This window comes from Paralichthys olivaceus, chromosome 19 (genome assembly GCF_024713975.1).
Source record: "Paralichthys olivaceus isolate ysfri-2021 chromosome 19, ASM2471397v2, whole genome shotgun sequence".
Taxonomy (NCBI): Eukaryota; Metazoa; Chordata; class Actinopteri; order Pleuronectiformes; family Paralichthyidae; genus Paralichthys; species Paralichthys olivaceus.
Genome location: NC_091111.1, coordinates 10438354 through 10510442, shown reverse-complemented (window position 1 = coordinate 10510442; position 72089 = coordinate 10438354). Strand labels below are relative to the sequence as shown.

Here is a 72089-nt window from a genome sequence, read left to right as displayed (position 1 = left end):
GTGTGAGTGTGTGTGTGTGGCTTCACTTTGCAGGAGTGGGCAGTGGAGCAGTGTGGGACAGTGCTGGGTTTCAGAGTCAGAGGTCTGGTCTCTGTCATTGTGACTGAAGCTACAGTTTATAAACAGAGAGGGAGAGGGACACTGCTCAGTTTTCCATCTCACACAGTGGTACGGTTTGGACGTGTGTGTGTGTGTGAGTGTGTGTGTGTGCGTGTGTTTGTGTGGTTTAATCCTCCAACAGGCCAGAGCTCCCAGCACCCAGCTAAACCCTTCCCTGCAGCCGTCCATGCCCCCCACCCCTTCTTCTTCTCCTTAAACCAGACCCCACTGCAACACCGCCCCCAGTGTCCTTGCTGCTGTTGTTGGATGTCTGGTCAGTCCGGTGCAGCCAAAACAAATAGAGTCGAAACTGTTGAGGGAAAAAAACAAGCTATTTAGCCAAGATGCATTCGCACACTTCATTCTGTTTAAACACAACATGCATGTCAAAGTGGTATTCAGCTTCGTGTCTACAGACCGAGTTAAACAGACTCTTCAGTGTCACACAAACATGAGTAAAACTTAACATCAATAATGTTTAATACGTTCATGCTGTCTGTTAATTAATAGAAAAAGTCCTGGATCTGATGATTTGACCATATTCATGCCAAAATGTAATGGATTCTTTTTTTGGCCCATGTCCGATCCTTCCACCAAGTTTTGTTGAGATCTGTGTGGTAGTTTCTTTGTAGTTTTGCTGACCAACCAACCAACCAACCAACCAACCAGCCAGCCAACCAGCCAACCAACCAACCAACCAACCAACCAGCCAGCCAACCAGCCAACCAACCAACCAACCAACCAACCAAACAAACCAAACCAACCAGCCAACCAACCAGCCAGCCATTAAATGGACAGGGGTGAAAAAAACATAACCTTCTTAACCTTCTTCAATGAAGTCCAAAATTGTCATTGCTGTCAAATTTCCCAATGCCTGCACTAATCACAGCTTCCACATGGATAAAGGAACATACCTTCAGCTGAGCCTCTCAAACACTGAACTACTTACTGCTACTTCTCTCCACCAATAATAACATCAAAATCATCTCTTCATTCTAACCAAGGTTGTCATCAGAGAAACATCAGGCCTTACCCAAATCATTGGACTTACCAAATCTTGATGTGGTTATTTCTTGTCTTGATTACTGCGATGCCCCTCAAGAGGGCCCCCTTCACTGTAAACAGTGCATAGTTAAAATCCAGCAGCACATCTGCTCTTCAATTTGTCTGAAAGGGCACATGCTACTCCGCTGCTCATCAACCTCCACTGGCTGCTCATGGCTGCCCAAATCAGATTGCTTATTGACATCTTGTTTCTATCATGCATGCTTCTGTACATGTCGGCCATTGCATTCATCCATGGAACATCATCTGGTATTGTCACTCCTGCACACAAGATAATCACAGTCCAGACTTCTCTCATTTGTGGTTCCCTGGTGGTAGAACAAGCAACCTGTAGCGATCAGATCAGGGGAGTCCCTCAATCTTCAAGCACCTCTTGAAGACTGTCTTTCAATGTATGTGTAAAAAATGATTTTGCATTTTTACAGGTCATCTAAAGTAGAGATGGTATCTCTACTCTTTACCACCAGCAAATCTGACTGATCTCTGCAGATGAACGGAGATAAAATGTCAGTATCGTCCGTACACACACCTAATTATCAGTGTAACGCTGGACGGTCGCTGATATTATTCACACCTGATTAGTCAGACTGTTGTTATAATGGAGAGGGTGATGATGGAGAGGGATGATAAACAGAGCTGCTCTCTCATTGGCTGGATCAGGTTCTACGCTTTGATCTTCTTCCTCCTCATTACTCAAGGGGGAGCGACAGGTGTGTGTGTGTCTGTGTGCGTGTGTGCGTGTGTGTTTATATATGTAGAGATTATTGTAATATGTTAAATAAGATGTGCAAATTCCTCAGTTGCTATCAAGAGGAACATCTATTAATGAAGTAGCCTGTATTCATATTTATTATCAACATTTATACTCCCTGCAGATGCTTGAATTGTTGCATCTCTTGAAAAATGAACTGTTCACCACCCCACTCCAGAAAAAAAAGGAAGAATAGAAGTAATGACCTCATCCCATCATATCTCGAGACTGTCTCAGCAGTCTGGGTAGCTCAAGCCTGCACACTCACAAACAGACCACTGATACAGTGTAAAACACACACTGATTATCTGTAACTGTGCTGGTAATTACTGCAGCCTCTGGTGCAGAGGGAGACAGACAGAATATTATCCGACCCCAGGAAGAGAGATAGGAGCAGTCCCTCAAGACACCACAGTTTTTAACAGTTATGTATTTCTTTGCATGGGTCTCTGGGTCAGCGTTCTCTTGTGTGCATGAACAAACTCCAGGCTTGAGTGAGATACACCCACGTAACCTGCCGATATCTCTGGATAAACCATCCAGAACCGCTGATAGCCGGGAACGTGTTGACTGCCCCCAAACGCAGGGAAACCTCTGCCTTCCTGGGCGAAGAGATTACGCATGTTTCCTCCTTCCTCCCTGGCTGCTTCCCTCCAGTCCTGCAATCTCCCCCCCAGGCCCCACAGGGAACCATCACCCACACTGGTCCGAAGATGGAGGCTCCTCCTGGGCTACTCCGCTGATACTCCCTTCATGCTCGGAGTGGGTCTGATGCACAGGGAGGGAACTTGTACAAACATTGCACATTTGACGTATGCGTACAATCCCTACACACCCTCACACACTAATGTACTGTACACACACACACACACACTGTGTATACAATATACAGCAACACATATCCCACACTTGTAATATAAACATGAGAAGCCCTCGATTTTATACATGACAGAAAAATAGGATTGCAGAAATTTAAAAAGACAAAGAATTTGTTTTTGATTTGGCCTATCACTTGCTCTGTGGTGTCTGTGTGTGTGTGTGTTATGACAGCACCTTCTTATCTATATGTCATTTCAACCCTAATCTGTGTTTGTGCCAGTGTGTGTGTGTGTGTTTCAGTTCTCCCACGGGACACAGGCGTAATGCTACCGGAGGCTAACAGGAGATGACAAAGAGGTGAGATGTGAACTGTGATAAAAAAGTGCCCCTCACACACACAGTCACACACACACACACACACACATACACACACACACACACACACACACACACACACATATTCACAATGTTAAATCTCATGAGACCCCTGATATCCTCTGAACCCCAAGTCCCAGGGCAGGAAGGGTTTGTGTGAATTAGCTCATTAGTGTGTGCACGTGTTTGTTTGTGTGTGTGCATCTCCAGCTCCGGTGCATCTAACAGACATGCCCACTTAGTAGCAGAGGACAGACACAACAGCACCTCACCAGCCCTGTAATCACAAACAGATGTCAGCCCACCTCTTTGCTAAATGTTAGCTGTAGCATTTCATTATTGGATTTTCATTTGACTGTGATTCCTAATCTTAACACTGAGTGCAACTGCACGTCCGTGCATATTTCTCTGATGACACCACTGTGTATGAGGAAACTCGGCGCAAAAAATATCCGTGCAATATTTATAAACTGACCTCCGTAGCAACTGAGAGTTTCATGAAATGCTGCACATCCATTCAGAACCAACAGTTTTAGTGATACTGAAATTGATAGTTTAAAATGATTCTGTCTAAACAGATGACAGATTAAATTGATTTCTTTGAACTGTATGAAAGCAAATCTAATAGTTTAAGTCAATTTATGTGCCAGTTATGCTACATTGTGCACAAATGGTTGATTTGGACAATAGATACTGATGTGTTGAGTAAAACAACACAACTGAAAGAGAAATGAACACTTGAAATTTGTGATAAATAGTTTGAGAAACAGGAATTATCACTAACTAACTGTTAAAGGCATTATTATAAGACAATGGGTAGGTCTCAGTACAAAAATATAATTTGTATTCCTTCATCTCAAAATGACACAGGCAGTACTGAAAGTAAAATGTTAGTTCCAACAAAACAATTACTTTTGTTTTCACTAGTTTTGAACATTTACTGCAGCAGTTAGTTTTTCTGAGCCTGATAGAAACATCTCTATTTCTATTTGCAGCAATTCATTTCATGTGAACACTACTGTTGGCATTTATGTCAAAATGTATATATTATATAAATAGGTTTATATTTAGAGCTTGATATACCATCAGTTCTCTTGATGATCACACATATAGCTTGGTCGTAGCTTCCACCTCTGTTGTTTTTCATGAGAGTCATATTGCTGCTGAACTCACACACGTGCACACCTTTTGGTTATGCAAAGGGGCCGTGTCCCTGTGGGGAATCAGCTGTTGTCCAGCTGTTGTTAATGTATATCTTCTCTTCGGCTTATTTATTTGACAGCAGCGATCTGCATCGTCAGAGGTGAGAAGTGTGGCTGTGTACAAACAACTAAACATCCTTATTGCCATGATGATGTAACACACACACACACTTGATGAAAAGTGTTTCAATATTTGCTAAATGTCTAAATGGTCTGTGGAAAAAAAGTTTTCTTTGAATCCAAAATCTTTTCTGCTAAAAGCTGGTTTGCACATTATTTACAACGAAAAACAATTTGAGTTTATTTATCTAAAATGGAATCACTGCTCACGAGGATTACGTAGTTTCACATTATAGGAAATACACTAAAGACCTGACTTTTCCAGGACTTATCACACCTTGGTGAGAGTTTCCTGCTTTTTACTGCACACCTTCTTCTTAGTTTGGATTTTTTTTTTAAACACAGAGAAGATCAATCAGCGAAGTGGTGGTCCTTCTATCTATTTCCCCCTGGATACTAATTAAAGATAATAAACCTCGCCGATCATTTCTCTGCTGCTCTAAACTCTCCGTCACCTCTGCTCTTCTCGCACCCAGACACACATGGTCAGATTGGCTGAGAGTTCAGACTCACTCACAGACAGACACACAGACACACAGACACACACACACACACACTCACATATGGCTTTTTATCTCGACGGCAGGTGTGTGTAAATTTTGCTTGTGTCTCTGTACGTGACAAATTTGCATTATATGATAAAAACAGTGTCGAAGGCTTTTAAATACACATAAAGCTACATCTTTCAAACATGTGCCTGCACACACACACACACAAGATTCATCTCTCTGTGAGTCCAAGTTTAAACCCCTCGTTTATCTTCAGTCCACGCCTTAAACACAGGTGTTTGGAGAGTTTACAGATGACGATATCATGCAACTATATTCAAGTCCACTCTTTCTCTCTCTTTTTACACACATAATTGTTTCCCACAGAAAATTCCCCTGTTTGCCTCACTTATCACAAACACACAGACCCTCTCCAACATTTGTTTCTTCCCTACTCACCAGCTCGGTCAGTACACACAGATATTTATCTAGCTCAGAGACAGAGAGTCTCATGAGCCGACAGCGGCCGTAAGATTTTTATTGAGCAAGAAGATAAAAAGGCCGGTTCTGCTCTATGTCCATTAGGGCTAAAATGGCCAGAGGAGCGTCTGATGAAATGGAATAAACTGTTGTGGTTATCTTCCCTGGCTGCTGCGTTGGAGAGCCAGACAGAACGAGAGAGATGACAAGCTCACAAAAAACTAGACATTACTACACAGACGCAAAATCATTCACACACACACACACAGACACACAAAATCTAACCCTCCATGGTATTGCCCTGGTCTGTATTTATCCCTAACCATAACAAAGCAGGCAGATAATGGCTGATGGGACAGTCGTAAAAATAACCTGGCACAGATCTGTTTGGATTCACCTCCTCTCCTCACCCCTTGTCCTTCTCTCCATCACATTGTATTGCTCTCTACTTTTTCTCCAATCCCTCTATCGATCAATTAATCAATCAATCAATCCATCTATCTATCTATCTATCTATCTATCTATCTATCTATCTATCTATCTATCTATCTATCTATCCATCTATCCATCTATCTATTACCATAATTTCCATGAATACCACATTATTTTCTTGCTCTATTATTCATATGTTGTGTATTTATTTTGGAAGAGCAGGAGCAGCCTTATCAACAAAATGAACAGCGGCCGTTTATTTTCCCTCCAAACTAAGCTCTGTGTTTGACTAATATATAAAATACTTAGAATCTTACTACAGAATCTTGAGGAAAAGTTATCGTCACATTTCAGAGGTTCGAACTCACAGACATGCACCTGGTGCATATCCACAAGTATTCAGTTCTCTTTTTGCTTTGTTTTTGGTCTCCTCCAGCTCCTGAGAAAAATAGCTTCAACTGTTCCCCACGAGAAAAAACGTAACAAGCCCAACTCGAACTTGACATGCATTCTGTTCTGACTACCCCAAATATGATTCTAAAAGAATTCATTCGTTTGTGGATACCCAACCCAGCGGGTTCGGGTTGGGTATCCACAGTCTAATGTGTACAAGTCAGATTATTTCAACAGCAAATGAAATACTGACTACATCTCCGATTTAGGTCTTTCCCAGGTCAAATTATTTGATGAAGAGGAGATTTTAAGAGCCAGTTCTGAAGGGTATAACATCTTTAAAACCTTTGTGTTACCCAGGATACCCGGAATGCCCCTTTCGTGGGAGTCATGTTCAGTCAAAGCGGAAACAATAATGCTGAAACACAATAACACGAGAGGACATTGTGGGCCTGTAAAATGCTGATGCTCTTGTCTGATGAGAAGGGGAGGCCAAAACTTTATATCTCTGCAGAGAGCGTTGCAACAATATATCTGACACAGCTTTATTGGCTTATACTCTTTAATGACTTCCTGCAGTGATGCTGGAGTAGACAGAGGGAGTCGAACTGGCTGAGAATTAAGATCTCTGTTTTCTTTTCTCTTTCTCTCTGTTTCTGGACTCTTTGAACCATTTACGATCTTTACCTCCTTACCTGTGTCTGCTCCTCACACCAAAGCCAGACTCCACGTTAGCTTCTCTCCTTCCACCACTTTCACCACCATTTGCCGGAACTGTAAAAGCCTCATCAACATGATAAGTATGTGACCTTGTCTGTGTGTTGCTTGGTGTACCTCTCTCACTCGCTGAATGGCTGAGATGGGGTTACTAATGAGGAAATGTTCAGATGATTAAGCTTTTTTCCAAGAATCTTTTCTCCCAAACGCCGTGGCCTTTGGATGACTCCCCGAGGAGACCATTAATTTAGATATCAGTGTGTGTACATGTGCGTGGGCATGCCTTGTGTGCGTATGTGTGGATTTTTGTTCGCTTGTTTTATCGCACACAAAAAACAAGCATGAGCAAAGGCAGGTCAATAAGCGAGTGTGTGTGCACGACTGTAAAAGTGCAACAATACAGAGCGCCGTACAAAAAATTACCCCCCAACTCAACAAAAACACAACACCCCCCCACCCCTCTTATCACACATCCCTCCTTCCTGTCATCATTCTACACCTTCACCCCAATTCGCTCCCCAAACGCCACCCCAAAACATCCTTCTATGTCAACACTTCCCACCCCCGCTCCACCCCAACTCAGGCCTGCACCAGCATAAAGTTGAGGGGACTCCTCACACACACACACACACATATGGATACAGGAAACGAGTACCACTTTTGCCACCCACCCTCATCTCCTCCTGTATCAAACAGCACCCATTAAGCCACACAATGACAAAGATGCATGAACACACACTTTATCTCCGAGGGCAACCGGGTGTGTAATTGGAGTGATGTCTGATGAGCCTCCCCACCATGACGTTGGGTGCCCTTTACAGACGGACGCCTCCGCACTCTCACAGCAGCTCGTTTTTGGAGTGCTCTGTTTTCTAGTGAGAGAGGAAGAATCCACTCCACGGGGCTTACAGCAACTCCATCTCTATCCAAACACTGTTTGTCTGAGGTGCTGACAACACGACCAGCGGGCCCCAGTTCTGTGGCGAAAATGTATTGTTTGTTCTTCTTCGTGAACGAGGAGCCACGATGGAAGATTTCACAATGAGGGATTTTATAGTTATTCCAATGGATTTAATGTTAAGGCAGCTGAAGCTCATCCACATTTGAATAAGAATAATGGCCTTGTTTAATATTTCCTTAAATCTATTTGCATATACACTAGCTATCCACCCCAGACGAGGCTTTTACTGTGTTTTTCAGTTATTAATTTTCATTTATTCAAATTCAGGGTCTGAGGATAGCAGGCGCTTTATGTTAAACAATTTCTCAAGCTCTTTCAGAAAACTTCTCATGTAAAACCCTTTCAATTGTACAGAATAAAGGGCTGAAATATATTTAGTATTACTGCTGATCGATGAAAATTGTATCTCCCAGATTAAATATCAGAATTCTAGGGGGAAACTAAATAACTGACTCTGTGAAGGATCATCATGAAGCTTCCTTTCAAGTGAAATCAAAGTTTTCATTTTGCAGCATAAAAGAGTCAAATAGACAGGTCACAGACATCCAATGCAAAAATTTGATCTGACAAGTGAATGATTTAAAGACCCCTACGCTGTACAGTTTGCATATGAATATAAAAAACAAGCTGCTGAACTCCACTGCTTAAATACATTCATCAGAGTTTCATTTTATCCTGCCGCAGCTTTATTTCAGTTGTCTCATTCTGCAGATAGCTGGTGATTTCTCTGCAGACTGGAGCTGCACCAGATAATACTAATGGCAGCATTATCATTTCCAAAACCAGTCTAAACATAGATGAGGCAGGGAACTCCAAAACATCTGTGCAGGTGTGTTAATGTTAGTCCAGTAAATCAGACATAATGAGCGTCAGAGTTATCGTCTCTCTGTCTGGGTTCAGGCTCACGTCTGGAGAGAAGGTTTCACTTCTCAGGTGAGAAACTGGACCGAGAGAATCAGCTGTCAAGATTTCATCTGTTAGAATCGGGGCACCTTTCATTTTGTGACTTTTGACAGATTGCAAATATAAACATGTATTAATTATGATGTCAGTGTATTTTGATTCAAAGATGTCTGTTTTCTATGAAACAACTTACCATTGTAACTGCTTGAGGCAGCAACTTTATTGTGAAACTCTATGAATGTGAATATGACTGTAGAGTAAATTGGTTAAACTGTTTTTTGGTAGTTTACTCTTCATTATTTCTGTAAAAAGTTAGGATTGCACCCGTTTGTTTGTTTGTTTGCTTGTAAGCAAGTTTTCACAAAAACTACAGGACAGAATGATGCATTATGGGTGAGGGAAGAACTCATTAAATTTCAGTATGGAACTTATTTAAGGGGCGGACCCAGGATTTTTTTTCTTGAACATTTTTTTAATGTTTTTTTTTACATTTTCATTGATTTCTCATGAAATTTTCAAGAATCTTAATGTAAAAATCTGACTGATATCTGTGAGTGTGTGAAATTTGGTGCAACTTGATTTCAAGGGAGACTGTTGGGTTTCAGTGGAGGTTCAGTCTCAAAAGCAAATGCTCATTTAAATCCACTGCACACCATGAATTACATTATATCCCTGTTTTGATTATTAATTTAAACTGAAAAACATTAGAATGACAGCATTACCTGCTAAATTCAGGATTTTAAGGATATGAATGTGTCTACAAATCCACCTTCAAGTACTTCCAGGTATCTATAAATTTGGGTAAGTGTGTTTGCACACTGCCGTGCCCCTGAAGCCTGGCTGACTGGTCCCAGTAAGAATGGGGCTGATATAAACAGGCTTGGCCGTTCCCACGTCTCTGTTTACACTGGGAGACCCCGGAGCAGCACTACCAGAGCACTGGATTCCCTCTGCACGGCAAACTCACACACTATCCATCTCCGTCTCGTACAGAAACACTTACTCATAACTACACGCAGTCAGCATCATGGACTTGCAGATGCACATCTTTGCAACAATGCAGCCACACACCAAAAACTGTTTGATCCCAGAGGGGGCTACTGCACACACGGCTGCAGGGTGCAATCCAACGTTTTTGCTGCTCAGTACTTCCTCTATCTTTTCTTCTTCATCTCACTTTTATCTATTAGTGTCTTTCTCTCCTCAGCTTTTACTTTTGTCATTTCCAACCTGGTCACTGCATTCCACCTGACCTCATCCCTGCTGAAGAGTTCCCACAAAGCTCCTCAAACCAGCGCTGACCTCAGTTTTTACAACACTGCCGCAAAGACTCTCAAAAGCTTAAACTCTGCTCTCTTCGTCCTTTTGAAATGAGCCTGTGATGGACGCCCAACATAAACAGAACGCTGGGGTCCTGACAAATATGCCCAGTTTACAGGCAACAGTGAGGTCACCTCAGCACATCTCAGCAAAAAGATGCATCTGCTGTGAGGGAAGTTTCCAGATTTTAAAAGAGATGGTCAGTGGTTTTGAAAAACAACGAAGGGCAGACTTTTTTGGAAGGATGTGTGAGAGAGTTAGTCAGAGATTTTGGAGAAAGTTATGTCATCTGGTCAATTTTCTGTCAAAAAAATATTAAACTGACCAGATCATCTAAATCATGTTGCCTCAGAATATATAGATATGCGGCTCTAATTTTCCCTTAGTAAATATTATTGTTCCACCCAATAACAAACCGTTCTATCGATTATTTCTGTGTCAGGTTTGATAAGTATGAATATAAAACATAGAATATGAAAGTTAACCATCAGCCAATCAATCACAAAATCAAAACCATCTTCACACAAAAGAATCGGACAAACACAAATATTAAAAAGACTTTCCCCCAGTCACTCTCTCTTTGACGCACACACACAATGGTTACAGTGATGGAGCGTCTATTTATTCTCAGTGATATCTGAATCTATTATGCCACAAGTGCTCACATCTGTGTGTTTACATGCTGCAATCTTATGACCTAATGAAATTAAGAGCATTGTTCCCCTGGGAAGAAACTTCCCCCAGTGATGTGGAGCCCAACAAACTGTAAACACACTCCTGTGCCGTGCGTCAGTGTCCTCACAACACACACACACACACACACACACACACACATGCCAACAATGCTTTGCGGCCTGACTCTTCTAACCTGCTCCAAATCTAAACCTTTATAGTAAACAACTTGGGACATCTGAACAAGGCTCTTGTGGAGGATGGATGTGAATTACAAGGCTATATTTCCCCCAGGAGGATTAAATGAGAGGAGGAAAGAGACAATTTGGTAACCAGGGAGGAAGAACAATAACAACAGGGCTGAATCATAAAGAAGCTATTTTTCTGTTTTGTTTGGCCGCGGGCCAGGAGGGAGAAGTGTATGCAGCGGCTTCGACAGAAGAGCTGGTTTATAATGCGCAAATATATATAAGCAAGAAATAAGTCACTGATGTTACATGCACAGAGACTTGTGTGTGTGTGTGTGTGTGTGTGTGTGTGTGTGTGTGTGTGTGTGTGCGTGCATAGACTCAAACACATCCAAAGCTGTGTTTAGTTTACACAACTTTATCTCATAAAGATTATATGTCATTCTTATCAGTGTCATGCAGCGTTTTCCAAATCCACATAAGGCAGAACAAATCAGATCAACTTAAAAACATGACAAATTCTCATAAAGTTGTGATCACTCCATCTAAAGGTCACAATCATCACAGGTCGTGACAGCGACACCTCAGGGCAGCGCTCATTCACTAAATTCATTCATGAGCCACAGTAACGGCTGCAAATTCTCTCATTGATAACACAAACATTCCCCGGCCGCCTCCAAACTTTACTCCTCTCTCCTCTTTGTAAGCCCGTCCAGAATTCCCTGTGGAGCGCTTACTGACCAGATGTGCTCGTTTTACTTGGAGATGTTACTAATCCAGATAGCGTAGATGTCAATACACCGTAAACATTGAAAGAAGTCACACATTGTTGTCTAGAAATGGTGTTAATATAAGCCTGTTAAGTGTAATATTGGCAGGCAGAGACGACGGCAAAGACAAATTTGTGGACACAGATTTTGGTTAAAGTCAACGAACACTTTAACCCTTACGAGGTCTATGATTTTTAACGACTCACAGTTTATTGTTAACATTGAGATAAAAGCCCTTTTAAATAATGTTGAAACTATGGAATTTATTTTCCCACCTTGACATCCCCCATTATTTACATTGCAGCAAGATACCAACCCTACTTGTTGCTGTGCAAGGCCTTCTTGGTAAGCAGCTTTATCATATATCAATCATGTTCTGGATCACTTTGTATATAAAAGTTGGATTTTGTCAAGTGAAGAGTTCATGCTTTTTTTCCCATTTAATTGTATTTTTTTTCAACTAACAGAGTTAGTGACATCTAGTGGTGAAGTTGCATGTTGCAGCTCAATACCCCTCACCTCACCCCTCTCTTCAAAATATAAAAAAGAACCTGTGGTCGCCTTCAGTTGTCATAAAAACTCAAAAGGTGTTTAGTTTGTCCAGTCTGGCAGCGAGAGGACCCGCTCCCAATGTAAATAGAAAGTATTTAAATATAAAGGGCCCATTCTAGGGTAAAGAAAACAACAATTCAAAATGTTTTGATGATTACACAGTGGTGAGAACATCACTACAAGTACTTTAGATTAAATTTCTTCCAATAGATCCCTTTCACCAGAATCTTACACACTGAACCTTTAATAATTTTATACATTTAATGCAATTAATTGAATGTCATCTTGAGAGAAGTGAAACTTTACCTCCTCAATTCAATTTAAGTCCTGCATTCATAACATTTGCCTAAAAAACATTTATAAATACTTCTAAAGTCACTTTAGACTTTTATTTAAAGGCACAATTTTGTGACATCTAGTGTTGAAGTTGCATGTTGCAGCTGAACACCCCTCATCTCACCCTCCCCTTCCAAACATGGAAAAGAACCTGTGGTAGCTTCAGTGTTCATAAAAACTCAAAAGGTGTTTAGTTTGTCCAGTCTGGATTAATGTAAAAAACACGGTGGCCTCCGTAGAGAGGTAAATATTAAGTATTTAAATATAAAGGGCCTTTTCTGAGGTAAACAAAACCATAATTCATACAATTTAGATGAAAAGAACTCATGAAAACTTCATGAGGATTATTCTACATTAAATTTCTTTCACCTAAATCTTACACACTGGACCTTTAAGACCTCTTCTACTAAATGTAGATATTGATGAAGCCCCATGTATTTGGGTTTTGGCCTACCCGAGATATATTTAAAAAAAAGTTGCAATCTTTACAAGCATGACTGTAAAATGTACAGTCTCTTAGCAGCAACAGATTCCTTGCAGGTCTGTTGAAACATTGACTTTAAAACAAGATATGGATGAAATCATTGGACATGTGTATCTTCAGTTTTTTCTACAAACCTCTGATGTATTCTCAATACATCTTCAATCCTGTATCTTTCGGCTGGTATGTTTATACTTTTGTGTATCATTTTGAAAGTTGTGCCCGGAAGTTGTCGTCCTTCGGAAGTTCACGAGGTCAGCTGGTTTTATTGTGAAATCTGAAAGCGGAAGTCGGTAACCGTCTGGTGCGTGTGAGGAGGAAGAGGCTTGTCCACAAAGATTCACCGTTAACTGGTGAGTTTGTGTTTTGGTTTCACCTCAATGAGCCGAGGAGGGAGCGAGACATTTAAACATCACGCTTCACACGCACACGTCCAGGCAACACGCACAGCCCGCGGGTAACAGCGGAACTAGCCCGTCCTCGGTGTGACGGTTGACTGCTAGCCTGCTAAGCTAGCGAAGCTAACAACTTTTCGTTCATTATTGCTGGGGCACTTTTCTTTGTTGCTAGCTAACGGGTAGCCTGTCTTCACTACATCATCGCTGTTGTGTCCGTTGTTTATTGGTTGTCGTCACTGAACCGGACACCGGCGCAGACAGGTAGTTAATTCAGTTATGCTAAATGAGTTTGTTATGAATGACTCGCAGACGCCTGGAGACATTAGCTAGCATCATTTCCCCAAACATGTACATCAGTTGCGTTGCTAAGCAGCTAAACACAGCACCGGGAGTGGCTAACGTATCAGGCTAGCGTCCGTTAACGTTGGTACATGGACAACATTGCAAAGAATTGCATTAGGAAGGACCTTTTAAAGGTGATTCTGTGAAATGTCTGAACTAATAGCTCCCACATATTTTGCAGATGCACGTGTGATTCGTGTTTTGACCGCCACTCCCGAAATCTGACGTAGAGGAGACCACAGAGTTGGAGAACCAGATCAACTGGTGCTGCCAGACCCTCCCCAGCATTTGTATATTTTGATACAGGTTTACTGTAAGTACAGCTGCACTCACACAGGGACTGTCTCTATGTGCTGGTTCATTACACTGCATGTGCCTATCTCAATGAAAAGACAATTGAAATGATTTGTGTGGTAAATATATTATTAAAATAGATACTGAGAGGGCCATTACACCAGAGGGGCTGCTGGACTGGTCCCCCAGGTTTTCTCTTATCACACTCATCTGAACACCCTTCCACTGGCTTTCCATCAAATTCACATTTCAGCTCAAGATAAATGTTTTCACACACAGAGCATTGCATGGTCAGGCTCCTGCTTCATCCATACCATGCAAGTAGGTCACTCAGGTCCATTGACCCGGGCTCACTGGTTGTCATACATACCCAATTGAAAAAATAATCCTCTCACAGTTTCTGTTGCATGTTGTTCACTGACTTTTATTGCATGTGTTTATTGTGCGTCACTAAATTCTGGTGTCATTTTATTTATGTGCTGCACTTTGTGACTTTGGTCTGAGTAAACTATACATATTACTCACTATATCACTTTTGTATATACAGTGTGTGTTTAAAAATACTGACTGAAAAATTAAAAAATAAAGTTTGTCTCAAGCTGTAAAGTTAATTATTTCAAATCCTTCAAATACTAAAAAGCATGGGCCCTTTCCTTTTTACAGCCAGTCTTGTCTCCCTGTCCGACCGTCCATGACATGGTGGTTACGGTGGTGTTGATGATGGACGTGTGAGGAGAAAGCCCCTGTGGTATCTTGGCTGCACCACACACTTCCTCATGGATTCCGGCAGTGATGATGCACTTGATATCATTATCACCAATGTGGTGGCGACCTTTAGGACCAGGTGTCACCTCAACTTACGCACCATTGCCTTAAAGGGAGTCAACGTCATCTATAAGCCAGAAGCTGGGGTAAGGCAGCTAAATGCTGCAATGAAAAGATTTTTCCTGTCACATATTTAAATGTTTACAACGCACTGTATTATCAAATCTTTGTGCTGATGTTATGATTTGATAATGGACCATGTCTTTCTGTTTTTAGAAAGTCCTGATGAAGCTTCGTAAGCCCAAGATAACGGCCTCTATTTGGTCCTCAGGGAAAATCATCTGCACTGGAGCAACAAGGTAAAAACCTTCCACACAAAAGGCACTGGTTAGATCTAGCGATTACACCTATGCTGTAACTCAGCCAGCACATATTAGCACAGTGAAGACTTTCATTGCCAGTGCGCTGAACCTACAGTTATTCTTAATGTTGCTGTTAACTGTTTGTGTGTTTCATTTCTTGTTTAAATATATACATTATGTATAAATTCTAAATGTTGGTTCTCCCTCCTGTTCTCTTTCAGTGAGGATGATGCGAAGCGTGGTGCTCGCAGGTTAGCACGCTGTCTGCAGAAACTAGGCTTCAAGGTGAGAATGATAACATCGCTGTTAGTTAACAGCATTAAAATAGTTATAACGTTTTTATATGTGCAGATTAGAAGCATAAATACGATGCTAACTAGATAATTATTTTAAATTTTAAAAGCAGATATAGATTTTAAATAACTGTTGAGGTATTGCATTACAGTTAAATTGAGTTAAATTGGAAAAAAATCTGAAATCATATTGTAATAATTCTTAATTGTTTATTACAACTCACAAAAAATGTTTCCCCAAATACCACAATATGTTCTTAATGGTGATTCTTAATGATTTCTAAATATTTATTTAAATCATAGGCCCTGTGATCAAGAATATGTCTCATTGTCATATTTACCTACATTCTGTTTTTCCAGATCATCAGTTTGTAAAAGGGAACCACAGATATAATACCATTTTTTCTGAAGAACAAAATCCGCTTTGTGCTTCATTGGACTCTGTAGAGTCTATGTTTTGTTTGACTTCTCATTTGCTTAAATCATCTCATGACTCGCTGCTTAGAAAACAACAGCTTGTGACCAAGGCAACCTGCAGATTGCTCTATAATGAAAATGGATATTCAGTAAATCACTTGTTTCCAACTACAGGTACAAATGAGGCTGAACTTTAGGAATTCTAGCATCATTTAATCTTGAAGAATAAGAGAAAAGAGCCCTCTTTTAATTTTTGGTGCTAAAAAGTGTGCATCCATATTAAGTGTGACATTGTGTGTGTGTGTTGTGTGTTCAGGTGAGGTTTTCAGCCTTCAAAGTCGTGAATGTGCTGGCAGTTTGCTCCATGCCCTTTGCAGTCCACCTCATAGACTTTACAAAGAACAACCGCCCCATTGCCAGGTAATACAGTCCTGTACATCACCACCACCCTTGTGTGATAGAAATTCAAATAATCACTGTTATCATCATATTTTTATTCTTATTATCCTGATGTATTAGTGTTGAGAAATCTTAAGAGTTAATTTAATACACTGTGATTTTGCTGTGTCCTGGACTATACCCCTCAGATATCAGTCCAGAATCTTCTGTGCTTCATGATGTTTACTTAAGTTCAAGTTAGAGTCATGAATTAAGATTCAATAAAGCCAAAGAACAATCACTGACGTAGTTAACTTTCATTGTCAGTCATTTCAGACACCCTCAGTTCATGTCTTAGAAATCTTTAGACTTTATTAGTACTTCCTGTTTGTATAGGCTGACCTCTAGTGGTGAAAGCTGCCAAGCAGCTGACTACTAGTTTAAGTCCAGTTATCTTTATTTACTCTCTGCTTTTCACAGCAGAGCCGTGTTCACGGTGCATTGAAAACTCACTGTAGAACAGGTAGCTATGTTGAAGGAACAGGTCTCTGTCATGTGAGGAAAATGCCGCTATACATCAGCCTTGCACTGTGACTTTACTGTATAAAATCTCTTTTCAGCAAACTAATGTCCGATACATCAAATCATCTTTTAGAAATAAGAGATGGTGTATAAAAACCTCCTACTGTACCATATTTTATCAAAATTACATGATTTTCTACATCATGCATGATTTTTCCGACTGCAGGTTGTTGTGGAAAGCCTGATTGACAACCTGATGTACTTGTTTATATGACAACAGATGGAATACTGACATGTTGTAAACAGCCTCAAGTCGGTTGTGTATTCATTTTTGTGTGTTTGTTTTAGTTACGAACCTGAGCTCCATCCGGCTGCCACATACAGGATCAAAAATATCAAGGCTACTGTTCAAGTGTTCTCCACTGGCAGCATCACAGTTACAGGTATGAATTTCTCTCACCGCACTTAATATACCACTGGAGGGCACACTATCTTAAATGATTGAGGTCAGGCAATTGTAACTTTTATAGTCCGCTACACCTGAACAGCACTTAGTGAATAACCTAATCCTTGTGGAATTTTGCCCGAGAGTGAAATAGTGTCTGCCCTGTTTATACAGCATTTATTAGTCATAACTTACCACACAAGGAAGTTCTGTTGTTGATGTTTTCTTCCTCTACTGTGATTATATCTGTGGTTCTTTGTTTCTTTAAGTGACTTTTCTGCTTTCTAATTGTGCTCAAAACTTGTTCTTATGCACGCCCTACCCCATCCCCCGACCAACTGAAGGACCAAATGTTCAGAATGTGGCCACGGCTGTGGAGCAAATCTACCCGCTACTGTTTGAGTGTAGGAAACCCCTCCGCAAATAAAGGAAATGCATGCCGAAGAAGACAGAAGACGAAGTGAAAGAGAAGACAAGACTGAGGAAGCACCTTATCTGTGGACTTCATTTGCTTGATTTTATCACTACATGGCAACAGCCCATCCACAGATGTCTTAAACATAATCGACGGGTCATATTTAAACACCTGGAACCTCAGCAGCCCCACTTGAAATCTTAAAATCTTACAAAAATGTCAGTGTTGTTGTGGATTCTGTGGCTTTTGTGATGTTAACAGTCGACACGTGCAAATGTCTTCCAATCCAGAGACTGCTCGTCTGAACCTGACTCACACTGGAGGGTGGTGGAAGTATTTTGCTCTCGCTCTTTACTTGCTCTAGGTGCTTTTGCATGGACACAGAAAGACCAACTTTCAACAGTTTAACTATTTGAATGCTTAGATCTCAACTTTTACCCTTTACACCGCAAAACGTCCAATTTACTGCTTTTTTAGGAAGAATCTCCGTCCGCAATTTATTTGAAGATGTGTTCCCACCAATACAGGCCATCACTGTATTATGCACATTTATGCATGAAGAGAAAACAGCAGTTAAAACCACGGACTGAGTCTGGGATGTCCTTTTAAAAGCTGCATATTTCCGCTCATGATGTGCTGTCACTCTGATTTTAATTGTTGCACACTTCCTGATTTTCTTCGGTCGTCAGTTCCCTAGTAATGCGTTCATGTTTCACAACTGTGGCGTTGGATCAGATTGCACTCATCTCCTGTCGATATTTTAATTTCTCGTCATTTCCTGATCATTTTTAATATTTAACCGTTCTTTTAAGGTGAAGTTGGACAATGTACAAAATACGATTGATGTCCTAAGTGTTGGAAGTTGTGAACTGTTTTTAAAAGGTTTAGAATATTTTATTATTGAGCTGTAGACCTGCTCTTGCTCAACACAACTTGGGAGTGGTCACTAAGGTAAAAAGTGGCACTGAGAAAAAACACTTCTTCAGCTTTGTAACAGGTGGAGGTATTAAAAGCTATGAAAATGGTCCAGAATTGTTCAGGACAAAGGTCAAAGTGGAAACTCGTTGTGAAAAAAGGATTTTAATGTGATGGCGTCAGCTCTGGTCTGTCATACAAAGCTGTACAGCAGTTTGAAATGTCATCTGTCTGACCGGTGGTTTATAAACTGCAACATACTGTATGATTGCTAACAGTGTTTTAAAGAGGATGTGTTGATATCACACTGATGCCAAACCTTCCATAGTATATCCTTCTTTTAAATGACAGTGAAAATAAATACTTCTCAGTGGAAACTAGTCTTTGTTGTATCATAGCTGCTGACGTCCATCGAGGTAACACGCGTGTACATATAATTAATGCAAGTGATGAGAGAGATGTTGTAAAATATCTTTGACATGTTGTTTGAAATATGTGGGATGGTGTCTTTTTGAACCAGGGTCAACTGAGGATTTGTGACACTTGTTCGGAGTTTTGTATTTTGTATAAATTAATAAAGGTTAATAAAAAAACAAGCCAAACTCTCTCCTACTTACTTTAATATTTCTTTTTCCATTTGTCTTTATTACAGATTGTATTCACCAGTTTCAGCTGAATAGTCTTTAAATGGTTTACCAAGATTTTTCAATGTGACTGACTTAAATACATCTCTACATTCAAAAGTACAGATTCAGATGTGCATTATTGTTTTCTCACTGCAAGACATTCAACTTAATTAATAATCAACTATGTTTCATTTGGCATCGCTGACAAAGTAAAAAAAACAAAAAAACACTCACACCGCAACAGAACTTGTTAATAAATTATTTACCCTGGTGGATTCAGTATGTTTTCCTTGATTTCTAGTTTGTGAGGATTCAGCAGTAAAACAGTGGAGCCTGTTGTGCTCATTCATTATCTATAGCTTGTTCCCATTGAATGTAAATGAAACACACAGCTCTTCCTGAGACTTCTCACTCACTCACAGACACACAAACACACATCTGTGTCATTTCAGGTCACAATACATCCTGGAACATAGATGGTGTGACTGGTTTGAGGCTAAGGTGAAAACTCCCTTTCAGCATTGGGACAATATTCAAATGGAATAAAGATGTAAAAAAAAAATCATATTGTGTATATTTTATATAATCTCACATTCAATCACAGTTTACTTTTTTTTATTAAGATAACGCCAATGGTGATTGTAATGATTTTCATAAAACCCCACATGGATATTGCATCTCTTGATTTTTAACAAGCAAGTGTGAACCCTGAGCTACTTTTTTTAATTCAACTGTGTTGTGTTGTGTAATTTTCACCATCATTATGTTCCTTATGCTAAGGAAGCTAGAAGAAACTACCTGTATTTGAATGAGACATTACAGCTCTTTTCAGACATGAATATTGGAAAATGTCCAGAAAATTGGGTGTAGACATTCTTTTGAGTTTTTCTTTCACATATGAAGAACGTAGAAGGATATAATCTGCGTCACGACAACAGGAAACTGTCCGGAATGATCAGGCGAGGGGTGGCGTCTAGGTAGAGCAGGAGGCACGACATGATGTAGAAATTTGGCTACAGAAATCGCATGGTTTTTTGCAGCATGTCCTGCTTCAGTGTATCTACGTGTATGGCACTTCTGAGATATTTGTTTTCTTCCAGTTGTGCATCTCTTGCGTATTAGAAACGTCATCAACTTGAGCTTTTTTCTGGACATTTTCCTGCTGTATTCTCACATGGAATCGCTTTACAGGGCAACTGGCTCGGACATTTGCGTTTTCACATACAGCCCATCTGAAAAATGTCTGGAAAACGTCCGGAGTTCAGTGCATGTCTAAAGGCAGGTTATTAAAAACCAGCTGCAGGTATGTACAGATGCATGACACCAGATTCTGAAGAGGGCTACTTAAATATTAGTTTTCCTGAATGCTTCAGCTCGACTGAGGTCCACAGTTGGTAAGATGTCACAGTTGTTCGCCGGCACCTCTGGCGTGGTGCTGCCGCTGATCAGACTCTCCTTAGGCTGGACCTGTTGACAGATATTCACCTGGAAATGCTTCCTGACAAAAACAGAGGGAGGAGAGGGGGAAGATAAAAGAGATGGATTTCACAAAGTAGTTCACAAGATAAAAACCATAACAATGAGGTGACGTGAAAGCTGATGCTCACTTCTTGGCCAGTTCTTTTGATATCTCTTCCAGAGTGCGACCTTTGGTTTCAGGCACGCAGAGGATGACAAACACCAGGAGAACAAAGCTCATGGCGGAGTAGAGGAACATCACATTGGGAACACCAATCCTTTCTGGAAAACACAGCAACAAAGAGAAAGTCTTTAAACGTCTGCTTATAATCTCATATGTTTGCTACAACCTGCTTGCTTTATGACAAACAAAGACAAAGAAAGAAGATAAATATCCTGACTGGTAAACCTCCACCTCCACTTTCTGGTGCTGCAAAACCTGAAAAACTGGTGACGACATGTTTTAACTGTTAATCTCACAGTATTATGACTCAGGTACAGATGAACATTGTGACTCATCAACCAGGACCAGAAACATTTTCAGGAGGTTCACCACTGATAACAGCAGTTTCCCGGCACTTATCTGAAATTATAGACACAGTAGAAACACTGGGCTGGGCGGCTATTGATTGAGTCAGAATCAGTAAAATATTAGCTCTAACTATCATTTTATGTTTAGTAAATCAAGGTATAATATAGTATGATAACCCTTGATATCTGATAGAAATATTATTTTATTTTATCCTTTTTATTTTATTTATTTCTCTCAAATATATATGTTAACATTATTTAGAAATTTGCAGTATCTGCTTCAATATAAAAAGAGAAATAAAATCTTCAATTGAAAAATAATTACGACATTTCTAGCACAACTGAGCTTTTATGAAATCTTAGTCCAACTGATCAAAAGTTCCCTCAGGCAGTCGTGAGATTTCACATTCAAGGGGCCAAAAACTGTGTCCTTTACCTTTAACCATCAAAAAATCTACTCAGTTAATCAGTGAATCCAAGTGAATTGTAGCAGTTTTGAAATTTGAAGACATTCCCTTAAGCTAATTTAAAGATATAAAGATAACATTAACACATAGCATTAACAAGACAAAATGGATGCTACCTTTGACATTTAACCACCAAAATCTTATCAGTTCATCCTTCAGCCAAAGTGAATGTTTGTACCAAATTTGAAGAAATTCCGAAAAGGCATTCTTCTGATATCGCGTTCAGAGGAATGGGACAGACGGACGGACAACCCGAAAACATAACGCCTCCGGCACTAAGGCATTAAAAACGAGCAAATGCTGACGAAAACATAGTGTCCTTGGCTGGAGTTTATAAAAACACACGTACCAGTGATGGTGAGGAAGGTCATGGAGATGAGCAGGTTGGTGGCCCAGTTCACAGCGGACACCACGGACACAGCCCTGCCTCTGATTCCCATTGGAAAGATCTCGCTGATGACCACATACACCACTGGAAAGGAAAGGAAACAAAGACAGTGACACACCAGGAGATGAGATGTGTAGAGTACAAATAACATGGACCCTTAAACCTGTGTGGATTTTGCTTTGTGTGTGGATTTATAGAGAGGGTTTGAAGATGTACACATTGGTTTATCTGGGGAACAGTTTATTTTAGCAGAATTAAGCTAAAACTACAAACAAATGAAATTTTTGTGGAGGGGGTAGGGCACTTGGGCATGACCCAAGGAACAGCACACTTTCTTTAACATTGCATAATAGGGGAATCATTATTCTTATTAGTAGTAGTAGTAGTAATATACTTTATTGGGGATAGATCAAAATACTCAGGTGTGTGTTAAACCTCAGTTACTTTCTTCCTTTGCCACTTCCTTCTTGGTAACAACTGGTAACACAAGTTTGCCAACTTACTATGGACAAGGCAATTTATTATTTATTTATAAAGCACCTTTCATAGCACCTACAGTGTGAGAGCTAATCATGCAAACTTTCTTTCAAACACAAAAGGTCAGAGGGCGTCTAATTATGATGGTTCGTTTGTTACCAATTGCTAGTTGAATATCTGTGTGTGCAGTGATAGCCATAAGTAAACTGAATGGGTGCTTACTTGGCCCGAGGCTAATGGAGAAAGCTGCCACATAAACCAGCAAACTGATCAGTGATGCCCACTTCAGGGAGGAAGACACTTCTACTTGAGTCCTCCCTCCTCCCAGCTCCCCAATCCCATCATCCTCTCTATTAGTCCTCTGCGCCTCCTCGTTGCTCCACTGGCTGGGGAGGCTAGTGGAGAAAAACTCAATGTCGTCTAAGTCTGTTGAGGTTCTGTTTAATTCCCACGTGGTGTGTGTGTAGTTTGGCGTTGTGTGACTTTTACAAAGACTGGTGAGGTGAGTGTGGCTTTGCAGTGTCAGTGTGCCGAGCGCGGCCAGCGAAATTCCCATCGCAATGGCACCCACGCACAAAAAGCTCTTGGGTCCCAAGCGGTCGACCAGCAACACAGCGGGGATTGTGCCGACTACTTTGACCACTCCGAACCCCGTGGAGGCCAAGGTGGCTGCAGCATCACTGTTGAAGCCCACGCTGCGGAGGAGTGGTGAAGCGTAGGAGAGGATGTTGGGCTGACCCGTGGCCTGCTGGAGGAAAACTAAAGCTACACCCGTTAGCAGCCGGGAGCGTAGGTTGGCTTTGGCACTGAACAACTCCCAGAAACAGTGTTCTGATTCCGCTTTTAGTCCAGCTTGGATGTCCGTGAGCTCCGCCTCTACTTGTTCCTTAAGCCCGCCCCTCATTCTGACCAGCACTGCCTTGGCCTGCTCCACTTTACCCTGAGTGACCAGGAAGCGTGGACTGCAAGGGAGGAAGAGGAGCGCACCTATTTGCAGCAGCGCAGCGGGGATCACTAGTCCAAACGTGTACACCCAGCCACGAGGAAGAGTGGCGAAGGCATAACTGCAGCTGAATCCCAGCATGACGCCCACAACCAGCATCAGCTCATACAGCGTCACCAGCAGACCCCTCCTCTCACTCGGAGAGATCTCTGCAATGTACAGACATGCTGCCGTCCCCGACAGCGCCGTCCCCATGCCAACGATCACCCGGCCCAGTGTGATAGCGACGAGCGAAGTGAAGGCGATGACCACGATTGTCCCTGCGACCACCAGGGCGGCGCTCAGCAGCAGGGAGCAGCGGCGGCCGTAGCGATCGAGCACCGGACCGCCGGCGAGGCAGATGAGGAGAGCACCGAGCAGGTGGGAGCTGACCAGCAGTTCCTGTTCCCGGCAGGAGAGGGAGAGGAGACCGCGCAGCTGCAGCAGGACGCCTGAGGTCAGGCCCATTTCATAACCTAGCATCAGGCCACTCAAGGAGGCCGCTACAGCTGCTACCACCACCAGCCAGCTGCAGCCTGGAGACAGGGACAGAGACACAGAGGACACAATTACTGATTTCAAGCTGTGTAACCCCAACCAAGGAACAGTCTGGTCCCATTGTCTGTCCTCTGGGACTTTGAGAACAAGTTGGAAGGTTCAACACAACTATGTCAACTTTTGTTCAAAAGACATATTGTCTGAGTACATTTGTACATTACTACCGATGTGTAAACTGTAATTATAGAATGTGTGCAACATAATGTGCTTATTGAAGCTGAAAATTTAAATCACTAGAGCCGACCGATTAATCAGTTAGCTGATATCAACTGATATGAGCCTGTCACAGACAGTATCAGAATTTTATACTCATTAAATCGGCACATAGCTGATGTATTTCTACTAGACGTGCCACAGACTAAGAACATTTTAATTTTTTGCTGTGTCGTTTGCGTGCCTAAAACTTAACCTCAGGTTATGTAATTAAAGGTAAACTTCTTAAATCGTGGTCACAATGACCTCACAAAGCACATTTTTTGCCTTGTGATGGTGATATCTCTGGAACACCTTCAAGGAATCATTTCACATTGGGCACAAACATTCACTTGAACGTAAAGATTAACACTTATTTTTTTGTATTTTTATAGTGTGATGGATTTAACAGCATTCCCTTCTTAGTGAGACATTCTAAGCATTTTAATGTTTTGGAGCCTTTGTAAACTGTGTGAAATTGAGGGATGAATCTCATTAATAAAAACATCAGGAGCAGTACTGAAACTTGGTATTAAACAGGTCCTGGTGCTAAATAATTTTATTTTCTTACCATAGAATTAATTATAAGCTCTGATAATGTTGTTCTTCTCTTGATAATGGAGACTTTAATAAAATAGATTTCCTATTCATTATCTAATCGACCTTTAGATTGGTCTATGTTGTATTCAGTCTAAAATGATCAGAGCATCGTCTGATCGGTCATTCAGAATATTAAATATAGCTGGGATTTACTAGGAGAAAAATATGAAAGGTCAGCCAGCGTCATGATCAGAACAGGAAACTAAACAAAGAACAGCCGACTCTATTCTACTACCTCTCTGGAATGGGGTCAACCAGATGATTAATTGTTTCTTCTGGTCAAACAAGTTCTGTGTTCTTGTTTACAGTAAGTCCGGTTTTTCAAGCAGCTGATAATCTCATGCAGTTGTTGAAATCAGGGTGAGATAATATGCAGCAGAAGGGGGGGACACGCAACACGTGAGATTGCAACCTTTTGTTTATCTGGCGGACAGGAATCAATCACAGAATATCATTGGATGAAATGGAAGTTGGGTTAAAAGCACAAATGAGTCAACAAGTGAGTCAAAGAAAAATGGATTTTGATTTGCAAATGCCACTAACGTGATTGCTTTAATAAATAATTCTAATATTATAAAATATATATTCGAAGAAGTGTATGACATAATGTTTGTCAGGAACACAGCTTTCCCCCCCTTAGGCTTCACCCCAACAAAGATGTCATCTTAAAGTGCTGACTGTGTGGAATCAGAGGTCAGAGGTTCACAGGAAGAATGCTGAAGCAATCTTACAAGCCATTGTGTGTGTGTGTGTGTGTGTGTGTGTGTGTGTGTGTGTGTGTGTGTGTGTGTGTGTGTGTGTGTGTGTGTGTGTGTGTGTGTGTGTGTGTGTGTGTGTGTAGGGTCTTACATGCATCACATTGAACTGTCATTATCATTATCGTGAGACAGATAGGGGACGATAACTGATGAGCTCATTACACTGATATGAGAAGTTTCAAATTTCAAAACCCCTGTGACTTTCAAAAGTAAAATCTTTTACTTAATATTGACACATGGAGTCAAGAAAAACAACAGACACAGTTGTTTGTCTTGAATGTTGCACTGCACACCCTCCCTCTTTCTCTCTGCCTAAAGGACATTTTCTAATAATACAAATCAAATATTTAAAATGTCAAACTACATCAAATTCCACTAAATCTGTCGGCAAATGTCTATTTCAGGTTTTTTAATCCTGAAATATTCAAATATGTTGCGTAACACTTTAAGAACCCCTACACTTGCTCATTCGTGCAAATCAGCCAATCATGTGGCAGCAGTGCAATGCATAAAACCTCTCAAATACAAGCAAGGAGCTTCAGTTATTGCTCACATCAAACATCAGAATAAGAGGAAAAATGTGACTTATTATTTGTGAAACTACTGATCTCTTGGGATTTACACTCACAGCAGTCTCTAGTTTCCTCAGACTGGTGTGGGTCCGTGTGAGCTGGTTACATAAACTCTGTTGTGCACTACTTTTGCATTTTAAAGCACATTAACTTACTCAACCGCCAGTGGCCAGTGAGTCCACACACACAGATGGCAAATCCAGGTTAGATTACACACACATTGTACAACCACTGGCTGAACAAAGCATCAAGCATCGTGTTTATTTCTCATTAGCAGATCAACGTTTATTAACCTTACACTCAGCGTTCACTTTAGGGAAGAGAGGTTCTGCACAAATTTAAATTAGTACAAGAAACCGCCAGGGCGAGACACTGGAAAGTGGAGTTTGTGTGTGTGTGTGTCAATGTGAGAAGGAGGGAGAGGGAGAGAATGGATCAAGGAGAAGCTCGGTGAATCAATAATAATGTGTAATAAGATTTGACCCATAAGAAAAAAAAATGTCATCATTATGCGGTGGTCTGTGTTGATGCACATACATAATTTAAAGGTCCAGTGAGGTGAAAGGGATCTATTGGCAGAAGTTCAATGTAGAATAATCCTCATGATGTTTTCACTAGTTCATTTCATCTAAATTGTATGAATTGTAGTTTTCTTTACCCCAGAAAAGGCCCTTTATATTCAATTAGGTATTGATTTACAATCACATCTATGTGATTGATTGACCCTCGACACCGTCTCAGGTACATCTGATGTCACTAGATTACAATCTGCTGCGAGCTGACCGGCGAAGGTATCTGGAGACTTTAAGGGGAACTGCGGTAAATCCGGCAATTTCTTTACAAAAACACATTCACATCTACGGGCAATTTAGAGTCTCCACTCAACCTAAGCTGCATGTCTCTGGACTGTCAGAGTGAACAAACACCTCTGTCAGTGGGGTCTGCATGATTTGAACAGGACAATGTTTTAGTGTAAGGTGACATGGTTAATCTCTTAGGGTCAAATTGAAAATATGACAACAGGTTAGAAGAAAGTGTTTTAACACAGATGACTTGATACTCGGTCATGAGTTAATGTCACATTTTTGATTTTGTGCCACTCAGGTCAGGGTGACCAACCCATGACGATAAATACAGTCATAAACCACTTCTGGTTTCATCATTAATCCAAGCTTGAGAGGCGGTTGCAGACACAGAAAACTCTGTTTTTATTTCAGCTGATTGATCACCTTTTTTTAAAAACACCTTATCCAGGGAGACAAGTTTACTGAATTATCTCTGGATAAACTTTGCTGACTAAAACTCAAAAGTAGGACTTTATGCAGTGCATGCAGTCCAAGTTCCAGGTTGGTGGGAGGTGTACTCAGTAAACTAGATAACTCGAGTTAAGTAGCTTCCTGGAACAGACTGAAGATTAGCGGTTGACAAACTGATCTTCAGGTTTTATAGAAGACTAACTAGTTTACAGAGGCTCAGCGAAGCGGTAGAAGCCAAGGAATACAAAAACTGAATCCAAATTAAATAATCAGAGCCACCGTCCTCTGACAATGTCATTATTTGATGTCAGTAAGAAATGTACGTGTGTACCTGGGCCTCTGAGTGGGGCCAGTTTCTGGGTCTCTGAGGTTGAGCTGCCTGGGAGGTAAGAGGTCATCTTCCCGGTCTCACTGTTGGGGTCCATTGTCACCCGACACTAACAGTAGGCCTGCAACAGACACACACAGAAGCACTGCACTGAGAAACAAACATTTTGTCATATGAGCCCCGAGCTGTGTGTTGATGGATTCTGCATCACACTCCAAGGAGGACATTTTCCAGTGTTTTGAGGATGTCTATGATCGAAATCAACATCTTATCTTAGGATCTTATCTAATGCCTTCAGTTAACTTATTATTTACTTACTTCAAACAAGACTTTCTTATGAAACCAGACGTCAAAGCTCTCAAATGTTAAGTATTATTTTAAATCAAGCACTTTGTCTAAAAATGTTAAATTCAAATGCATTTCACTGAAGAAATGTTCCTGTTAACTAGATCACAAATCCATTTTCTCACCCAAGAGTTCACATATTTTTTAACTTTTTCCAAGAGTCAGTTTGTGCAGAAAAAGGTGAAAGACAAATAATAGTTTGAGGAGAACCTCTTGGCAGTCTAAGCTTTTTCTTTATGTGGTTGTTGTTTGTAAAATGACACGCCACAGGAACAAGCTACTTGCTGCAATGTGATCAAACCTGGTTTGGTTCCATGTGAAGGCACATCCAATTATTTTGCAACTCACAGATCGGATTTTTATCCTAGGTGTATGCATTTTGAAGATACCAGACTCGCTTAACATAAAAGTTAACCTGAGCGTTGAATGTCTTTTTGTCTTCGAGGTCATCCGGGGTGTACCCCGCCTCTCCCCCCCGCTGTCAGCAGCAAGAGATCAGCAGTATAACTAATGGAGGGATTTAGATTTAGATGTTACATTTAGATTTAACATTACAATTAGATAAAAGTGTATTTACAAATATTGTTGTAAATCTGGCAATAGAACAACTTTTGTTAGCATTGATTAAATGTGGTTAAATGTTGCTGTTTATTCCGGCATGCACCACTTTACAAAAGGTGCCCCATAAAACCAACAGATGCCTTTTGGTGGCTCCGGATCTGGACTGCAAATGAAAGCTGTGTCATAAATACCAGCTCACAAAGGACACTCGCAGCTCGTTCTGTGACACTGAGACGTTGAGTGAATTTGGAAATACTAAAAGACCGTGGGTTTGTAGTTTGGCTTATTGCCTCCGCCAACCCTGTCAGTTAGCTTGTTGGATTGCTGCTTTGTTTGATTGTGTCAGCAGGATTACGCAAACACCACTGAAATGATTCCCCTGAAACATGGTAGAAGGATGGGACACGGGCCAAGTAAGAACACCTTAAAGGTACAGTGTGTACAATTTTGTGATATAGAGTGTTGGAATTTACGTTGCAGCTGAACACCTCTCACCTCACCCATAAAAACTCAAAAGGCGTTTAGTTTTTTCAGTCTGGAATAATGTAAAAAAACATGGCCCCCTCCATGTAAATATAAAGTATTTCAATATAAAGGGCCTTTTCTGGGCTAAAGAAAACTACAATTCATGCAATTTAGATGAAACGAACTAGTGAAAACATCATACGGATTATTCTACATTAAATTTCTGCCAATAGTTCCTTTTCACCTAAATCTTACACACTGGACCTTTAAATTTTAGGCACAGGTGTGGGCAAGGGGAAGGATCAGGACATTTTTGGTTCTGGAACATCTTCACCAATTTCCCAAAATAATAAGAATTCATGAATCTTTGTGAAAATCAGGAATATTTAGGGGACTGATATCTATGAGTATGTGCAATTTGGTGCAGATCCAAATAAAAATCTTGATGTAGTGGATCAAGCAGGGTATGTTTTCATCTGCATTTGTTAATTTGTTTTTCTGTCTGTGAGTTAGCAGGATTACTGGACGGATTGCCCTCAAACTTGGTACAAGTGTACGGTATGGGACAGGGAAGAAGCCATTCAATTTTGCTGTGGATCCAGATCAGGGGGTGGATTCAAAAAAATGTTTTCAACATTTTTATTGATTACTCAGAATGGAGCTTGATTTCAAAACAACCACACAGTGTTGGGGGGACTGAGATGTATGAGTGTGTGCAATCTGGTGCGAATAAAAGGTGAGGGTTTTGCCTGTGTGGCCTCGATGTTCTCTTCTGAGAGTCAGTTTGTTGCATGTGTTTTGGGAGGTTGAACCCCAACAGTCTTCCCATTGTCCTGCACCTGCAGTGGCGTCTCATTGGTTGTTTCCCCACTACAGAATGGAGGAACTACTTTCTAAAAAACAAAACAACAGTTGCAGGGGGATTGTAATGAGGCCAGACACCACAGACAAACCGATTTTAAAGTAAAGGCCACAGCACTGACTTTCAAGTTTGGGCTTGTCCACAGTTTCACGCGTAAATGAATCGGGTGTCGCTGCATTAAAAGTCCGGATCACTGTGGATAGAAGCAGCAGGAGAGACTCGTTTCCTACCTGACAGCCCTGCCGTGTTTCCGCTGGAGGCTCAGGCGGGGCACGGTGGCTCCATTCGGTCAAACTCTTCCTCTGTTCCCGGACTCTGGTGAAAGCTTGTCTCGGTGAAGACATCCAGCTTGTTTTGGTTAGGACGCACGCCTAGGCCCCGCCCACGTCTGCTCAGCGCACCAATAGGAAACGCGGCTTTGCTTTCACGAATCACAACCTGGAATCCCATTGGTCCAGACCTGCCTGTCTTCTATTACCTTCGAGGAAAGACATTTATTATAAAGTTACATACTCCTGTGAGCTTTTATGATTTTATCATGCTCCATTAATAGTAGTGAGTTTACCTGTGCGTCCTGCTGCAATGACACCAACTCATTAAAGTCAACCAGCAGTGACACACACCTGTATCAATAGTGCTGTGTCACCACTTCTGCCTGTGAAAACAAATGGAGGAGCCCACCTGCTGGTTGTGATGACCCTGTTTCTGAGAAAGCTGCAGGCCTGAGCCGTCACTCCGGTCCCTGCTGCTGCACAGGGGACTGAACGCAGCCTGTGGAGCTGCTGTGTTGTTTGTGCTCGGCCTACACGTCCACACGTCTATTTAGATGTTCTGACTTCACCTATAGGATCCAGAGTTTTTGACCTAATTTGAACCACTGTCATTTGATCCTCAGGTTTACCAAAGTGTGTGTTAGGTAACGACTCAGTCACAGAGATAACTCCTGGTGGACTACTTGTCACAAACCAGGCGTTTACCATGTCAGCAAGTCTTCATTCCAACAAATCTGGTTATCTTATCTGCTTTTAATCCTGTGGTTTAATGCTTGAGCACCACTTTTATAAACAGTTTTGCAATTGCAGATGAGCCAAGCTTCCAAGCTGCTTCGCCTTGTTTTCATTGTGAGCAGCATGAAAGACGCAAATCAAGAGAAGAAGAAGAAGAAGGTCTCTAGACAGTTTGAACAAGCAGTTTATGCTTGGAAGTCTGTTAACGTCTGAGTTTTCTTTCTCTTTAAACTGTATTTAATGAGTTGAATCAGCTCATCATTTCATCCTCAAGTTAGACCGATTAATGTTTTATAAGTTTGCTGAAAATTGGCCTTCAGGTTACATAAAAAAAGGAATCTAGAGCCTCCTTTTGGACTCAATTAGAACTGACGACTGCTCTGCAATGATGGTCTTGAACCAGTTCAGTTCAGGATGTTTCCAACAATTTTAGTCACAATCACGAGAGGTGTCTCCTCAACATTCACAGCCTCCACCACTCCCTTCATGTTCACCTCTGATCCAGGTCTGTCACCCTCACAGACACATGGTCTTGTAGGCCAGGAAGGCGGTCAGATGCACAGGCTTGGTACTGAAGAAGTAAATATATATATATATCTTTAATTTTTGCCAACAACATCCCCTTAATCCTTAACACTGGACCTTTAAAAACATTACATTCTGATCCATGAACAACACAAATGTTTCAAATGAAAACGTCCCTGGAAAACAGAAGTCAAAAGATTAGAAAACAAACTGAAACATACCTTAATAACTTATTATGACTAGATTGGTTTAGTCAATCAACCAAGCTGAACAACAACTACTCCATCTATGAGCTATAATTTGATCACTGCTGATTCTTATACACCTGTTTCCATTGTTTTGGATTTTGAAGTTCTTTATAGCTATAACTTTACTGAATGAATACGTTTTTTAAGTAACTGCTAGAAAATACTAATACTGCCTTTGTATGAATTAAATAACTTTTCCATGCAAATTATTTTCACCTGTGCTGAACACTTCATACAAGAGTCAAACCCAAACTAACCCAAACCCTCAGACCATGTTCCATTTATAAATGTTTGCTTCCTATACTTTAAATTGAAATATTGAAACTTAAAAACTATTATTTTCTTGACTGTATCATTTATCACTAGTTTTACCATTAGCAGATATAAAAGTTTGGAGAGTCCTTCACATTAAGACACAGGCTGTCAGATTCATGGTTTGACTTATCAGGCCACCGTATAATTGTCCACTCTTGACCTCTAGTGGCCGAACTTAGTGTCACACTCTGTCTAATGCGTGGTTTAAATTACTCATTAATACAAAAAATATGTGTACTGGAAAATGGTTACAAATCTATTTATGTGCATTTATTGAATTAGAAAAACTCTGGGTTGTCCACCCATTTTATATTGTTTAATTGAATTTAAATTATTACTTAATATGAAACAACAGAAAGTAAAATCTTGCTCATTCCCCTAATATGCATATCTTTATTAATGTTTTTGTGTTTACATACTCTTAATAAGTTAAGGTGTTGCTTTAAATGTGTTTATTTCATCTGGATTTGAGCTCAGGTATCTTTGCTGGAGCAGAAGCGGACACATTCAAATATCTGTCACTTTTGAACGAAGAGAGGTAGTGAAAATTCAAATAAATTTAACATAAATAAGACTCTCTGTTACTTGGTTGTTAGTAATCTTAGTAAGTGATCAGCCATATTTCTGATTCAATATGATTCAGTTTCTTTCCCCTCATGTCAGATGATTTGAAGCTGTTATAAATAAAAGTGACAGTGACTGTGATCTGTTTTCTTGTGTGTAAAGGTTAAATATTCAACATTCGTCTGCATCTTAATCAACTCAGTCCATCAAATCACTGTCCAGGCCACAAACACACCCACGCTGTGAGAATTTGATCACTTCAGTGCTCAGCCAGCAGATGACAGTGTGTGACTGTGGCTGCTGAGCAGATCTAGAAAGATCCTGCAGCACAACCTCAGGCCAAAGACATTATATAAGTACAGGAGATATCATAACATGTCAATAGTCCACTGATGATAATCAAAAAGATGATGATGTATGAATGAGTATTATTATTATCTTTTATAAAATACAGATTCTGCATAAAAAAACAATGCTCCTTTAGTGCAATGTAAAGCTTCAATACTGATGTTAGTTGCTTTATTTCTTGCCAACTAAAACTTTCCATTCACACACACACACACACACACACACACACACACGCACACACACACACACACTCACACTTGGACGTCACAATTGTTGTGTAAGTCTGCTGACGTATGGAACGCGATTAAAGTCCATTTTACACGAATGTGGAAGGTTTGGAAGGGTCAACAGCCCAACCAGGACTGGTAAATGTTTAATGTTAGATCCTTATTCTTCATATTTTACCTTTTACTCAATAACTTTGTAAGAAATGCTGTGATGTGCTGATTTTAAATGGTAGATTTCCACTAGGTATTCACTATGTCAAAATGTCCATAATTCTTAAAAATAAAACATAAATAAAAATAGTAAGTAAAAATAAAGAAAATAAATGCAAATTAAAATGGAAAAACATATGAATATGATAAAATAAATCATCTTTACCAAATAACTTTAAAAATCTATATAAATAAATGAAAATAAATAAATTAACTTAAATAAAATAAAAAATAGAATGAAAACCAAACAAATAAAAAATAAATCCATAAAAAATCTATAAAATTAATCCAATGTGTTCATGTAGTTAAATTATAAGTCATAAAAAAAATAACTTTTTCAAGTGTAATAAAGTTAAACTTTTATTGCAAACCAAACATGGTCACTTAAATTTTGGACAATTTTACAATTTACAGTACATTTAACATGAATTGTTACATATATATATATTTAAGCATACCTTTAGTCGTTTTTTGTTCAATATACATTAAAACTAGAACACAGAACTCCAAATATACAAACAAACTTAAATACCATCAAACTGCATTACAGCAATATTAACATGGAATGTTCAGTTTCAATGTCGTCGGCCCGTCTGCAGGCCGCCATTACATCGTTGTGAGGTGGATGGAAGACTACGTGAGGGGGACACAGTTGGCAAGCAGAACTACGCAAACACCTCTGAACACTCTCTCTCACCTAGCAGCAGTGCTCTTTATCAGCATTACCGTTATTGTTTCTATGTGCAACCTAAGACACGAAACATCAGCCGAGTCCCTACGTCTCACGCGTTAAAAAGACAGAACGGGTGCTTGTGAAATTTTAGTGCTACGTCGCCGTTCTTCTCCAGTGATGTTAAGGTTGGACACTGACAAAACCTGAAAAGATGTGAGTTCTGATGGAGATAAGAAAAATAAAGGCACCTCTGAGAAAATAAAATGTCCCCCTCTGTAACATTCAGCTGAAAACGACTCCCTTTTTCAATCACGCAGACAGGAAATGAGAAGAAACTAAAGCACCAAAATGGATGTCATCTCCGAGCTACGCGTTCAGACTCAACAGGCGACGACCCTGCGGGGGGGCTAGGACAGAATCTCAAATTGGAGAAGATGTCTTCGCTACATAGATGAAGATGGAATTCATTTTCAGGGCTGGTGCAGTGCGGCCCAGCTTTTATCTTTTGAGAAAAGAGGGTGGTGTGTGCTTGTCAGACTTCAAGGTTGAGGGGTGGGCTTTTAAGCTGCCTGAGCTATGTGCAAAGGACCTCCACTACCAGATTAAAGACGGGCAATCGAAAGGCTGGAGAGGGATGTTGGTTTGTGTCCGAGGCAGAAGGAGGAAGAATTTGTGCGTCAGTAAATCATGGTAAAAAATGGAGGATTACAACCCCAGTGAGTCATTTGAGCTGCAGGAATCCTCTTGTAGCAAGTCGCCTCAAAATGCATTCAAGAGTTGGAGAGATTATGGCAAGAACACGTGTATACATTTTAATTTGTAGATGCAGGGCTGTTGCAAGGGTTGGTTCGAAAACATCCATCACCATGACGTTGGGAAATGTCAAGTGGGGTCAAGATGCAGGTCCGTAGACGCAGTTCATGCCCGGTGAATCTAAACTGGTGTCCTTTTGACTGTCTTGTGTTGAAATCCTATAGGTAGGAGTCCATAGAGGGGGCGTAGGAGAAGCCCACGAAGGCCTCTGCGGCCTCTTTGATGCTGGCCGTAGCGAGTGCACTGTCCGGGGAGCAGCCGATGGAGCTGGGCACCGGCTCGTCTGTGAACTCGGGATCAAAGTGCCGCAAGTCGTTGGGACCTGTCTGTGGAGAGGAAGGCGAGAGGGGACAAGTTTAAAATAACAAGACATAACTGGAATTGTTGTAATTCACAACATGGGTGATCCAAATACTGAGGGCTGAGACAAAAAAGTTATTCTACTGTAGAAAATCCTAAATCTGACGTCATGAGCACTTCTTGGAGAATTGATAAAAGGAACGTACCACGTTGGGGTTGAAGGGAGGGGTGATCTTCTTGGCATTGAGTTCATCCCAGTTGATGGGAGAGAAGAATACGTGGTTCTTGATTTCAATCTGAAAAGGACAAATCACAAACGATTAAATGAAGAGCTGTAAAAAAATAAGTAAATCAAAATAACACACATAATCGCATAACACTTACAAAGTCTTCCGTGCAGCCCAGCCTCTTGGTGCGGTCCTTCTGCAGCAGGCCCTCCAGCAAGTGTCTGGCTGCATTGGAAATGTTGGGTTTCAGCTGCAGCGGCTTGTTCAGGATGTTGTCGTACATCTCTGCTGTGTTGCGGCTGTAGAACGGAGGCTGAGGAGGGACAAAAGGAAGAAATTGTAATCATTGCAACAACAAATGCAGAGGAATCCACGTGATGATCACTGATTGTATGGCTATTTATACTTTTAACCATTTTATCTTCCACGTGCTACATGCCTTTGTCCATGTGTACATACATCACACAGTTATGTAACTGACTATTGATGCCGCAGTGTCTGTCTACTATCAGATGAAAACTAGCATGCATGGCTGAATCTTGAAGATTCACATGTTGGACTTAAATACACGTTAATTAATGTGCATTGTCCTTTTTAAGTGTAGAATCGTATTCCTGAGCAAACACAAATAATGCCAGAGAATTTCATCTATATTTTCCCACAGTTTACAGTATAATTCAATTTTATACATTTGGAATATTCATTGAAGGATTCAAGGATTTTTATTCTTAACGGAGATGCAAGGCAAAAAATGCAGTGAAATTTGGGGAAGAATAAACTGAGTGTGAGGTGTAACTTCATTTCAAATGATAGCGAAACACTGAATGTTACTCACCAGGCCATAGAGCATCTCATAGAGAACAGCTCCTAAACACCACCAGTCCACCGTCCTGTCGTACGGCTGCTTGTGAAGCACCTCAGGAGCTAAATACTGTGGATGAGGGAAAACACAGGGAGAGGTGGTAAGAGCTACTGAATCTTACAGAGTGCCGTCGAAACACACAAACCACCGAATGTCAGCGGAGATCTCATCCTTACCTCTGGCGTACCGCAGAAGGTCGACGTGGTCCCGTTGGGCTCGATGTTCTCCTTGCACAGCCCGAAATCTGTGAGGATGATGTGTCCCTGAGAGTCCAGCAGGATGTTCTCTGGCTTCAGGTCTCTGTAGACGATGTTGAGCGAGTGGAGGTAGCCCAGGGCACTGGCGATCTCTGCAGAATAGAATCTGGCTCTGGGCTCCAGGAAGCAGCGCTCTCTCTGTAGGTGGTAGAACAACTGCAGGGAAGAGAAATATAACAAGAGAGCAGGGGTTATTCCTGAGTGTGTGTCATTTTTCTTATATTTATCTACAGGGGCTCTGTGATAACAGAGGCAGAAAGACGAGTGCAACAATAGGAAATTAATACAAGAAAGACCAACAATAAAAGACGAGATAGAGAGACACAGAGGAAACCGAATGGGAGGAAAATAAAGAGGCAGGAAGGCAGTGGCTTAAAGAGTTCGACAAGGGAAGACAGATGAAATGATGGGCCAAAGGTGGAGTGGGAGACGAGTGGGATGGAGAGAAACAGAGGGCAAGAAAAGAGAAAGGGAAGGAGGGTAAATGCCTCCTGTTTCCTGACGAGGGCCCATATTAAATCAGCGCTGTCTCTGCTCGTCCAACAATCACAGGAAATTTGCACGATTAGACTCTGTGGGTCTGAAAACCACTGCTAATTTTGGCCCCCTGAGTTTCTCCCTCTGTCCCAGCCCCACCGCATGATTTCCTGAGAGCTGTTTCCTTTAGTGAAAGAACGATAGAAGAAAAGAAAAGAGCTGCCTCCTGCTTAAAGCTTGTCATGACAGGATATCCCCTCTGTCTCGGCCTCATCTTTATGTCTGATGATGATGCTGAATGTGTCTCCCTTCTTCTTTCATCCACCTTAAGTCCCCCCCCTTCTCAGTTTCCCTTCTCCTCTTTCATCTCCGCTTCCTATTTCTTTTCTGACTCACCTCTCCTCCATTAATGTAGTCCAGGATGAAGTAGAGTTTGTCCGCTGTTTGGAAAGAGTAGTGCAGTCCCACCAAGAACGGGTGCTTGACATTCTTCAGCAGCACATTCCTCTCTGACATGATGTGTTTTTCCTGCGGAGCAAAAAGCGCAGGGGGTAAGAGACGTGTTGATGAGGCCACAGCTCATGTGGTATGAGCTCATTGGAATCTGTGTTTCTAGAGCAAATTCCTGCACGCAAGTTCCATTCACCTCCTTCTTTTTGAGAATAGCCTTCTTCTGTAAGACTTTGACAGCGTAGAACTGGTCGTCCGTGCGGTGGCGTGCCAGCAGTACCTTGCCGAAACTGCCCTTGCCGATCACTTTGAGGAAGTGGAAGTCGCTGGGTTTGGCTGAGGGGTTGGAGGACGGACCGAGGTTGATCTGTTGGGATGGACTGGGCTGCGAGACGGGAGGAGGAGGAGGATGTCAGAACCACAAAAATAATATTTATGCATCTCTGCATATGTCAAAGTGTAAACCAAGGAAGACGCACAAAATTATTTTGTTTAATAGAATTATACTTACAGGAGGAGAAGGGTTTGTGTTCATGAGCTCAGCATCCTGAGGAGGACTCAAGTTCAGAATAGACTGAACCTCAGGGCTGAAAAACAAGGAGTTCAAACTTAGTTAATCCAGTAATAAAACACCCGACAGTTTTTCTGAAATAGGAATTAGCTCTTTTGGGAGTCACATTAAGCAACAAAGTTTCTCCAGGGGTGCAGTAACTGGTATATCTGCATGCATTCCCTTTCTCCAGTGAACGCGGAACAATAACATGAGTCAGATGGTACTCACTGCTTGCAGGCGTAGGAGTTTGTTGCGAGCCTCTGAATGAAGTCGTTCAGACCCATCCTCCTCTGTTTCATAAAAGCTGCGATGCAAAAGAGAAAAACAAGAAGAAAATATTAAGATTTTTCAAATAATAAATTGATCATCCATCTGCGAGGAATCAGATTAAAATATCCAGTTGCGCTTCCATACCGGTGACTAAAGCCACGAGCCCTCTACATTTGGAGTAAGTCAGCACAGGCTTCTCTGTTTCTGTCTGGATCGTCATGATGTGATGAGTTCAACTACAGCTCTGATCTCACCCAGAGCCAAAATATAACTCCCTTTGCTTTTGGCTCTTGTTTTATAACAAGTCAGGAAGAGGGAGGGGAGAAGCTGCATACACGCCCACAACCCTCTTAGTGGGCGTGATCCTATGCAAACATTTGGTTCCGGTAAATATGTCAAGGCAGGATGATCGATCTCGTTCTCCACCAATTAGAGGCCGTTGCGCTCCCTGCGCGTCATAGCCTCAAAACCCTAAACCGTGATTGCGTCAAAAACACAGAAGAAACTTGTAGGAGGGGGAAAAAAAGTTCTGTACCAACACTCGCTGAAAGCATACGTTGTACTATTTGCACATGTTTTGTGCAATGCCATGGGAACTTTGTTTAACATGCCATGCGTCACACATACACACTCACAGTCAGAAAATGGCACAAAAGAACACAAATACATCTGGGTCAGGGACATCCAGCGGTGTCCAGCAGCCGATGTAACACGTGGCGTCACTTAAAGATCCGGAATAAACTGTAGATTGAGGAGAAATCTGCTCCACCAAAATCCTTACAGTGTGTTATTGTGTAAGTCAGTGATTATTTTTGTCGCACTGTGTCCACACTCCCTGCCCATTCCCTCCTGGTGTCTGCAAGTAACACTCCTGTACAAATAATCGGAGAGCCTCCTATGACTGGGCCTATCAGCTTCAATGTTTGGCTTCGTCAAAATTAAATCGCTCGGGAGTGACGCAGGTTGTGGAGCTTTACAAAAGACGAGAGGGGAGAGCCTGAGCCGAGGGGAGGCCAGATGCCAAGAAAAGCCGGGCCGGTATAGTGGAAAAGTACAGACTGGAGAGAAACTCCTGTGAGTGCACCCAGCTCGAGTTTAAATTTAAAAAAAAAAGAGAGAAGGAAGAGCTCAGATCCACAATGTGTTTGAACCCAACTCTAAACCTTTCAGAGCAGCCAAGAAAACACTTCAATGTGATGATTGAGACTGAGATCTTGTGCGCTGCGCTTTTGGACACTGGCACGCGCACACACACACACACACACACACACACACACACACACACACACACACAGAGAGAGGAGCAGACGGACTCAGTTGGGTACGGTTACGTAAGGCACCTGGTTTTACCACCACCCCCCCCCCCCCCCCCCCCCCCCCCCCCTCTATGGAACGAGAGAAGCCTGCGTAAGGCGATATCACCTATGAACACCAAATCCACTAAATTCATGATCATGCGTGCGTGAACATGAAGAAGGAAGGCGCAGGAAAATCCACTAATCGAGTGTTCGGCAGAAAAACAAACCTACTGGAATAGCCACAAAGTGAAAAAGAAAATAAACAGCAGAGGACTTCATTGTGGTGCAATGTTGTGCTGCACAATTCAAACTGTATTTCACAGAAGAGCGTGCGTAAAATAAAAGAAGTGACCTTAATCTTAATTCCCTTCGGTTTCCATGAGGAACAAACCAACCTCTGAGTTCTGAAGGAGTTCTCATGTTGACTGTCTGCAGCGCCAGGGTTCACCAAGTTGCAAAAGAGAGCTGCCAAAGTTTCCCTGGCACTTTTATCAGACCCCCCCACCCGCCCACCATGAGGAACTTCCATAGATAACAGCTCCATAAATCCAGGTCACTGGAGTATGGGGGGGAATGGGGGGGAATGGGGCGCCCCTTGGAGAGGCGCCACAGAAAGTGGGTTAAGAGCTAAAGCTTTACACTTACATAAAATAATTTTAATTATACATATAGTCACAATAAGTTGCTGCAGAAGTTTATAAATAAGATTATTATCGGCCCCCAGCGTTCTCAGAGGAGGATTAACAACATGCCTCATCCATCCCTTTCAAATCAACATGCAGGCTACTTACAAGTCAAAGTGGTCGATTTGTCTTTCATAAGGATGCTTTATGTCCCAACAAGCAAGAGAGGCTTTAGGTTCCTCGGCAGGAAGGTAATCGAACTACACCGCACTTCTCCTCCTTCTTCTTCTTCTTCTTCTTGGGGAGTTTCATCAAACTGATTTTTTTCCCTGCCTTCCTTTCAGGGCGGAGACGTCCCGCCTCTATTTCCTTCCACTCTCTCCACGGTTGGATGAGTTTTTTTTTTATCAGGGCGGGGGATAATGCTGCCTTCAAACCCTCCACATGAGCTCATGCTTTAGAGTTCGGCCACTGAAAACACTGCAGTGGACTTAAACTTAATTTCAAATGAACTGATAACAGATTTATGTATCTATTCTTGTAGCTTCTTCCCAGTGCAAAGACGTGTAACTGGTGGGATTTTTAGCCTAATATTAGTTTTATGTGAAGCTGCTTGAAAAGGTGTACATAATAGCAATACATTATCATAATGGCTCAACAGCTTCTCATTCATCAGTTCTTCACTTGAAACACCTCTTCACATTAACTGTGATATTACAGTGTAACATGAAGGAAAAGCCGGCTGGCAGTTAAAGTCAGGAGCGCTTCAAGGGACTCATTGTCTCATTTTCTACTGTTTCATTTTTATATCTAGAGCTTAATTTTGTGGGTCTTTATTTTCCTGTTTTGTTTTTATTATTAGATTGGAAGCACTAGGTTTATGGATGAATGAACTGACCTTTGAACCTTACAGTTTTTTAAGACAGTCTCAGCTCTAACAGATTATTTTATGTCCTTCATTTGCTCTGGGAACATTCATAGAGAGCAGTGCTCTCATTTTTAGGAATGCCTTGATCACACTCACACAGTTGCTCCCATTCAACCTTGGAAGCTGCCCAGTGCGACCACAGTTTGATCCAATAGCCACCGAGCTGGATGAGCGGGAGGGTACCTCAGAGATGGTAATAAGGAGCAAGTGCTTATTCTTTGCGGCAAGTTCAAAGGTGAGCGCAGGCAAGTGTGTGAATTATAGCATCTGTGCGACAGCTAGCCTCTGTGTAATCGTTATCAGAATGTGAAAATGCAGCGCCACAGACAAGCAGTGATTAAGGCTCATCCACAAAATCTACCGAGTCATGAAAATGGTTGATTGTGTGATAGAGATAAAGTGTATTCTTTATCTCCTGACCCCAGGCCTCTCTCAGAGAAAACTCTCTGTGAGGCTGCATGTATGACTTTTAAGTTTTTAAATATAGCATCCCTTTTTTTTTTTTTACGAGGGTCTCTATTCCTCCCTTGATGTACATTAAAAGAAGATTATTGTTGGAGCAACTCAGAAAAAATCTTCTTTTAGTCACACACAAATGAATTTAGTTTGTCAAACTTAAAGGTTACAAGTTATACTCACACCATTGCAAACTTTTCATTTGAAAAAAATTAACTTGTGAATGACTGATTTAAGTTGGTCCGACAATTTTAGTGTCAGATTTATCATTAATCTGACCCACACACACATTCTCTACGGATACACACATGCAGAGCTGGAGAGCAGAGGGAGACTGAAAGAACACACACACACACACACACACACACACAGCTTTATATAACAGAGCAAAAAGGAACATCAGGTACTTCCTAAACTCCCTCAAGGTGTCCAACATGCCCCCGCCCCCTCCCCCATGCTGCAAATGCCAAGAACTTCACACAGTGTGTAAGAAAAAGATATTTGTCCTTCAGACAGCACAGATCTGAGCGCTGCACTGACATCCTCCTGCAACCATTTGTTATGCACATTATCCGACCACTGACTCTACAGTGGCAGTCTGGGTGGGACACAAACTGACATCTCTTATCAGCACTTGAAAGCATCATGAGCCGAACCAAGCGAAAGCCTTGTGCATCACATTTTGCTTTCTCAAAACAGAGCAGCATGAAGTCGTGAATCTGTAGAAATGGTGATGGAGAAGAGGTTACGTTACCTCTGCAGGGATGTAAGCAGCGCTCTGCCTGCATCTGTGGTCATAACCCAGAGTTGAATGAAATGAGAGAGGGGTGCTGAGAGATGATCAGAGGAGAGGAAGAAAGCCAGGGAGAGAGAGAGAGAGATAGAGAGAGAGAGAGAGAGAGAGAGAGAGAGAGAGAGAGAGAGAGAGAGGGAGGGAGGGAGAGAGAGAGAGAGAGAGAGAGACACTAACAAAAGCTTCACTCAGTGTTTTTCCTCTTTGGCCTCATTTCCCTTCTGGAGTTAGAGGCTGCTCGAGGCTCGGACCATGAATAAGAGGAGGCTCCACAATACTCAATGTGTGTGTGTGTGTGTGTGAGGAACATTTCATACATTACATAACCTCCTAGTGGCACTGCCATCATTGCCAAAGACAGCACTGACTCATGCACACACACAGACGCACTCCAGGGGCCATTTCACTATTCCATAAAAGTACGGGGGGGGAGTGACTGCACGATCAGAGGGTTAGGATTGCAGGATATTAGAGTTGTAGTATAAACACACACAAGCAAACACACAACCCCCTCACAGTGTACCCACACATACACAAAGACCAACACATGCCCATTTCCACGCTGTCTCCGGCAGATGATATCCATCCATTAGGTCCGTCCGTGTCTGCCGTCCCTCTATGTTTTAGTGTCCGTTCCCTGTGCCAGAAATGATGGGTGTGTTTGTGGCTATAGTTGATCTGGTGATGAATGTGAATGAGCCTCTGTAAGTGAGGAGCCAAATGATACTGTTACAGAAAGGCCTTGACTATTCAGAGAGGACAGCCGGCCTTTTATTTATCAGTGTGGCCTGCTTGGTGAGAGAGGCTTCGCCTAAAAGTAACCTGCTTACAGTGATGTTGTGAGAAAAAGACAAAGCGCTTCCCTAATACAAAAGTCTGCGATGCCAAAGATGGCCGTTGTCTGACACTTAAACAACCTCTCACCACAAAATCCAATCATCTTCTTTATGGCAGCCGAAATGGGAAACTTACCCAGCCTACCATGTTTTCAGACTAACGCAAGTGCACTGTTCATAAGAGTTTCATCTGATGTGGCAGCAAGAAGGAGCAGGTGCAGACAGGCAATGCGCGCAATGCAAGGAGCAAGCTAATTGCTAAGAAGCTGCATAAAACCTCATTCAGATCTAGACCTACTTGCACTGGGTAAACTAAAATTGTGCATTGTGTGCAAGGACAACAGCCGTCTTTGACATCTGAATATGCTGGTGAGTTTGCCGAGCTCGCTCCAGCATTTTTCGAGTGGTTTCAGGACATGACAAGTAAACAAAGGAACTGAAAGCGTTTAATAAGCCGTTTAATGAGGAACCACCTGATGTGTCCAACAACCAACGACATGAAATCATTGAGCTGTGAAACCACGACAAACTCAGAGCTGAGTACAACAACCTCCCTCTGCTACCATTCTATAAACTGTGAAGTACTGAAGTCTGCATCACTGGGACATCATCATCATCATCATCTTCGTCATTGTCACCATCATCACTACCATCTGACTTCAGGTGCCTCACCAAAAAGAGGTGAGTGAAGAGGTTAGTGGGATATTAAGAATGGCCTTCCAAGGATGATATGATTTTATAATAATGTTTTTTTCCCTGTCATTTTCACATGAATTAATTTAGATTTTTTTCCCATAAAACACCACAGGTTTAAGGTATTTAGGATTCAGGGGTTCTGAAAATGGAGAACGACAATAAGAATTTATTTCAGACTATTCACACTATTATTTTGGCTAGGACCAAATGGCAAAGTCAAAAGGACAGGTCGAAACAAAGTAGGTGGACTACTAGGTCATGTTTGGAATGTTTTTGCAGGTACAGAGTAGGTGCGTGTCTGTGCTAAGGTGTGTTTGCCCGTTTCCCAAGCTTTGCAGGGCAGGTTGGTACAGGTGAGCGAAGAGTGATAAAGGATTGCAATCACAATCAATGGTTCACATTTACTTTCTCTGAGAACAAAAGGATGAGGTTTGATTCACATGCACAAACACAAGCAACCCGAGGCTAATCACGTGTTATATAAACTTGTTGCCATCTGAGGGAAAGAACGTGTAAAAGTCTAAATGCTGATTATCTGCTCTGTGGCAAACTGATGAACATGCTAATAATAATGCTATAATCAGGATATCCTCAGCAGATGCTTTGTTGAGAAAGACCACGCTGTACTTTTTCTGAAAGAACATTGCTGTTTGTTCTTCTGTGAAACTAAATGGTCAAACTATATATTTATTATTAGCTAATCCATACCTCGCTCTCTACTGCTCCGTGTGTCGCACACACCTCACTGCATCACTGAACGACTGCGAGCTGTGGAGCTCGTCACGTTATCTGCTCCTAAAGCCAGTAATTGTTGAACTTGGAGCGACAGGGTGTAGCGGCATCACGGCCCAGGCTACAGGAACAGCTTGTCACCAGCTCGGCTAATTGCTCGGATTTCTCTCCAAAAACTCCCATAATTAACAGGGGCAGACTACTCCCAGTGAAAAACACGTTTGTCAGTAAAAGGGTTCCTGTCACTTTTCTCTCTTGGCGATGTTCCAGCAGCCATCAGGTACCTGCAGAGCTGCCAAGTGTCCAACTGTTTAGCAATTCTGTACTTTGAATATCTCCATTTAATGCGTCTTTACACCTGTGTTTTACACATGTGACACTCATAAGTCACTGAGGCAACTATATGTTTGCTTATGATCCTTATCATAAGGATATTTTGCTCATAATAATTAAGACTTTAAAGGGGCATTTCTAAGTAGAGGGTTTTACTTGTTATGGATGATGCTGTAACTTAAGTCAAGGATCTGAATACTTTCTCAACCACTAATCCATTGGGTTTGTCGAGCAGAAATGAATGGTTTCTATGTGAAAAACAGACTCATGTTGCACTAATCCAACGTAGTGGAAATAACAATGTGTTAGATGTGAGATTCCATTTGCAAAATGTGGTTTACATGTTAGAGTTTTAGGTTTAATTATGTAACAGTGAGCTCACACACACACACACACACCCACACACACCGACATATACTCATGGCACACTCACAGCAAACTTTCCGAATATCAGACGAATAAAGTATTATCTTATCTTATACAATCATGTGAAGAGCTCATGTCTGCAAGGTGCCCTGCAAAGGTACCAATAAAAAAGGAAATACTGCAGATAGGCTTGTCTCCAAAATGTGACACACACACACACACACACACACACACACACACACACACACACACACACACACCGTGCCATTCGGATTGGACTCTGATTTTTCCACGGGCATGATGGAAAATTAAATTACAGTCTAGTTGGCTATAAATCCATTCTGACCTTTCACCCAGTGCCACACATCCGAGCAACAGGCACAGAAACATAAAAATATTCATGCTGCAGTGAAGTTGTAAACCTGGCCACCGTGTCACGTGGATGATGATCAGTGTTCTCTGCTTGTAACTACTGTTTTACTGGTTTCTACAAAACAACAAATAGTAATATTGGTTTGAAGACACTGGTTGTTATCCTGTGCAGAGGTTGGATTAGAGGGCCATGTGGTGAGGCAAGTGTGTGTGCGTGTGAATCATTTCTGCTCCCACAGCCATCAGGTTTTGACGGCAAGGAAACGACAAACAAGAGCAATAGAGAAATAAACGGCAGAGGATACATTTGAATTGATGTGGAAAATAAACAAAAGTGCAGATAATGTAGAGAAATACGACCCGACAGTGACGTAGAGACGTGACGGAGAGAGTGTGAGTAGAGGTATCACAATGCTAAGTAGAAGGAGAGAAGGAGAGACAAGAGGAAGTGGAGGAGCACAAAACAACAAGCTTAGTTGCTGGTGACTTACTGTTGTCGCCAGGGCAACAGTAGCTGTCTGGGTCTGACTCATTGTGGTAGTACAGGTCCATCGCCTGTGAAAGAAACACAGTAATACTTAGTCAAAACAACAAGAACACATGGAAACTTTAACCTCCTTAACCTCCTGGTGATCTGCAGGAGTTATGTTCAATTAAATACAAGCCCACATGAAATAAATGCAATATAATCAAAAACTATACAACTAGAAACCCACTTAAATAACTTATTAATTCATTTTACACCGAGTTAGAGTTTCAGTCTGTACATCCAACCCTGCAAATCCAGTTTGGGCAATTTCCTGTTTGAATTCAGTTAAATAGTCCAATATACTTCTTGTGCAAACAGTAAAACCCTTTTAACATTTGTTCAATCACGTGGCCATCAAAGTCAAATGAGATAGACTTAACACAAGACACAAACAATTCTAATGTGAAGTAAAAAATATACTTTTGCTGCACTAAATTGTGTTTTATTTATTTCATTCATTACTTCTCCAACGAAAACTTTGGAAAGCACTAATCTAAGTTGCGCTTTCTCATCTCCTTCAAAGTTTTGGTGAAGCAGTGACAACATGAGACCTTTTTGAACAGAAGAACCCTAAATCAGCATTTTCCCACCCAGACTGGGTCGTGCCCCAGTTTCCACTGTGACGTGTTTTAATGTGACCGAGTTTCCAGGGTGAGTGTGTGTTAAATCACTCGGGGCACTGTGCTGAGAACGGTGAGAAACCTCTGCTCTATAACATGACGACACTGTGTGAGACTTAGCGCCAGTTTGAAAGATCAGCTCAGGCCAAATATTGAAGAGGACATCTGCCACAATGTGCTTATTTACACCTATATACTAAATGTACAGTATATATTTTAAATCTATCATACATCTTTAAAAGCACAAAAAAAATCACTTCAAAGAAATGGTATTCTCGTACACCATTTTTATTACTTAAAAGTATTTTCTATTACTATAAAGTTTTGCTTTAATGCTGTTTTATTTCTGTATTATTTGATTTCCTACCTTAGTCCTGAAATGTTTCAACCATGTAAAGCACTTTGTTTTGAAAAGTGTTATATAAATAAATCATCAATATTACAATTATGATGATGGTTATTAATTTGTTTTTTATTGTATCGTAGTATTGTATGTTCCAAATTTACTACACATAATTTTTATGTGAAAGTTTATTGTGTGTGTAACTGCAGCTGTTAAATGAAAGAAATGGATTAGTGGAACAGAAGTATTAAGTGTCAACACAAAATGTGCACTTGGGTGAATGTATGTACTGTGTATGACTGAATGTACCCATGGGGCTGTGTGTGAGTTTATATGTTTGTGTGTGCGATTGATCTTTGACATGTGGTTCTGATAATTAATACATTACTCTGTCTGTGGCTTAACGACTTAGGAAATATACAAGTAAACATATATGTCTCAACAGGAGCTACTTTAGTTTGTCCCACTTTTTCACGTCACATACAGTCACTGTGTGTTTGGCAGCTGTCACAGGACCCGCAGCATTAGCGTCTCAGGACACTCACATAAAAATGCTCGATCGTGTCAAAAATGTCTTTTGGGGATTTGATTGTCAGGCGTCAACTTTTCTAAGTGGCTCTGTCAAATACAGTCTTAGCCTAGTTTGCCATTCCCCGTTGCAGCTCGAAAAACTTATCGCAGCCCTCAGTGTTCTCCCATGGGTGTTTACTGAGAATGGTGCAAGCTGAGGCATGTGTGTGTGCGTCTGTGTTTGTGAGTTGTTTCAGTCTCGTCTGTTGTTTATTCGTCCTATGATGCTTGTCATTTATTCTCTGTTTAAGTCATATAGCTGATGGTGGCCTTGTCTGTCCCTCGACTTTACCGCTCCTCCGACATTCCCTTACTCTCTTACTTCAAGTTGTTTATCGATTCAGTAAAGAGACTGGATGATGTTTTGATGGTGAATCTGTTCATTAATATTTCATGACGGATTTATTTTTTCCAAAAGAAGAAGAAAGGACAGTCTAGGGTTTTTCTGGCAGAGGAAAAGAGGAAGAGGGAGGAATGGTTTTATTTAGTCACTGGAAAGGTCAAGAGGAGGTAGAGGCCCGAATGACTTGACAGTGAGTCACAAGGTAAACATGAAGCTCATTTAACAGTAAAAGGTTTTCAATTTCACCATAAAAGAAAATCCCAGTGTCTTTCATTGGTTTATGTTGATGAAAGCAAGATTAAAGAAAGAAAAAGAGAAGCACATGTAAAGACAAAGAGACAGGAAGGAAAGTAAGAAAAGTGTTAATATGGAAACTAGCTTCATAAAATGTTATGTTATGTTGAATGTCAGTGAACATTTTCATCTGATCTGTGGTGAAAAGCCTTCTCTAAAGCAAGATCCTGAGATGAAATGACTGTTTACACATAAACAAACAAAGGTCTGTGTATAGTATTCGTGATAATTACAAAGTTACCTTAAACTAATTATCCTGTGACGTGTTTCCATCTGAAACGAAATTATTATTATCTGAAATTATTTTGTGTTATCATATACATTTTAACATTTTGGCTTGTTTGCACAACACAGAGTAAAAACACTATTTTATTTTAATTGTTATGATTGTATTTGTTTATTGTGCAATGTATCTGATTTATAATATTGATGTAACCAGACATTATAATGAAATTTTACATCCCAGAAGTCCCCTGATTTACTGTACTGTTTACAGTAATAAATGAGTGTTTTCTACCTGTTATTTAATTAGCAGCAGAGAGGGGGAACTTGCCTGTGTGCGTTGGCGTGGCTGCCAGATGTCCTCCATGGCGTAGCTGATGTAGGGTCCACTGCAGATGGAGCACTCCAGCATGACGGGGCTGGCCAGGCGGGGCGAGGCGTGGAGCCCCCAGGACTGACAACCCCCCAGGTGGCCATCTGACTCAGCGTCCCTCTGCTTGGCTGTGCCGTCCTCGTGATGGCGACCAAGCATCTTCCACTTCCTGATCTGTGAGGACAAGATGTGCCCATGACTCAATATTGCTGAGAAAGTTGGAGTGGGAGTTTGGTGTGAATTTAATGATGACCTCATACAGTTTAAGTCTTTTAGGGCAAACCAAGAATCTTAATTACCATCATTATCCATCTGCAAAACAGAATATCTACTGGAAGCAGATCTCAACTTGCTATCGAATGAAAACACATAAAGATAAATGTCCTCTTGTACTTATTGTCGGAACTTGTCATTGAGCTGATTGCTATAAAACATGATAAAATGGTTGGTTTTTAATTTGCAGTATAATTGTAGCTTCTTTGGCTACTAGCTAGTTGCGATTATCTGGCGAGTATGGTGTTTTAAATAGTATATTGGTATATGAATATGAATTTGTAAGAAATAGTAATTGAGCTATTATCCACAGTATTAGTCTCAAGCCCTCATTTTTAATCCAAAGTTCCCCAAAGTCTAAGTGATCACTGATTTTCAACCTTCATTTAAAGTTTACAATATTGACAAAGGTTATTTTATTTACAATCGCTGATGAACCCACCAAAAATATAAAATACATAAAAGAGAAGGGAGCAAATATGTTGCAGTAAGATCTGGAGCAGATTCAAAATTGATTCTAATCATTCACAAAGGTCTAATTTGCTTTAAAGCAGGAATCAAGACGAGCAAACAAAATAACTACAGCTTCGGTCAAAAGCATCACTTTATGAGGAAGATATACGAGGCTCATTGTTAAAGTTCACAGGAGGCAGCAAGGGAGTCAGTCTGAGCCTCAGCAGTAATCCCCTCTCATGTGACACACACACAATCCTGAAAACAATTTTGTCACACACTCTCAGTCTTCATCATTATTTATCATATGACTTGCAAAACAGACAAAATATTTATCACAAGAATAAACACCCTCCAAGCATGCACACGCACAGACACATGCACAGAGAGAGAGAGGGAGAAACAGAGAGAGAAATATAAGGAACGGGGGATAATGGAAGATAAGGTCAAGATGCACATAGTTCTTGAGGGAAGCGAGTAGATGGATGTGTTAGTGACCCAGAATGCCTGTTAGGAAGGTAAATGGTGTCCTTGGCTCACAGAGCTGACAGGTTCAGGTCTGCAGCCATTTTAAATGACTCTTATCAAGGCCTCTATCAGCAGCTGCTGCTCTGCTCCTCGACATTACCAAAACGCATCATGCATGGGGAGGAGTTGTGTGTATCTAAGATTGCGTGCGTGAGTGTGTGAATTTAGAAATCGTGTCCCGTGTTTGCATTTCAGTCCAAACATTGCGTGAATAGTTCTTGCCTTGTTTTAGTATAGTATAATTGCCTAATTATAGCTCAGTGCTAGAAGGACAGAACAGATTCAAGCAATTACTGAGGGCGTCAAGTACAATATGATATATATATAAAAGTGTATGGTGAAATCAAATTGTCCTTGTCATTCAGCCAAAGTTGTACAAACTATTCACGTGTTGAAAAACTAGTTCATCATTTTAGGAAGCTACAGCTCACTACTTAAAACTGTTCTTGTAATTTATTTATATGTTGGTTTTTCAATGATGGAGGAGTAGCAATCCTAATTTCATGGTGAACAGCACTTACGTGATAATACTCTGATATTTCTGTTATTTTGTATCTCATTTGATTTTATTTGCCTTAGATTGTAAAAACAAGTATTTGTTGAAGCTTTATTTAACTAGTAAAAGTAAAAGTTTATGACCTCAACCAGCAAACATACATTAAAATAACAATAAGACAGAGGAAGTTGAAAAGAATGTGGTTGGGCCGCACCCCTTCACAAAATGTCATAGAAATCATTTCGTTTCTAACAAACAAAGAAACCAACGGTGGTAAAAACCCAACCACCTCAGTGGAGGGAACTAGAGAAAAGGAAGTCATCAGGGCAGAATGATGGTGTCTGTGTGGTGTGTTTATGTATATCGGTCATGAATGTTCTTTTCTCTGGGCAACATTACATCATAGTAATGTATGTACAAAGCCATAAACTGTTTTTATTGAGATAAACTGCAGTTACAATTCATCATTCTTTAGTCTGAGGCCAATTTCTGAACCTTGCTCCAGAGAGGGTGCCATGTATTCTTTCAGTGTCAGAAATATGTGCACAGGAAGTACAACACTTATCCATTCACACACACACATGCACATACACATGCACATACACATAAACACACACACACACACACAAACACACACACTCACACATATTTGCTTGCCATGTCCAGACTCCCCTTCCTCCAAAACCCTTTCCCTGCCCTTTGACCTGGTTTTGTGCAGGGTATTATTTAAGTTACCTAAGACCTCTCCTCTCCCCTCATTAAATCCGGATGTAATAGAGTGCAGGGAAATTCTCATACTCAGACCAGGATGTACACATCAGCCACAGAGTCCCATAAATCAAAAAATGAAAACATCACATGCTCCATGTCCAGACTTTATCAGACCCCTTAACTCTGTCGTCTCCTCACTTTCCTCTTTAACAGCCCTGTGACTTCTGAATAACAGTGTTATAGTCACCAGCAAAGTTATGTAAAATATGTAGAGTTGCTCTCATACAGTGGATCTTAAACAGTACAGTTTGATAAAGCCACAACTCAAAATGCAAGTGTGCAAGTGCAATCCTGTCAAGTCATTTGATATAGTATTAGTTGAGTATTATTGAGGAAAGAGAGCCCTGATAATAAGGTCAAAATTTAGAATGTTTTACTTTTGCTCTTCTTTAATACTGTCCGACTTATGATGGGCAATTTACACAGAAAAGAACAAAATTGATGCAACCGGAAATCAACTCTTTTATTCCACTCATTCTACTTTGTTGTCAAAACATAGTGCCTGCATTACCCAGAATCCAATTCATCAACCAACAGTTGGGCCTGAGAATCGTCTATCAGGCTAGCAGCTGCTAATGTAGCCTCAAGAAAGGATAAAGGGCAAAATTCAAGATTTTTAGCCTAAAGGGACGCTGACTCAAGTGACTCAACATCAGTTGAGTTATTCAGATATGCATGTGCAGGGGTTTGGTTTGATGGGGCCTCAGAATCCCCTTTGCCTGGGGCCTCACTTGAAGTGCTCCTGGTCACAGGAGGCTCTGGATAATGCCAGTTATGGGTGGTGAATGCTATGGGTATGAATGATGAGCGGCTGACATACTATACAGTACATTAAGCATTAAGCATTGAACACTCATAACTAACTGTTGTAGTTTAAGAAGTGAGCCACTCAAATACTGAGAAAAATAAGAGAAGTTTACATTATGCTAATTCATTCTCGATATGACACAATTTTGTAGATGCAGTCATGAAAAGATCTTTAGATTACTTGCATAACCCCGGCTCTCTGAGTAGCATGAGTGGGTGTGTAGGTGCTTTAGTATTGCTACTCTGCAGTTAGCAGCTCGCTACTGTCTGGTGAAAGGCCAGTGGAAGCTATGATTCTTGAACAGGCTGTTGACTGAGGTTTCACTTGTGAGGGTGTACAGTTTGCTCAAGAGAGAGATATTGGAACTTTTTGCAAAACTATAGTAGTGTAGTAGATAGTGGTTGGGGTTAGGGGCAATGACATGCTTGATTCCAGTCAATTTTGGTTACACGAAACAAATGCTATGAAGGAGAACAACAGTGACGTAAAAGTGCTGCTGTAATAGACATTTAACAGTCTGTCTCAAAGATATTCACGAATCTCTAATTTATCATTGCTGTATTAAATACCACTTCTGTTATTTTGTCCATCCTACATGAGCAACAGCCCTGCATGAGGCCTAAGTGCAATAAACATCAGATTAGGAAATCCTCCATGCAGGATGGCCCTCTATCCTGGTAACCTTTCAGTCTCGTCCTGCCCCCCCCCTGCCCTCCACCTGCTGCCCTTGATGCATAACTCTACCTCCAACAGGATGTGTGATGTCCCACATACGTCTGAGCATCAAAGGGTGATGAAATGTGGGGGAGAGAGCAGGAGAGAGTATCTGTGGGGATTGATGAAGTAGAATGAGGGAATATGGTGCGAGCGGAGACGTGAGAGACAAAGAAAAATATGTTTAAGAGATAAAAAGATAAACGGAGAGAATGGAAGAGCAAGATAGTCTTACATAAGCCGTTCTATTCTCTGTCAGAGATAAGACTTGCTCATTAACACCAAGGTCAGGGCTCTTTCTTCTCTCGTTCTTTTCCCCCCCGGTCTCTGTTCCTAGATCGCGAACGCAGCTCTTAAAATGAACGAGCAAGGGGAAATGTCTGATTGCAAAGGTGGAGAGGCAAAGAGCTATGAGGCAGTGCAAATGGAATACAAACAACAAGGATACAGCATCTGGGCCCGTCCCAATTCACCCCTTAGCCCTACCACTTAACCCTACCCCTTTGTTTTGAGCGTGGCCATGAAGAGGGAGCATCGTCCCAATTCTCTATGTGATGTAGGTGACGCTATTCATGCTGTCAAAACAAATGAGTAAACAGTCTGACTGAGAGTAATTAGTAATGTTCATTACTCCTGTGTCCCGTATATGAATTTTGCAAACTTCACTCATGTAAAAATGTTGAAACACGCTGAGTGACTGTGTATTGATCACTAGATCGATCTGTCCCGTCTGTCCTACTGTTGTCAGACATGTCATGTTATTAATATAATATTACATAATACAACAATAATAATAAGCCCTACCCCTTGTTGCTCAGTTTGGAGAGGACACTTCCCAGCAAGGGGCACTTCATATCTAGGGGTACAGCTAAGAGAGAGGATTATTTTTATTAATAATATTGGGATATTGACCCGAAGCTGCTTTGGGGTTTGCAGAGACATTCAGACTGTTTTCATCTTCAAATCCTGGGGAGGAATGAGACAAGATCTCTGAAACCTGACTTAGTAGAGAAACATTAATATTCATGGTCAGCCCCTGTGCCTCAACCCATGCAAGTCCTATTAGAAATTAAAAAGCCTCTGCCCTCTCCCTGGACTTCTTTTCCTCCATCCTCTCACACATTTCTCTCTCATCTCTATAAATAGAAAATGACTATATCTGCATGGCATGGAGCCTATTTACTCGCTGCAGGGGCTATTATGAGGTTTGTTTCACTCTTCTTTTGTTTTGACACTAAACCTCTTCTTCCTGTCTCACTGAGATAGTCATAACAACCCGAACATTTCACATGGCACGAACACAGTTTGACTAAACTGAAAATATCAGATCGCTGACTTAAAAATAAAACTATTATCTCATTGAGGACGTTTGAGGTTAAAATGATTTGTTACAAGAAAATGACTTTCTCTTGAATAATAAAATCGTGTGTTAATGTCACAGATTTGCGATTGAGCTAAGAAATCAACAAGTCTTCAAACACAACGTTGTTTTCTGACGTATCTGCTGCTGCACAGACACAACAACAACGTCTGCACCTTGCTTCCATGCATCATTCTACTTCTTTTTTTCTCACTGTAATTTGGAACTTAGCTATTTACCTGAGCTTGAGGAAGTCACCAGTGAACTGTCTAATGGTTGATCTTCAAAGTCTATAGGATTTATACTCTGGGGAACATGAATGTCTAAATAAAACAAATAAAAAAATGACAGTGATCCTGCAGGTGTTGAGCTGTTTCAGTCTGGACCAAATTGGAGAAGCAATCACTGGACTAAAAGACCAAATCTAAAAATGAACCAAATTGATATATTTCTACAATTAACAGTTATACTTGTCTCACCACATCCTAAAACACTGATTTTACACATTTCTTATGAATGTTATGATCATTTCCCTGTTTTGTTGCTAAATTGTAGCTTGTTCATGTTCTTTCAAAGTTTTTGTGACCACATTATGTCTCTATTATGTTACTGGAAATGGAATCCAGTAAAACCGACGGCTCTGAGCCTCTTTACAGTACCACAGAATGCAGTGTGTAGTGACAAAGCTCAACCACAGTAGCTTGTTGTTGTGCTTATTGTGAGTAAGCATATTATCCATGTGGAAGCAGATCAGGTCAGCTTAAAGCTCAGTTGTCAAGTGTGTGCTATAAGCCTGAGAACCACAATGCACAAAGCAGTTTCAACAGACGAGTATATGCACTGCAGAGTCTGCTGAGCCTCGACCTGTGGTGCAGCAGTTTCAAATGTTTTGGCTTTAGCTCAGGAACATCAAGATGGAAGATGGGATTTGCCGGATTCTCAGGGTAGATTAGAGCAACAATAATTCCCAAATTCCCTCAGAATGAGACTTGGAAGGGAGGATGAGAGAGAGAGAGAGAGAGAGCTTGGAAGTCACTGATTATACACTAAATATACCCTGTGTTATTGTCTATTTTATATCAGTTAATATAACTTAGCTAATATTTCAACAAGTAAAAGAAAATCAGAATAGTCTCTTGTGTCAAAATTATCATTCTTAATGTTTCTTTAATGTTTAACCTGTTTCTTCTATCGCTCTTGCTTTGAATTCTGAAATAATTGAAAAAGAAATGAATTCCTCAAAAAAACTTACATTTCAGTGGACTGCCATGCAGACATGTACCTCAAAGGCCTTCTCTATCTCCAACACAAATAATTCAGGATGGTTTTTATCATCACATAAAAAAACCCTGCCTTACTTTTCCCTCCTCCGCTCTCCTCTGGTTTCTTACAGCTAATTCACACATCCGCATAACGATAAATAATCTGAGAAATTTCTGGCAGAAGAAAGAACCTGTGTAATCCTGCAGAAACAATTTTGAAACAAAGGCACTGTGGCGTTATGGGATGTATACGTAGACAGTATCGACTGTGAGCAGAGAGGAGAGATCATGAAAGAGAAGCAATTCCAAGTGTATTACTCCAAACCACATTCTTCCACTGCCAGAGCACTTGGCTTCAAAACAATAGCATAGCTAAAGGATTAGCAGTTTTCCATTGCTAAATTTATGTTAAACAGTGGTAGCTTAGATCTGCTTCCCAGACCAGAGGAGAGTTCCCTCATGTAAATATGTTAAATCAGAGAAAGGTCGAATCAATAAAGAGGAAAAAAAGTAGATGACAGGAAAATGTCAATATTGCAAAGGATATGAGAGAAGATTGACGATTGAAGAAAGTGATACAAACTGGTTTCAACACAAAGCTCTCCAGTTTCACTGCCAAGCACAGAAACTGAAGGATATTCTGACATCTACATGGAGAGAATGTAAACACCTGCTGAGGCCTTCAACAAAGAGAGAAGAACATTTCAAGACAATTAACTGAGTGGTTCAAATGAGCACAAACAGACGTTAAGAGCGAGAGGTATTTCTCCCTGGTATTGCTACAGTATGCATGACAAGCCTGGGAAGGGATTTTGGCTGCCTGTGCGCTCTGTGTAACTCTTTGTATAATTGGATCTTGTAGGTGGTTCCTTTTAATTCTGTTGTATTTCCAGTAGTGACTAAAAAACCGTTTTGACATTATTGCAATTCATGGGAGATACAGCTGAAGGCTTTGCTACATGTTTAGCAAGTATTCTCCAACTATTTTGTTGACTGCAATTTGTGTTGTTGCAATAAATGTCCCTATTAAGAAATACGTTTCCCCAATAGTGACCTAACTATTCGTTGAAAACCATTGACTGATATGTTTTGCTCTAGTGTTCAACAGACTTAAACAATCCATGTGGGAGACGTCTGAGGTCCAGATTTTGGCGGCCTTGCCTCGAAAACCTCACCGGTAACACGGCACAATCTTTGACCCTGACACACAAGTCATTAACCATTAGTTCCATCAAGAGTTGAACTCTCTGAGATCTACTGCTCCTCAGAAGACATCAGTCAGATAAGATGACATCAGGGGTCAAAGTTTGGAGGAGCCAAAGTCCATTAATTCCTACAGCAGAATGCAGAGAAAACCTGATGCACCAAGTAGGAAGTATTTTATAAGAACACAATGTTGACAGCTAAATTATTGTATTAAGGTGTGGGCATTTCTACTCAGGTGTATTGCAACAGGGTAAGCAAAGCAAACAAATGCTTTAGACCCAACCCTCCACAAGAATGGCTGATCCACGGCAACAACAATTTTGTGAGAACCGCTTTCAAATCTATAATCTGCTTTCTCCAGGAGACTGCAACAACACCATTGTTTTAAACCCCCTCATTAGACCTCATGCCACTATCTCTCTGCCAACGTTTCACAGTTCTGTGTTTTGTATTAGAGATGGTCTTGAAATCTCATTTGAAGGGATCATTGAGTGACATTAGCTGAACAACACCACCCCTTCACCAACTTGGACAGACAGGTCGTCTCCTCGTGTTCTCTCTCTTCGGACAGCCAACTCAAGAGACGTGTTTAAAACACTACTGACCCACTGATCAGCCGAGCTGCTGCCTCTTTTACTGTCTGTACAAAGGTGCGGTTTGATCACGCTTTCACTCGCTGCTGACTTGGACAAAACATTAACGAGATGAGGTTATTTTCTGCATCCAAACTAATTTCCCAAGAATTCAGAGGCAGTTTTTCGTGCCACTCCTTTGAGCTGAGATCTAATCAATAGTCGGCCACATCTCGCAGGCTGCAGGGGGAGTAAATAAAAATCATTGTTCTTCTTGGACACGCTTGGCTTCTCCCATCTCTTTGGATTGCTTCACTCATCGTCTTCTCTGATTCACTTCCTGTCTTCCTTTTTCTCAGGAAACACAAATAGAACCAGAGAGGGCAGTGAAAGTTGGTGTTTAAACTAATACAGAAAACACTGACTGATTAACCCTATCACCTGATCTACACTCAGAGCAGACTACAAGGAACTGGGATAATGCCTGTAAGCAACTTATGTAATGGCTGTGAGCTTATATGATATAACTTACTGGTTCCATATTCCAGGATAAAAGATAAAGAAAAAGGGAGTTATGTGATGAATATCACAGCAGGTAAGGGATAGGTGTGTTTTAGTGTCAGGGTTTAGGAGTTTGGGATAACTGTGTGTTTATGGTTAACTTTCTTGACAGCATTATTAAAATAAGTCATTTATCATTTACTTTTTAATCTATGAAGAGCTGAGAGGGGTCAGAAAGAAAACCTTTAGGCAAATATGCTGCCTGAAAAGAACAGGTGCACACGGGTGTTCTTCTGACATCAAGAAGTTAATAATTGTAGTTTGGTGGTTATTTAGCACATCAACATGGTCAGTTAACTGGAGTTTCAGTAAAGCTTGTGAAACACACACCTCCCTCACTGGCCCATTAACGAAATGTGCGTCAAAATCGCCTCCACTCCCTCTCTGACTCCCAACTCATTCAAATCTGACGTGACAGAGGAAACAAACGTTTTGATTCAGTGTGTTTTAGACCTCTGGAGGTTATCAGTGTCAAAGTAATCCCATATGAGATGTCTGTGTCCAGACAGGACCTGCTGTAAACTTCCTGTTTACGTCCTCCAAACCATTAAATTATGGGTGTAATCATAAAACTGAGAGTGGGAGTAGCCCCCAAACCAAAATAAGACAAATAACAATAACAAGTTACACAAAATAAACTTTTTTAATGTGGGGGTGGAGGGTAGTTACCTCAGTTTTGCCTGATGGGCTGCTACCGACAGTGTTGGGGTTTGATATTCTCCGAGTTATCCACGTATATTAAAGCGTTAAATGAGGTCTCTGACAAAAAGCTTCCCAATTTAGATATTTACACAGATTTGAGTGTGCAGATGCTTATTCACAGCTTAAGCACCTCAGACAAGTCTGATATTACATGGTTGTAAGTTATTTTTAATAAAAACAACTTTATTATCTTGTCTGGGGCACTTAGCTGTACACTAATCTTGGAATGAAGGATGTTTATATATCTGTTAGGTATATAAATTACATGTAATTTCTGTGTTATTTTTGAATAATGTCTCTACCTACAGAAAGCCCTCAGGACATGGCAGTAAAACTGTGTGAGAAATCTTCCTTCTTGTGCTTCGGAGCTTCACAGTTTAATTGTAGATACTGTACATACTTGATTTACTTTTTTATTTGTGTTTGGTCTGTGTGTGCCCTCCGTAGTGGTGGGAGTAAAAGGGGGGAAAAGGCGAGTAACAGCGAAAACTGTAAAACTTTTCATCTTGTTTGGTATTTAACGCATTTGTGCAGTAACTTCTTAGAAACAGTGACCCATGACACTCTTTGGATATCTTGGGGAAGAAAGCTGCAAGTCTGCCACACTGCTCCGCACTCTGCATGTGGTGAAACAACAAATGTGAAGTGAGGAGTGTGTGGGTGGGCTGAAAAATAAAGCTGTCATTTTTGCACCATTTTTAGCTCCAGTTGGTATTTTGTTACTGCCATGTGAGTACAAAATAATTACACTGGTGTAATAAAGGTCCAGAAAAAACTATGACGACATAGATATATACAAGTGGCAGTCAGCAAAAGTTAATGTTCCTTTGATTAAGTAGAACAGAACAGGCTTGATGTGTGAGATTAGTGGAGAGTTTATGTTTGCATCAGCCATACGTGTGTGTGTGTGTGTGTGTGTGTGTGTGTGTGTGTGTGTGTGTGTGTGGTAGGGTATCTGACCCTGTGTACATGGCACAGTACAGGACGTCCTTATCAGGAGGATTTATATGCTTTTGATTTCTGGCCATGCTCAGCTGGAGGGGGGGGGGGGGGGGGGGGGGGGGGTAGATGCTCTCACCTCATCTCCACTATCTTCTAATAAAACTGTCCTCTCAGCTCTTCTCATCTCTCTCTCTCTCCCAATCCACACCCTGATGCTGTTCCCTCTATTTATGTCTCTCCCCCCTCAGCTCTATCAATCCCTCATTTCTCATCTCCAGCCGTTATGTTTTAAATTATATTTTCTCCTGGCCTTTCCACCTAAACTCATTGAAGACCACTCCTCCTGTTTCCTTATTTCCTCTGTAATTATCACCCCGAAGGATTAAAACCAAAAAATGCAGGTGTCATAAATGGAATACACCGATTTCATAATGTAATGATCAGTGCCATAAAGCTTGGCAAATACAGGCCTGGATTTAGCTGTGGCTCTGATAGAGTTATCGAAAGTGGCAGCGAGGTGAAGGCTGTGCAAAGCGCTGGGTCAAGGCTAAGCTAAAAGAAGAGGAGCTGTGATAGATTTTTAATAAGGCAGCGGCAGCAGAGGAGGTGGAGGAGGAGGAGGGCAATCTGTCAAGGACTTTTTGGAAGGAGGACAACACTCAAGTGTGCAGGAGGGTTGAGCAAATGTCCTTATATTAATTCAAGTATTGCCGAGTTCATATTTTATGCATGGCGTGCCTCTCAGGGAAAACTTTAATTTCAGTTCCGATGCAGCTCCTCTGGCAGCGAGCAACTGCAACAACGTTTCGCTGCCAAGTACAGATTAACAGTTTCTTGAACAAAAGCCTTTGCTCGCTGCAAGTGTAATGCGGGAAACCTACAGAGAGCAGAACAAAGCTGAATGCTCAACAACACGGGGCGCTTAAGGTAAGATGACATAGCTCTTTAACGAACAGTGAAAAAAGGAAGGAATACAGAGCAACATATGAGACTGGGACAAATGTCCCCAGAGCTTTCAGCATCTGATACTGTCTGTCATGATCTGACGTCTTCTTCATTTCCCCCTCCTCAAGAACGTGACAGCATCATCCCCGCCACTTGCAAGTCCAAGACACTTTCATGACAGCGACTGATGCGCTTCACTTTGACGTGGCTGACAAATATCACAGTTTCAAGCGTTGCTCATTTGCATTTGACTAAGGTCGTGGGAGGCCTCCCCGGTGACAGAGCGGCTCCTTCGGCGTGCACTGCGAGGGAAAATGTTACTGTGGCTGATCCATTTGTCGAACAAGTGTCAAGTCTGTTTGACAAACCAGCGTTGAGAGCTGTGAAGTGTTTGGAGTGTGCCGAGATATGCTTCAGCACTTTGTGTAGGGGGGAACACTGCGGAACATGACATCCGGGCGCTGAACTTTGTCATGGAGTATTTAGCAACGCCACATAAAATCAAACATGGGAGGAATGTGTTTCGGTCCATGTTGCTGTCGCTGTGTTGTAAGTTTCCATTTTAATCATTCATGGAGCCATGGTTCACAAAACATAAGAGATATGAGTAAGCTACCGTAGGTCAAGCCTGTTTAACTCCTCATTGGATTTGTATTTACACTCACGCACACTCTGCAGTGAAAACCAGCTGTGACTCACCGCTGAGCCCCCTCCTCTTTAACCCGTCAGCCTGCTCCCACCGCACCACAATGGCCATTAATTCATCACACACACACACACACACACACACACACTGGTTGTCCCCACTGAGACATTAGTGACAGATCTATTGGTTGAGAGGGCAGGAGGTGGAACTGATGGAGAGATAGAGCGAGGCGGAGCAGCCAGGAAGAAAGACAGAGCAAAGTGAAAAAACATGGAAGAAAAACTACAAGGCTGCAGGGGAGAAAACAGAGTGACACATCCCTGTTTTATATCCATACACACCTCAGTACACACACACACATACAATCACACAGTGTATACCCTGTGGCATTGTTTCGTCGGGCTGGTAGATTGGGATGTGAGGAAACACACACACACACACACACGAGAGGGGAACCCAACTGATGGGTGTGATGATTGATAAGGAGTGGGATAGCTATTGTGTTTGCAGTTGCATAACCAAGGACAACTTGGACACCTGCAGCATTAGACTCTAGCGTGTGTGTGTGTGTGTGTGTGTGTGTGTGTGTGTGTGTGTGTATGTGTGTGTGTGTGTGTGACAGCTCTATATTCCTTTCAGGCTCTTTTGTTATCTTTCTTTCTTTGTTATGTTTAATTTTGAATACAAACTTTAGAATTCTCCGCTGACGATCTGCCTCCGTCCCTAATTTCAAAAACACCAGCTCATGGTGAGCAGCAGCAGCAACAAGGAGAAAAAAACAAAAATAAACCCGCCCCAGTGGCTTTAACATTTATGTTACGCAACAACAGTGTGGTTGGGCTTAAAGGCAGAACAGCAGCAGTGTCTATGGAGTCCTGTTTGTACCTAATTTACTTGGGACAGGAAAAGAACCGATTAGATTCGGAGTGGATGTGATTAAAAGGGTGGATCCAGGATTTTTCACTGTCAGAATGAAATCTGAGATCCCTGGGGTGAGGATTCATTGGATAGGAAAACATTAAGCTGCACAAAATTGTATTTATTTCATTATTTATTTCTCCAGATGATTTTAGTCTTCGCTTTTGTTCTTGTGGATGTTGATCATTTTGCATTTCTAGGCATCGGAAATAATGAGGAGACATCATAACATAGGACTCAGGGGAATTCATGTGGGCCCCCCCCCCCCCCCCCCCAATACCCCTATTGCTGAGAAACCCTTTGTCCCTTCAAACACTTCAAGTAGATATTATTTTTGTTTTTGATTTTGCTTCATTATCGTTGTAGATTCAGTAAATTAAATTTGTTGTTTTGACTGATACAGTAGAAATTAGGGCCAGACGATGAAAATAAGTTGCATATTCATTAAATTGTAATCGTCCTTTAAATAAAGCTTGAGCATTATTATTCTTACAGCTGTGTGTGTGATGGAGATGACAAATGATACTCATTAGGTACAGGCAGTTGCTTGTGTGCCACTGGTTAGAGTGTGACTTAATGAAAGGATAGTAACACAAGTACATTCATCGACACACACACACCCTCTGTCGGTTTGTCTTTTTACCTTGCAGCCCTTGCTCTTGTCATGGCCGCTGGTTTGGCCACTGGCAGGGCACGGAGAGCACGGCTCATGGTGATAGTACTGACCACCCTGCAGTCCGGCGTAGTGACAGCAGCCGTACGGCGAGGGGATGTGCGTGTACCACAGGTCCTCGGCCAGTGGACACTTCGGACAGGGGTAGAAGAGGCCTTTCCCCTGGGCCTTCTCCACGCTCACCTTGGGGTTCCGCATCCATCTTCGTACCTGCACGGGAGAGAAGAGTCATGTCATTGTGATGCAAAAAATATCTTTAAAGTGAAAAGATTTGATTGGTTTTTCTTTATTCATGTGTACTCACACAGGTGCTCCGCAAACACAAACACACACACACACAGTAGACCGTCAGCCCTGCCATCTGCAACCTTTGATCTGAGAAGCAGGAGGATTTTCTGTTATTCCTAATTACCTGTCAGTTTAAGTGGGGCACACGCACACACACATACAGTCGTGCACTTCAAAGAGCCACACACTCTGTTCTGCCACACTTTGAACACATGAAGCCGAGGGGGAACACGCACAGAATGACACACAATATCCGCACACACACTTGTTGCATATGCTGATGACACAATCAAACGCTGATGGCACCTTCAACACTGAAAGCAAAGTCTGTATTATCTCATCTGATGTAAGAACCTGTGAAGTATTACCCTTTGACTTACTTTAATGTCAACAACACTTCTGCTAGAAACTGGTGCAGAGAGCAGGGAGAGCAATCTATATCTGTACTATGATGATAAATGATCACAAACTAAACCCTTCAACGATGTTGTTGCTGTAGCAGATGTTCCCATTATGCAGCCATAAGGCAATAACACTGAGTGAGACATTGTATTTAATGGTGTAATATCACCCACACACGCAAGTTGATGCATGCAGAGCACATTCAAACTGTACGCACAACACTTCTGCAGTGACTAAGACACAGCGGTCACTCCCTACTGCCACAAACAGTAAAACACAGTGTGTGTGTGTGTGTGTGTGTGTGTGTGTGTGTGTGTGTGTGTGTGTGTGTGTGTGTGTGTGTGTGTGTGTGTGTGTTGGAAATAGACAAGGGAGAAGTGGTGAGACTGGAGACACACAAACAGGTTTGTGCAGCTGTCTTCTATTCATTGTTTATTTGGCATGTTATTATTCATTATTAATGTTATTTATTATAAACCGTCATATTAACAAGCCTCTTTTTTTGCAAGCCAGGGGAGAGGCTGTGGAGGTTGAGAGAATTCTTATAAGAACCAAAGCTAATCTAAGCCCTAACCCTAAACCCTAAACCCTCTTAACTGATTCTAACCCTGAACCTAAAAGCAAGTCTTAACCCTCAAGCAACCCTTTGACGTCCTCACTTTCCCAAAATGTCTGAACTCCCTAAGAATCAATTTTGTCCTCACAGAGATAAAAGTACAAGAACACACATGCACACACACGCACACTGAGATTAACTGCCTGAATGGAAGGGCAGCCTGACAACAAGTCAAGGCCTGTCCCGGCTAAAGAAAAGCACACTTGTAAAAATGCTCCAACAGCTCAAAACAAAAACAAACCAGTCACTGTCGACAACACATCAGCACATTGGTTCAGTGACATACACCTAAAATAAAACCGCAATACCTCCACACATTTCCTCGCATAGAACATGCACTGAGTAAATGTGTGACTGACGTATCATCCAATTAGACGACTTTTCCTCCTGTTATTTATCATTCGATTAAAAGTGGGAGAAATCTGGTTTCATTATCTCATGGATCAAACAGTGTGCCGTCATGCAGCTTGTTCATCATGTCAGCCCAGCAATAACACTAATGACAGGCATCACCTAAAGCTTGAAACTTACCCAACTCCTGCACGAAAACACAAGTCACACTGAGCTCACAGCAGCAACAGTGTGTTTTCTTTCTTTTGACCCACTTTCAAATTCAATGACGAGCCATACTTTACGTCTGTGATTTCCTCTCAGGAGGTCTGTTGCTTTCTTTTTATATCCAGCTATGCAGTAGTGTGTCTTCTAATGAGGCGCAGACAGAAACAAGCGCTTGCCCTCGCGGAGCCATTGATTTTATATTTCCTCCCATCGTTTCCTTTACTCATTTGTATGATACAGAGCTCAGTCTGGACCCGAGAGCTCCCCATTATGTGATTAGGTTTATTTAGACATAAATAGAGAGACAAATAAACACTGAACAGATACATTCACTCTGATTTAAGTCTGTGCGCTGGTTCTGTTGTGTTTTTTCCTTACAGGGGAGGAACGTGAAGGAAAAGACAGATTTATATGTAGTATGGATGGATGGATGGATGGATGGATGGATGGATGGAGGAATGGATGGATAAGTAGGTAGGATTGGTTGGTTTATTGATTGATTGATAAATAGGATAATAGTGAGATAGATCGATGGACAGATAGAAAAACAGAATGTGCCTGTGGAGAGCATGTGTGTGTTTGTGTGTCAGTGTTTGTGCGTGTGGGCGTTCACAATCTGCTCATATCCACCAGGCGACTCATCAGTGATCCACACCGTGCTGTACGCCATCTGAGACCACCACTCGCACACACTCAACACAACACACACTCAACACAACACACACATGACACAACACACACTGAAGACAATCATACTGCGAGCGGCAGCATATGGCGATACATCCACACTTTTTTTAAAATCTACCCAGCATCCCTGAAGCAAAGAAATATTTATCAAGTACGAACTAAAAAAGATCGTTGGTGGTTGCCAGTTTGTTTATATCCTGGAACATTTTCACTCCTCAAGGCTGAAAATGTGTTTGCATGGACCTGTGCAATTAAACCCTTTATTTATTATCTGCTTTATTTTATTAAATATGTGTGTGTGTGTGTGTGTGTTCTGCTATATCTTCTAAGCAATATATAGTGATGAGAGAGTGAATGCATCAATCCGCCCTCTCCTCTACCAGCTGGAGGTTAGGGTTAGTCATTTCCTGTCTGTTAAACCTTGAAGTCATATTATTTTGTGTTTTCTGTCGATCTCACGTAACGACGCCAAATTATTCTGATCGAAGGAAGCAGAAGCTTGTCAAGGCTTGCATGTTCTGAGTCAGTGTAACAAACTATGACGTAGGGTTTTCTAGATGTGAGTATTTAAAAAAGTTTTGTCATGGATTGTTTAAATTGTTTTAAAGCTGCATAAGCTGACATATAGTTTCACATATTTTTTAAAGTGATTTTTTTTTTTACAAATGATTCTATTGTATTTGCAATTCTACTTAATGAATTACTTATGCAATCACTCAAATCAATCAATAAATTAATCAAACTTGATTTATTTTTCTCCAAGGGCTAAATATGGTTCAATGTCCCTTAACAAAATGTTTACTGATCAATTTTCCTTTAAATTAATAAACTAGTTCATGTGTTTTTTCTCCAATGAATGCAATGTATTTTACATATGAATACACAATAAAAACCCAAACTCCTCAACCAACCATGTGAATGTATTATTGAGACATACAATACTCTTGAAAGACTTTGCAAAGTGCATTTAATGACATTTATCAATTGGTTAGTGATGTATTGCTTTATAGAGAAGTAATAAGTGATTATTAATAACAACTTTTTGGTGCCTGGCAGTGAAAACTCCATATGGCTGTTGTGTATCATCCTCAGACAACTCTTACCGCTCCCTCTTTGCTCACTCTTTGGTGTCTCATTTAAAAGTATGGAAGCCATTAATTACCCTTTATCTGACACTTTACAACATTTCTAGCTGCACTCTTGATGGGATGTTGGAAAGCGAGTAAGTCATTAAAGGTTTAATGAGTTTCTCGTTCAGAAATAAGCCTCAAGGCATGCAGTTAGAAATGTTATTTGATCAATAAAGAAAGTGTTATTCCACTATAACAGTTCAGAAAGTCTGGAGTCAAATAATTTGTTCATAACTGTTCCATAGAATCGTCTAGGGTGTTTAGATACTGCAAAACTGATTCTGATATTAAAAGTAAAAAGATATTAAAAGCATTGTGGTTTTGTTTTGGAAAAGTCCACACACACATTTATTACACAAACACACCAACCTAGGAAACCATTTAATGCAAACCATTAACATTACACAGGAAATGAGCCTTGTGACAGCAATGCAGCATAATGCAGGATGTGCTGAGTAGATCCTGAACTAAAATGATGTCATGCTTTCTGCACAACAGACACTTGTAGGTCTTGTAATGTAAGTGCACACACACACACACACACACACACACACACACACACACACACACACACAGAAACAGTAAACACAGATTCACAGGCAGATACAAAGGGAGCCGATTCTTGTGCCTGGTTAGTGCAGCTTAGCTTCCACAATGACATCATCTCTGGCGCACACACACGCACATGTGCACACACACACACAGACACACACACAGAAAGAGAGAGGGAACACTCCGGCTGTGTCACCTTCTCTCTCAGCCAATATACCTCTCCCTCTGTGTGTGTTGATGCATGTGTGCATGTGTGTGTGCATGTGTGTGTGCGTGTGTGTGTGTGTGTGTGTGTGTGCGTGTGTGTGTGTCACCTAAACTCACCTTCCTCTTGACAAACTGGAAAGCAGAGCACTTCTTAAAGGAAAAGGCAGTCTTCTCGCCACCTCCTCCTCCTCCCACTCCTCCTCCTCCTCCTCCACCACCTCCTCCTCCTCCTCCCCCGTTCACCAGCTTCATGGCCGACACCGGCACTCCGCTTGCCTCTGTAGATCCCAGGATGACGGACAGGCTGGCGGGGAGTTAAAAGAAGACAAGACAAGAGGTGGAGAGTTTTGTCTAAGGCATGAGGAGAAGGTCGTGGCTCCTGCGGAGACAAGTGCGGGACAGCGAATGAGGGAGGGTGCTGCTTCTGTGTGGCAAAAATAGGATGCAAGGAAGAGAGAGGGAGAGTGAGAAGAGGTGGAGTTGGAGGAGGCAGATGGACCCAAAATGTGAGGGAGAGAGAGGGAGGATGGTGTAATGAGAATGAGACTACTGGAACGACTAGGTGTCAGGGCAGAGATAAGGGTAGAAGTAAGGGAGGGAGAGAGAGAGAGAGAGATGCACTTAAAAGATGAAGAGAGAGGAGGAGGAGGAGGGGGAGGAGGATGGAGGTAGGTGCTTGCTCCTGTTGCTGTGGTAGGAAAGAGCTCTGTTTACAGCTCAGAAGTCTCAGAAGGCATCTCTTTGAGGTGTGTGTGTTTGAAGTCTATCATTCATTTTGAGCCGATACAACCGTGTAAAGAGTGAGGGCATTCAGTCGGGCCTCACTTTCTGACCCACCTTTAATGTTTGAGGGTGAAAGAAAAAAAGGGAAAATTCACTCATTTACTCACCACTATGTCGACAGAGGTGGGTGAAGTGTTTGAGTCCACAAAACACTTTTGGAGTTTCATGGGTAAACAACGTCGCAGCCAAATCCAATACAACTGAAGTAAATGTGACCACTTCTTCAAATGTTAAAAAAACATAAAATGCCTCCATACTGCTCCTGTGGTGTCATCAGAGTGTGTGTAAGCCCTGACATTCAATTTTGACTCGAAACGGCGTCATTATATCCTGGAGGAGGACAACAGTGAACATTTAGGCTAAAAACATGGAGTAAATGAAGCCGTTTTGAATGTAAATACCAATTTTTGGGTGAACCATCCCTTTAAACCTTGGTTCTAGGGTTAGGGTTAAAATTAGGTTTAGTGTAGGGTAGGTCATTTAGTTTTGATGGTCTAGGTTATGGTAAGGGGCCAGGAAATGTATTATGCCAATTAGCCTAGTCCTAAGTAAAATAGATGTACAGTGTGTGTGTGTGTGTGTGTGTGTGTGTGTGTGTGTGTGTGTGTGTGTGTAAACTCATGCAGTGTATGCACACATGCTCGCCTCCATCTGTACCTTGATGCCGGTGAGATGGTTGGTTCCACTGATTCTGCTGCAGCCTGTTTTTGTCCGAGCACTGATCCCGGATCAGAAGCGCCAAACCCCACTCCTCAGTTACAGGTGTTCCCGTCCAAGTTTGCACTGAACTAAGCCCACGTTAGTTGTTGGTGGTGATGATGATGATGATGATGATGATGTTGTTGTTGTTGTCCGAGGTCAATAAGGGCACGTCACTGTGTGATTGGTGTGTGTGCGTGTGTGTGTGTGCAGCTGTTCTGTGAGTGAATGCACTGTTGCCTTCGTGGTGTCAGCATGTAAACAAACCAAGGAAGTGTGTGTCCATGTGTGTGTGTGTGTGTGAGAGAGAGAGGGAGAGCATGATAAGGCATATGTGCATGTGTCCAGTTCCAGCGCCACTTTATCAATGAAAGGCTCTGCAGTGAGCAGATGCCACCTCCCTTCCCCTCCTCTCCTCTCTCCTTCCATCTTTCTCTCTGGCTGCCTCTCTGTCCCTCATCACCACTCTGCCCTCCCCCTTATCCTCCACTCACTCATTTTTCTGCTGCAGTCGATGGTGGCTCCTCCCTCGCTCTCTCTGTCTCTCTCCTTCAATCTAATAACACAGCTCATCCCTCCTATGATTTCCTTCTCGCCTAAATTGTCCATATGAGGATGGCAGAGGACAGGGAACCCCAAAATATGTCTTGTCAACTCATTACACTCTGTGTTTATTGTAGCGAACCATTCCTGACAGCATTAGTCCAACACACACACACACACACACACACACAGACACACACACACACACACACACCTCGTCATATCTGCGTGTGCCCTTCCCTAAGTACCTATAACACTGGGGCAGTTTAATTTCCTGATGTGACACCCAAACACGATAAAGCTGAATCATGATCCTGTTATGAAGCCCTGCACATCACATGAGCAGTAAATGTGGCAACAAAAATAGAACAAATCTTATATTGGCGAGCTAAAGGCTATATTTCCTTGGGAATAAAACATAATAAATTACATTTTAAGCCAAAAGAATTGACAGTTTACTTTGGTCCTTCTTAAGTCTTAAGTCTTTTCCATCTAGAATAAATATAATAGAGTTGATAGATGGATGGAAGATGAAACAATTGAAAGAAATGCTGCAGTTTTTCTTGTATTATCTGTCTGTCTTCATTAGAAGATTCAGTCATACTTCTTTTTAGACAGATCTGACCTTCTTTGCTCTGGAAACATTGTGTCAGAGGAGATGTAAGGCACATTGAAGTATAACTGGTGCATGTGCCACTTTATCTTACTAAGCATCACTTAACTGTGCAGAAATTAGTCTGAAAAACATGTGGATGTGATTAAAGACATCAGTTTGCTGGACTATTTAATTTATCAGAGAACAGTAGCACAATAGTGCAATTACACTGGCTGGCAATGTATTGATCACGCCAGAATCCAAAGTAAAGGTTAGGAAGCTGATAATTCAATGATAACAATCAACACAGTGCAAATTAAAACATATTTTTAACGCTCTGCAGCACATGTGTTGAACACTCAGTGAAATGAAAGTCTCATTACACAGCAAGCGAGTCAGTTTGCCTCATTCTCAAACAATGACTGTGCAGTATTCACTGTAATGGGGATCAGTCAGAGGCCCAATCAACTGTGACTCAGCAGTAATGGCATGGAACAATGGTGGGTGAAATCAGCTCTGCACACAGCTGCTTAAAAACAGAGAGGAGGCTGTGATTTGCCAAAGAAAAGAAAAACAGTGCATTTGCTTCTATGGGAAACCACAAGATTAGTTCATGGGTTTAGCAGCATCTCTTATGATTTATGCCTCCAAACTATTAATTCAAAGGATATAGGAAGCATTTTTTATCCAGGATGTTGACCAAGAACTTCATCCTCAAAGTAGTTTTATCTTTAGCTTTTTGTACAGAATATAGGCCTAATGCATGAATAGCATAAAATACATAGGTTTGAACAGTTGAGGACATTATTTATATTTCCTCAGTGCACCTTACAAATACAATAAAGGAAGACAAAGTCTATTTTGGCTGTTTGCATTTAAGCACCAGTGGCGTGCATTGAATCCAGTAAGAAGAATAAAAGAAGAAAATAAAGGCTATTTTTCAAAAGAAATCTTGTCATCGAGCTGTGAGGGCTCCAGGGTGAGATTACATTGTGTGACAGCAGTAACGCTCTTACATAACTGCAAAAAATCCCTCTCTTGAATATATAGCTCCAGAGCACATAAATTATTCTGTGATCTCCACAAAGACCCCAAAGATTCTCCGCTGCTGCTCTTGTAAATCCAAATGCAGCCAATAAATAATTGATTACAAAGTTTCTTAAATGGTTCAGAGAATCGTCAAAATGATCCTAAAGTCAATAAATTATGGATTTTCTTCTGGCAGCCGGACACAGTGGAGTATCATATGGAACCAGCCCCCCCTCCTCAAAAAGAGCCTTGAAACTGACATGAGATGTAGGGGTCAGTGTGTTCATGTATTTCCATGCTTAACATGTACATCAGAGACTGAGAACTTTTCGTTTTGAAGCCAAAAGAGGCTGTATTATGCCTTTGTGATGGTCAGAGATGATGTGCACTTACTATCTCAGACTGCTAATGAGCTCCACTGGGCATGTCTTGATCATATACCAAACAAGACCTGGAGAAAAAAGTTAGCTCATTACTTTAATGTAATCCAGTGCATCTGAGAGATACCACAGACAGTGCAAGCAAAACCTATGTTCATTTTATAGGAGTGCATACATCTGCCAATGCCACCACATTCTGATTTTTATGTGGATTGCCAACAAATAGCTCAAACTACAAAAAATCAGCCCCCTATATTTACCAGATTGTTTTTCATCAAACTCCATGAATTATTCTCTGAGAAATAAATGAAAATGTTGAAAAAACGCCAAAGGAAAAAAAAAGTCCTGTATCTGCAAAAACATTGAATAGTATTTTCCATGACCCATATCGCATCTTTTCAACAAGTTTTGTGTTAACATTGAGGAGATTTTGTGTAATCATGCATACAAATGAACACAAGGACAGGAGTGAATACATAAGTGCCTTGGCAGAGGTAAAAATTCACCTTTGCAAGAAAACATTGCAGATGAGCGCATGATGAAAAGACGTCTTTTTTCCACTGTCTCTTTCTATTTTTGATTTCGTCCCTCGGACCTGTCTCCATTCTATCAAACACTATTGATTTTCACTGTCCTTCCCT

General features: G+C 41.3%; 3 protein-coding genes and 1 long non-coding RNA gene across 10 annotated transcripts; 2 read left to right on the top strand and 2 right to left on the bottom strand.

Annotated features, from left to right (window-relative positions):
* Positions 1-13346: 13346 nt before the first annotated feature.
* tbpl1 (TBP-like 1) lies at positions 13347-19266 on the top strand. 3 transcript variants are annotated; one of them, XM_020091794.2, is made up of 8 exons: positions 13347-13477; positions 14046-14177; positions 14822-15069; positions 15200-15282; positions 15507-15570; positions 16312-16415; positions 17244-17338; positions 17685-19266. In XM_020091794.2, the coding sequence occupies exons 3-8, from the start codon at positions 14935-14937 to the stop codon at positions 17765-17767; spliced, it is 564 nt and encodes a 187-aa protein (XP_019947353.1). In that variant the 5' UTR covers positions 13347-13477; positions 14046-14177; positions 14822-14934; the 3' UTR covers positions 17768-19266. The 3 variants fall into 3 exon arrangements, with proteins under 3 accessions (XP_019947353.1, XP_019947355.1, XP_019947354.1); XM_020091795.2 differs by having other exon boundaries at positions 13454-13783; XM_020091796.2 differs by lacking the exon at positions 14046-14177 and having other exon boundaries at positions 13348-13477.
* A 6-nt stretch (positions 19267-19272) lies between these two features.
* On the bottom strand, positions 19273-30465 carry slc2a12 (solute carrier family 2 member 12). The gene is made up of 6 exons (XM_020091792.2): positions 30327-30465; positions 27867-27984; positions 22840-24135; positions 22102-22224; positions 20904-21036; positions 19273-20794 (listed from the first exon to the last, which is right to left on the bottom strand). The coding sequence occupies exons 2-6, from the start codon at positions 27958-27960 to the stop codon at positions 20641-20643; spliced, it is 1800 nt and encodes a 599-aa protein (XP_019947351.2). The 5' UTR covers positions 27961-27984; positions 30327-30465; the 3' UTR covers positions 19273-20640.
* A 3422-nt stretch (positions 30466-33887) lies between these two features.
* Positions 33888-67686, bottom strand: sgk1 (serum/glucocorticoid regulated kinase 1). Of its 5 annotated transcripts, XM_069514601.1 has the most exons (13): positions 67537-67686; positions 62950-63189; positions 49108-49323; positions 46347-46410; positions 38381-38456; positions 38111-38186; positions 37796-37984; positions 37546-37677; positions 36592-36828; positions 36389-36484; positions 35711-35866; positions 35533-35622; positions 33888-35352 (listed from the first exon to the last, which is right to left on the bottom strand). In XM_069514601.1, exons 1-13 carry the CDS (start codon positions 67669-67671, stop codon positions 35185-35187), a joined length of 1875 nt encoding a protein of 624 aa, XP_069370702.1. In that variant the 5' UTR covers positions 67672-67686; the 3' UTR covers positions 33888-35184. The 5 variants fall into 5 exon arrangements, with proteins under 5 accessions (XP_069370702.1, XP_019947481.1, XP_019947482.1 ...); XM_020091922.2 differs by lacking the exons at positions 46347-46410; positions 49108-49323; positions 62950-63189; positions 67537-67686 and adding an exon at positions 42482-42743; XM_020091923.2 differs by lacking the exons at positions 46347-46410; positions 49108-49323; positions 62950-63189; positions 67537-67686 and adding an exon at positions 40512-40671.
* LOC138405513 (uncharacterized) lies at positions 43848-49594 on the top strand. Its single transcript, XR_011239278.1, has 2 exons — positions 43848-44037; positions 49087-49594. It is a non-coding gene; the product is annotated as an uncharacterized lncRNA (long non-coding RNA).
* Positions 67687-72089: the final 4403 nt, after the last annotated feature.

Coding starts and splice junctions, on each gene's coding strand:
- tbpl1 (XM_020091794.2), top strand. CDS start 14,935: ATGGATTCCGGCAGTGATGATGCACTTGATATCATTATCACCAATGTG. Junction 15,070..15,199: donor TCTATAAGCCAGAAGCTGGG/GTAAGGCAGCTA, acceptor TTCTGTTTTTAG/AAAGTCCTGATGAAGCTTCG. Junction 15,283..15,506: donor ATCTGCACTGGAGCAACAAG/GTAAAAACCTTC, acceptor GTTCTCTTTCAG/TGAGGATGATGCGAAGCGTG.
- slc2a12 (XM_020091792.2), bottom strand. CDS start 27,960: ATGGACCCCAACAGTGAGACCGGGAAGATGACCTCTTACCTCCCAGGC. Junction 21,037..22,101: donor GACCTTCCTCACCATCACTG/GTACGTGTGTTT, acceptor TGTGTTTTCCAG/AAAGGATTGGTGTTCCCAAT. Junction 20,795..20,903: donor TCAAAAGAACTGGCCAAGAA/GTGAGCATCAGC, acceptor TGTTTTTGTCAG/GAAGCATTTCCAGGTGAATA.
- sgk1 (XM_069514601.1), bottom strand. CDS start 67,671: ATGAAGCTGGTGAACGGGGGAGGAGGAGGAGGAGGTGGTGGAGGAGGA. Junction 37,678..37,795: donor CTATTCTCAAAAAGAAGGAG/GTGAATGGAACT, acceptor TTTGCTCCGCAG/GAAAAACACATCATGTCAGA. Junction 36,829..37,545: donor ACTACATTAATGGAGGAGAG/GTGAGTCAGAAA, acceptor TCTTCCCTGCAG/TTGTTCTACCACCTACAGAG.